This window comes from Solanum dulcamara, chromosome 10 (assembly GCF_947179165.1).
Source record: "Solanum dulcamara chromosome 10, daSolDulc1.2, whole genome shotgun sequence".
Lineage (NCBI taxonomy): Eukaryota > Viridiplantae > Streptophyta > Magnoliopsida > Solanales > Solanaceae > Solanum > Solanum dulcamara.
This window is the reverse complement of record NC_077246.1, coordinates 29,817,476-29,889,564: the sequence shown is the minus strand read 5'-3', so window position 1 is coordinate 29,889,564 and position 72,089 is coordinate 29,817,476. Positions and strand designations below refer to the sequence as shown.

General features: G+C 37.8%; 1 protein-coding gene across 1 annotated transcript; it reads right to left on the bottom strand.

Annotated features, from left to right (window-relative positions):
- Positions 1-31,558: 31,558 nt before the first annotated feature.
- Positions 31,559-40,698, bottom strand: LOC129870555 (uncharacterized). Its single transcript, XM_055945374.1, has 6 exons — positions 40,618-40,698; positions 39,111-39,624; positions 35,220-35,530; positions 35,076-35,132; positions 32,989-33,452; positions 31,559-32,334 (listed from the first exon to the last, which is right to left on the bottom strand). The coding sequence occupies exons 2-6, from the start codon at positions 39,536-39,538 to the stop codon at positions 32,020-32,022; spliced, it is 1,575 nt and encodes a 524-aa protein (XP_055801349.1). The 5' UTR covers positions 39,539-39,624; positions 40,618-40,698; the 3' UTR covers positions 31,559-32,019.
- Between the last annotated feature and the right edge of the window lie 31,391 nt (positions 40,699-72,089).

Below are 72,089 nucleotides of genomic sequence, written 5' to 3'. Positions count from 1 at the left end.
TGCTTGGCGTTAGAAACAAACTAAATTGAAGCCGGTCTAGCCGAGTTAAAGTTATTAAGGTTGTATAGTGTTATTGTGATTGTGGCGTTGTCTGTGGAGATGGTTTTATGGCGTGTTGTAGGGATGGAACATGGTTCAAAATAGGTGTGGGTTCTTCTGATTTCATCCACCTAACCCTCTAGTTCGTATGGCTAAAAGTTTTATGAAATAGAGATTAAAAACCCTATTTTGGTATCATAGTTTTAAGCGAGTTGTTTGGGATTTGTTTTGTGTAATGTTGAAATGGTATAATTGTGTATTGGCTGATGTTTGTGGTTGTTGGTTGGATTTACTAATTAAATTTGTAATTGGATGTTCGGATAGGGCGAGTTATAGAGGAAATGTTGTCCAAATTATGTTAACTTCTAACTAACTAATAGACTAGTCGAGACTAGTCGAGAAAGGCAAATAAGGAATTGGTTCTTGTGGGTAGTTGGTGGTAGAATTACAAATTGGAAAGTCAAAGATCACTAACCTTAGTATCACTTTCATGCTAAATAGGTTAAAGGAGTAACAAAGCGAGCTTTGATGAGAATAATCCATAACAGGTATGTAAAGCCTATCTTTCCTTTCTTTTGGCATGTCTGCAAGTTAAGTAATGAATGATATGAGCTTGAGGGTAAATCTACTCATATATGCCAAGCCTCTTTCATGGTTCTTATTTACTTCTCGATGATGGAACTCTTACAATAATTGAACTAGGGCTTCTCAAGCCTTCCATACGTTAGGAAGGGGTAAGTATGTGAAGCCACCCTCTTTCCCTTGGCATATTTTTGGCATAAGTATGTAAAGCTAACTTTCTCTTCTTTTGGCGTGTCCTAGAAGTAAACAATGGATATGTATGCGAGCTTGGGGTAATTCCATTCATAAATTCCATGCATGAACCATGAGTCTCATTCACTTCGTGATGTTAAAACTCCTATAATAGTTGAGTTATTTTCTTTTAAGGCTTTTATATGATGAAGAGTAGTATATGTAGAGCCTGCCTCTTCCTTCTTTATGTATGTCTTAAATGTAAATTAAATGATATATGATATGAGTGTGGAGGTAGTTCCAGTTGTAAGTTCCAAGTATAATACGTGACTCGTGTTCACTTCTAAATGTTAAGACTCTTAAGGTAGTTGGTCTATCGGCCTTGAGCCTTCTATATGTAAAGACATGATCCATGACTCTTAGTCACATATAAATATGAAGTTCTTAAAGTAGTAGAACTACTACCCTCGAGTCCCTATATGATGAATACTAATTGAATGTATAAGCTTCTGTTCCTAGGGATTCTACGACGACAAATGTATTTAATTACATAAATTGTCTAGCATCACCTTGATATATGCCTCTGATGCCTGAGAGTTCACTTGATATGACTCCTACTGACCGTTGAAGGGTACCTAAGATGAATACTACCCCGATATTCAAGTGGTAGTTCGCTTGATTACTCGGTTGAGCCTCAGATGATAATTTAGTTACATATGATTGCGCGCTTCTTTGCTCGCACACACAGTAATATATCTTTCACCAAATCCCAGGCCAACCATAATAGATGTATATGATTATATGAGATGTGGATCGGGCCGTCGTTCCTTGACATTATTATATGATATGCATGTATACGGATTAGGCCGTCATTCCTCGACACTAATATATTTAATACAGATTGGGCCATCATACCTCGGCATTATCATATGATATACGGATCGGGCCGTACATTCCTTGGCATCATTATGTTTTATGTGGATTGGGCCATACATTCTTTGGCATCACTATGTGATATATGGATTGGTTTGTACGTTCCACAGTACTAGTAGCATATATATGCCTACAAGGATAGAATGATATAGTTGTTACACCTAGTCCCCGAACGGGCTGGATACAGTACGTGATGATAGTATGTATGCCTTTATTTTATAATATACAACTACGGTAGATGGCTAAATATTATACTTGCCCCCTATATCCCTATATCCCTATTTCAGTTGTGGTCTCAGTTATGATGTTTTATGCTTTATATACTCAGTATATATATCGTACTGACCTTCTTTTCCTCGGAGGCTGCATTTCATGCCCGCAGGTACAGATGTTCATTTCAGGGACCCGCCAGCTTAGGATTTCCACTCAGCTATGTCGGAAGTGCTTTACTATTCTAGAGCCTAGATTTTGGTGCTGACCTTGTAATATATATATATTTGATTATTCGAGGGTACGGCGGGGGCCCTGTCCTGTCATATATTTCTGTTAATATTCTTAGAGGTCTATATACATGTGTGTGGGCTATACGTGTAAGTTCTGTTCAGTTATATCTATATGATGCATTGTAAATATTAAGATACTATGACAACTTTGTCGGCTTGGACGCCCTTTCATGACAAGATACAAATGAAAGAGGCTCCAGGTATATGAAAATGCTATAACCCACTGGGGTTCTTATGTATAGTTCTTATATTGATTATTACATCTGATAGTTAAGTATACAGGGGTCCAGGTCGGACCCCAGTCATGGCCTATGGGGTGGGTCATGATAGCTTCAGCCTGAACTTTAGATAATGTTCCCAAAATAATTGCTGGTAAAGTTTCATTATCACCCAAAAAAGCATATCTTAAGTGAGAGCGAATAACTTTCAACTCTAGGTTAGGTGCTTTTCCAATCGAGGTTTGGGTGGAGTCCCCAAGACTCTATTCAATGGCTGAACATAGTTTTTCTAAATTCTCACATTGGCTACATCCAGATACTACAACAACACTTTTGCTTTCTACATTCCTAAAGCTTTCTTGGCCTACCAACACTCTCTCAAGAGGATCATTCGATGTAATGTACTTGGATTCGACTTCCAGATCAATCACTGTAATAACAAATAGCTTCTCATAAATGGCTGGTAGCTTCATCCCTTTATACACATAAAATACTTCCACCATTTCATGGGTCCTCATGGTAAACCTACCATCTTCCACATAAATCAAAGCACATCCATTAGCCAAAAAGGGACTTCCCAAAATAAATGATACTTCTGAGTCAGAATTGAAATCTAGAATGATAAAGTCCATGGGAAAAATGAGAGATCCCACTTGGACTAGTACATCTTCAATAATACCATCCAGCCTAGCCACTGAGCGGTCTGCAAGTTGCAACAAGATAGTAGTCGGCTTTGGATTTCCCAAGCCTAGTCTTCTAAATATAGATGTGGACATCACGTTTATGTTGGCTCCCAAGTCACACAGACCTCTTGCATTAATTCAGTTTCTAGTTGTAATCTTTACTGTGAAGTTCCCACGATCTTTTTGCTTGGTGGGAAATTAATTTTGAATCCTAGAGGTTTACTCTTCAGTGAGTGCAACCGTTTCATAGTCAACTAGCCTGCTCTTGTTAGACAAAATGTCATTCACATATTTTGCATACTTGGGAACTCTATGGAACACATAAATAAGAGGTATGTTAACATATACTTTCTTAAGTGAATCGGTGAACTTACTGAAACACTCATCCTCCTTTTGCTTCTTGAATTTCACTAGAAATTTAGCGTGTAGTTTCACTATGCTTTGCTCATTCATTCTCGATGAACTTGGTTTTGACTTACTAGTTATTTGTCCTTTCATGTTCTTTTTCGGAACCAACTCCTCTAACTAAACACCACCGTGGGTACCTATGGCATTCACCTATTTTGGGTTTAGATTAGTATTACTTGGAAAACCTCATGTGGGCAAGAGTTTTGAGCAGTAGAAAACTGCCCAAATTACTTTTCCAAGTTTTGCATGGTCAATTGATTATTCTGAACATCTAGAGCTAACTTAGCCTAATCAGCCATAATTATCTTCAGCATATCTTCTATATTCATATTACCCTGCTTCCCACTTTGCTGGTTACCTTGACCATGTTGGTTGTGTTGCTGCCCATTCACCTATGGCCTATACTGATTTTTCCCTTGATTCTGGTTTTGGTTACCACCCCATGAGATGTTTGGGTGGTTTCTCTAACTCAAATTATAATTGTTACCATAGTTTTGGTGTCCTCCACCTCTTTGGGCATTACGCACAAAATTAACAAAATAAAGATATGCACCACAAAAATTGGAAGCATGCTCACCACTGTCTCATGCATACCTCACACAACACTTGTTATTTTTGCACCACATTCACCAAGGCCGATTGTTGTCCTAATGTTAGATTGTTGAAGTGAGTGTTTATCATGTTCTGCATAGCTGCTATTTGTGTACTTAGAGTTTTCATTGCATCTACTTCAAGTACTTTAGCTGTTTTCTGCACCACTGGTCTGGTGCTTCCTCTATCCCACTCATGATTCCCTTGCAAAATACGATTCAACACATAAACAATTCTACATATGTCTTCTCCAATGCATGTCCAACTGCAGCAAAATAAAGAGGAATCTTTGTATTTGGTTCCCAACCCTCAATGAAGGTATGGACCAATACTTCATTAGTTTGATGGTGATACGGGCAGTTCATCAATAAGGATCTAAATCTATCCCAAGCTTGGTACAGATTTTCTTGTCCTTTTGGTTTGAACCTTATTAAGAACTTGCGAGCAACATCATCCCATGAGGTAATGGAATTTGTTGGTTTTAACTTTAACCATCGCTTTGGTACTCTTAATAAAGAGAAGAAAAATGAAGTGAGCCTCACATAATTAGGAGATACCCCAGTTGGCGTGTACATATCACTGATTTCCAAAATATTTTGGATATTCACTTGGGGATCCCCATGAGGTAAACTGGTGAACTTCCCATTGGTGTGTAAAAGTTGCACCATATCCTGTTTCAACTCAAATCTACCCCTAGCTGTCGATTTCTTAATGTTGGAAGTAACATTAGTTGTGAGTGGGATTTCCATATCATGCACGGTCCTAGCTGCCATTTCTACAAATACCTCTTGTTCACGCTCAATTTGAGGCTCAAGTTCATGCAGAGTTGCTTGTCTTCTTTGATGGTGCAAAAAACGTTTAGGCTTAGTCAAAGGCTTTAAAATTTCCATCTCTTTCTAGTTTAGTAATGTGATTTTCCTGCAAAGAATAAAAATTAAGATCAAGTGTTCATTACTACGCACAAATAATCTAAAAACTCAAAAATAAATATTTGCTAATTTTAAAAGTCGTTGACATAGTGTCAAAAACTTATTGGGTTGAAATGCACACGCTAGTGTATGCAGTCGTACAAGTAATATAGTGGCTCTTACAAATCAGATTATCGAACCCAAAGGACTTTAATTTAAAAAATAAATTATTTTGTCACCAAAGTTAAATGAACATTTGTGAAAAGATTTTGAATAATTTATTCAACTAACAATTTCAGTAATTTAAATAAACTAAGTTGCAAATGATTTGATTTCAATTGAGAGGTTATCACTGACTTGGAGAAATTCCAGGGTTGTATCCTAGCATGAGTTCAAGTATAATAGCTTTCACTTTGGAATCTTATAGGTCATCAAGCTTGTTACACCCCGTACTTTGATACCTTAGAATGCTTCTTAAACTTCTCAAGTTTCTGGGAAGGCTCTTAAGGTTCTTAAAAGTCGTTATGTGAGTCGGATAGTTAATAATGCCATCAGATAACTCCAAGGAAAGGAGAACGAAATGCTTCATAATAAGGAAGATTGGAAATAGGGTTATAAAAATTTGAAAGGAGATGGAGGCCGAGAAATGAGACGTAGGACTCGATTGACTCGCGTAAGCTACCAACTTGGAGGTCTTACATACTAAAGCTACTCGAGTGCGTGTTGAGACTAAGTAGCAAGGAATACATAGGCTCTTAAAGTGCGATGAAATTACGAACCCACGGAAGAGAAATAAGGAAACGACACACCTACTTGAAGCAAGTAGGTGACTCACCTACTTGACACATGGAAGAACGTGATAGGTACACATGGCAGATCAGGAAAGTGACACATGGCAGTAGGTGAAACACCATGGGGTGGACCCCCACCTGCCACATGGCAACCATGCATTGGTTGCATAATTGAGGTGGCTGCCTAAGGGTGTGACACGTGTCACCCTTAGGGGATGACATGTTTCACTGTCCAAAAAGATATATATCTATGTATGGATGACTATTAAGTCATTTTTAGCCAAAACCTTGAACAAAAATAGAGAGAAAAACGTGGAGAAGAAAGCAAAGGCAGCCATGGTTTGGACAAACACTGCTGTTAGTAAAATGAGTATAACTCCTTGTGTAAGACTTATTTTTAAGTGATTCAAGATTTTTTGGGAAGATATTTCATAGGGATATAACTTTCATTTAGACTCTACAACCCAGTTTTGCTTTTCTCTCCTCTAAAAATGGTGGTGAAGCATGGGGGAGCTGCTGCCCAGATTGTGTTTTGGAAATCCTACACGGACAGCTGTGAGTATTTTGGTCATATATTTTCGTACAAAATTGTTGTAGGGGTAATTCAAAAATTTTTGCGACCTTGATACACATGTATATAACTTTCATTGAGGCCACAAATCCTGTTTCCCTCAATTACCCCTCCGAAACTAAGCGACAATATAAGACAGTGGGCTGTCCAGATTTCACATCTTGGATAGTTTTGGCGAGTTTGACAAGTTTAACGTAAGGTAAGGCCTTTCATTTTAAATTGGAGTTTATGGCATTGTTATATGGTGTATTACACCCCTTGTATTCTACTGGAATTTTAATAATGTCATAGAAATGCTCAACGTTTGAAATAAACTAAATTGGAATCGCTATAGTTAAATTGTCGTCGAAGGATAGTGTTGTTCGTGTGAGGTGCTGCTGCAGGGGTTTGATGTGTTGTTGCAGGGACTAAATATGTTCTAATGTGGTTTAGGGTATGCTGGTTGAATCCACACGACCCCTCGTTGTGTATAATGAAGGGCGTTACAAAATAAAGGCTAGACGCCCTATTGTGCTACCACATTTTTGAATAAGTCGTTTGGAGTTTATGTTGTATATTGTTGGTGTGAATTACTGCAGGTTGTTGTTGTTGGTTGGCTGTAGGTCTTAGGGACCAAATTAGAAATTTGGATAGGGCACATTATAGGGGAGGTGCTGCCCAATTTTTGTCGACGCCTTAGCGAATAACAGAACTAGTCAGGAAAACGACTAAGGAAATAGATTCCATTAATACTAAGATGTAACCTAGGGTGCTGGAAAGTAAAAGGGGTTGATATTCATACTACTTTCATGTTTAATAGGTTCAAAGGACGGCAAGGCAAGTGGGATAAGGAATAATTCAGACAAGGTATGTGAAGCTTTCTCTTGGCATGTTTTGGTATAAGTTCGTACAGCTATCTTTCTTTCCTTTTGGCAATGTTTAGCCTTAAGTGGATTGTATACGAAGTGCGGGGATAATTCCATTCCCAGAATTCCGAGTATGCCTCATAACCCCTATCCACTGTTCAATATTGGAGTTCCTTTGAAGATTAAGTATTGCCTAGTAGGGCTTCTATGTGTCAGAATGTAATGTGTAGGAAGCTATCTCTCATTCCCAATGAGATGTATTTGATAAGAAAAATGAGATTACGATTCCATAGTAGTTCACCGAGCCCCATGAAGGGCCGCGTACGAAATATGTATATGAAGATCACCTGAAGGAAAGTCCAGAGGTATGTAAAGTCATTCCTTCTTTTGGCATGTTTTGGTATAAATATGTAAAGCTTGTCTATTCTTTCTTTTGGGCATGTGTTAGATCTATATGACAAAGTAATATGTGTATGAAGCTTGGGTAACTCTATTCATGAGCTCTGAACATGATTCAGGATTCATAATTCGTGTTCACTGTTGAATGTTAAGACTCTTAAAGTAGTTAAGCTTCCATTCGTCAAGTCTTCTATATGCTGAGAAGTAGTGTATGTAAAGTTATTCTTACTCTCTTTTGGCATGAATTAGATGTAAGTATTATATATATGAAGTTTGAATTTATTCCACTCTTAAAACTCCGAGTGTGAGTTAAGGCTCTTGTTCACTTCCTACTGATTAGAACTCCTGTAATTTCAAAGTTTCCATGTGATAGGAAATGGTACATGTAAAGCTTGTCTTTTCCTACTTCTAGAAAGACTAGACTAAAGGTACTATAGGACATGGATTTGGATATAGCCCCATTTATAGACTCTGGATGTAACTCGTGACTTGTACCCACTTTTGAATGATAAGGGCCTTGAAGTAGTTGAACTACGACCCTTAAGCCTTCTAGAGGTTGAATAGTGTTGGAATGTGTAAGCTCCTATACCTAGGGGCTCTTGAACATGTTGTATGGTGATATCTAAGGGATGTTTGATATGTTATAGAGTTTTGCGTGCATATATATGCATTATGATATATATATGGATCTGGTCGAACGTACCTCAACACATTTTGCTATGTAAGGATCGGGTTGTACGTTCCACGACAGATTATGCATTATACAGATCAGGCCATCGTACCTCGACAATATTATGCATTATACGGATCGGGCCGTCGTACCTCGGCATTATTATGCATATATGGATCGGGCCGTCGTACCTCGGGATTATCATGTGACATATGGATCAGGCCGTCGTTCCTCGGCATTATTATCATTATTATGCATTATATGGATCGGGCCGTCGTACCTCGGCATTGGTATACGATATACGGATTGAGCCGTCATTCCTCGGCATAATTATATGATACGTGGATTGGGCTGTCGTTCCTCGGCATGCGCTTTCTATATACAGGGATCGGATTGTACGTTCCATAATGTTATTGGCATTAATATACCTATCATGATAGATGATGTGTTTGTAACACCGAGTTCCCGAGTGGGCCGGATACGGTACATGATAATGGTATACATGACTTTATTTTATGAGATGCAGGTATAGTACCCTATTAAATGCTATACTTGGTTTCCTGCATCCCTGTTTCAGTTGTTATCTCAAGTTATGTTATGCTTATATACTCAGTACATGTATCGTACTGACCCCCCTTTCTTTGGGGGGCTGCGTTTCATGCCCGCAGGTACAATACAGATTTTGGGAGTCCACCAGCTCAGGATTCCACTCAGTAAGTTTAGAAGAAGCTCCATTGATTTGGAGCTAAGTTTTGGAACCAAACCACCGATGTATATATTTGGTTACACAGGGGTACGGCGAGGGCCCTGTCCTGCCATATGTTGTTGTTCCTATTCTTAGAGGTCTGTAGACATGTATGTGTGGGTTATTTATGAGTTTATTTCGGTTGTGCCTTTACGTCACGTTGTAAATGTTTTTACGTTATGGCAGCCTTGTCGGCTTGCATTCTCTTCCATGATACGATATGAATGAAAGAGGTCACAAGTACATGAAAAAGTTTTAACTCATTGGGGTTTTTGTGAGCAGTATCGCTTCGCTCATAGTTCAATTTGACTACAGTCGACAAATACGTAAACGGAGGTCCAGGCTGGACCCCAGTCGCAGCCTACGGGGTTGGGTCGTGACAAAGCTATTGATTTACAAGGTTAATTTTATGATCAGGATCTCTTGGCCTCTAATCGCCTACCACAATTACCAGTCTAACTACATCTTTGAGAGGGAATAGACTAAATCAATCATGGAGCATAAATTTATCAACTTATTTTGTAATCAAACGTGGTAAACTAGGTATATCTCTATCCTAGATATGAATCAATCTAAGTTCTAGCCTAGAATGAACACGCTCCTTGCATTCCCCCTTCTATCTTCCCATTTCTTTATAGAGTTCAAGAAGTGACAAGAGATGTATTCTAATGTTGATTAGTCTTTAAAATAGTAAAAACAAGAACATAAGAATAATTTTAAATGATAACCCATCTTCTTCCAACGAAATTGATATATCATCACTCGTAACCACAATCCTAGAATAAGGGAATTAGCTACTCATAATTCAATTTACAATGTTAGATTGTTCAATATTCATCCAAGAAATTGAAAGAAGACAAGAATAGAAATACACCCTAAGTTTTACAAAGAATATTCGTCCAAGTCGTCTCTCCACGAATTAGAAAAGGAATAATTAAAAATAATAATCAATTAGTCTACTTATGGTATTGGAAAAATGCGTCTAAAAATTTGGGTTTCAGGTCCGCGATGCAGAGATGCTTCATTCATGCATATGTTACGAAATTGCCTTCTCCGTGAAACAGAGCTCCCATGGACACCAGTAGTTTTAAATTTTATCTCATGCCAAATTCATCCTTCCATCTTTGTGACAGAAAGAATCCACGGTGTGGAGATGCTTTATTCATGAATATGTTACAAAATTACCCTTTCCATGATGCGGAGCTTCCATGGACACCATTTGTTGTGAATTTCTTTTCTTGCCAAATTCATCCTTCCATCTCTACGATAGGAAGCAACTGCGATGTGGAGATGTTTCATTCATGCATATGTTGCAAAATTGCCTTTTCTATTTTTGGAGGTGACACAGACACCAGTTGTTGTAAATTTCTTCTCATGCCAAATTCATCCTTCCATCACTGCGACACAGACTCCACCATTTCTTCGCAATTTCATGGCTTGTCCTTAGATTTTAATCCCTCTTCATCACTAATTCTATTTTCCCTTTTTTGATACTTTTACATGCTTTCCATACTACAAACTTCTAATCACATTGGTTAGTACAAAAACATAAATATTATTGCAATACTATCAACAAAATGGGATTTGCTTTCGAAACTAGCTAAAAACATGGGTTCCTTTAGGATTTTAAGCATATAAATATGTTTAAGATCAATGGGTTCCTACGAACCCTTTTGATGGATCGTACAAATACCTACGACCCATAGGTCCCAGTTGTAGGTCCCTCTAGCAGTTTTAAGTTAGGGGTACTTGGACTTTTCCCTCTTGTTCAATTCCTAAACTACGTCATTTTGGACTATTTTGGACGTCCTATAACCATCCAAACTCTTCAGACTAACCCTATTCCCTCTTATTCTTCTTAAATTCATCTAAAGAATCAAAGTTTCCTCACTCACACTTAGCCAAAGTTCAGAATTCAAGATCCCTCTTCTACGACTCCAATTAACGACTCATCAACCATTCTACGACTCGTCCTGTTGAGTCATTCTAAAAGTACTGAGGCTCATTATTTTAGCAAACTCAGACATTGATTCTACGTCTCACTCCTACGAATCATAACCTTTTCTATGAATTGTACCTTGACTTGTAAACTCCCCTCCATACTTGACTAATTTTCCAATCTCAAAGTTGATTCTTATGAGCTACTCCTATGACCCGTAGGAGTCCCTACGACTCATAGGCCAAGTCATAAACTCTGGGATAATCCATTTCTCTTGAAATTTTCCTTTGTTTCAACTTTTCAACTGTGGGGTCTTATAATAAAAAATTCATCAGATCCTTCAAGTAAAGTCAAAACTGGAGCAGAAGTAAGTAGATTTTTCAACTCTTGGAAACTTTTCTCCCACGATTCAAACAATTGGAATTTCACCTTCTTTTGGGTAAAATTACTCAAAGGCAAAGAAATAAGAGAAAACACTTCCACAAACTGTCTATAATAATCGGCTAGACCCAAGAAACTCCAAATATCTGAAGGAGCATGAGTTCTAGGCCAATTCTTCACCGCCTCAATTTTTTTAGGATCAACTTGAATACCATCGATAGAGACAGTATGGCCAAGGAACGCAACCGACCTCGACCAAAATTCACACTTTCTAAACTTAGCAAATAACTGACAGTCCTTGAGAACCTGCAAAACAATCCTCAAATGATTGGCATGCTCACCCTCACTCCGAGAATAGATCAATATATCATCTATTAACACAATAATGAACATATCCAAGTGTTTCTTGAACACCCTATTCATCAAATCCATAAAAAACTATAGGAGCATTTGTTAGTCCAAAAGACATAATCAAGAATTCAAAGTGACCATGCCGAGTTCAAAAAGTCATCGTTAAAATGTCACACTCCCTCACTCGATATTGATGATAATCCAATCGAAGATCAATCTTAGAGAAATAACTTTCTCCTTGAAGCTAATCGAATGATTCATCAATCCTTAGGATGGGATATTTATTCTTTACTATGTCTTTATTCAATTGTCGATAGTCAATACATATGAAGAGAACCATCATTTTTTCAAACAAAGAGAACCAAAGCACCCTATAGAGAGATACTCGGTCTAATGAAGCCTTTATCCAACAAATCTTTTAACTGATCCTTTAACTGTTTAAGTTTCACTAGATTAATTTTATAAGAAAGGATGGAATTATGATGGGTATCAGGAAAAAGATCAATACCAAAGTTTATTTCCCTTTTGGTAGGAATACCCAGAAGATCATCGAGAATCACTTCTAAAAACTCACTAAGAACCAAAACTAACTTAATATTAGGGGATTCGAAATTTGTATCCCTAACCTGTATAAGATGGTAGATGCGAGGCGCGAGATGAATTGACCCTTAAACACGAAATTACTACCCTTGCATTCTAAAAATGGCTCATTAGGAAACTGAATCTTAAACACTTGGATTATACAATCAATAGAAGCATAACATGCATAAATTCATTCCATACAAATAATAACATCAAAATCGGTCATTTCTAGCTCTATTAGATCAACTGAGGTAATTTTATGAAAAACTATGACCGGAAAATTTCTATAGACTCGTTTAGCCAAAGATGAATCACCCAACATTAGTATAAACTGAAAAGGGATCTAATAAGATCTCAGAACTAACATCAAATTTTATGTCAAGATAAGAAGTAATAAAACATAGAGTCTTTCTCGAATCTAACTGTAAGACCCCGGAAGTCGTAAAGTTGAAACCAAGAAGAAATTCTCAATTTTTGGATTGACCTCATGTTTATGAGTCACTCAACGACTTGTAGAGCTTTGTAGGAATCGTAAGAGTGAGTCGTAGAGTAAGCCTCAGGTCCCTTCAAGAATAAAACTCAAGGGAATTCCTATGACTCAATAGGATGAGTCATCATCCTATTGACGAGTCATAACGATAACTCATTTCAAAAGTTTAGAGGCACAGTATTTGCAGGTTCTTCAGACCTGCAGGGTGAGTTATTTTGAAAACTCATAACCACGATGACGCATAGACCCAACTTTAAAGTCTTCCAGATCCCAAAAAAATAAGTACCTATGTTACGACTTAAGTCTATGAGTGTAGACCTAAAGACAACTTATAGAAGTTGACTCGTAGATTCAAAATCCAAGTTTAATGAAGGGAAATCTTGTTTTTTCCCAAAGTTTAATTCAATGAGCCTAGATAATTTTATGGCCAAGTTTAAAGTCTATATATATATACCTAATCCTTTAAAATTCCCTCTATTCTAAATCATTCTACAAATTTCACTAAGGCAAGAACACAAAAATTCTCTCAAGGTTCATCTTCAATCTTCAAGCTAGGGTTTCAAAAGTAATCAGACTCTTCTTCAATTTGTGAGTAAATTCACCAAGGTATTTGGTGATTAATACATGGGTTCCTTTAACCCATGGATTCCCAAAGTTTTCACTCAAAATCTCATGATTTTAAATTGTCAATTAACTCTAGTTTTGATGAATTACATTGGGTTATTTCAATTTCATTTTTAGATGTTATCTATGATCTTTATAAATATGCTTATTTATGAATTGTATGATTTCAAGTTGAATTATGAATGCCCATGCATAAATCTATTTTTCAATTATGAATATGAAGCTCAAAGATGATTTTCATGAGTTGATTATGAATTCAATGATTTTCAAAGAAAAGTTTTATGAATGAAGTTAAGATTCAGGATTAAATGACGAATGTTATTATGATGATCAATTATGATCCAAAGAAGTTATTATGGTGTGATAAGGACAATTCTCACATAAATCATATTTAAGATGGTGATAAGGATAATTCGCACCAAAGTTATAGATTTCTATGAATCACTAAAGTTAATGAGTTATTCTTATTATCTTTATAAAGATGGATTGGTAGGTAGATACTATCTTTTCCTATAATATTTATGATCATGTTTTAATTAATTCCGTTGGGATATTGACTAAGCATCGAGAGGACTTCTAGGTGCGGTGCGGTTTGGTAACTAGTTAGTTACACAAGGTAATCCTAGTAGCAACCTAAATTCCCAAACTACATTACCCATGTAGGTTACCTTTATGGCCTAGCTAGTGGATCCACATAGAGCTTTTGAGTTGAAGTTGTTTCTCACGGAGTCTAACTTGGCAAGTAGCCTCTCTCTTCTTGATGTGGGAGTTAATTTGAATTCCATGTTATAACTCACATGGTCTTAAGATGTCGGTTAAAGATCTTATCAAACATTCAAGTTCTATTCTAAGATAAAAGTTATTATGAAGTTTATGATGCTTTATGTAACACCCCGCCTGCTTGAATGTTAGAATTAACTTGTACTATTAGAACAAGACTAACACTTCTTAACATATTAGGAAGGATGATTTATGATTTATTTTAATTGTACAAAGTTCATATGTTAAGTGTGGAAATCAAGGAAGTTGCGAAATAAAAATCGGCAACAGGTATTGTAAATGTCGTTAAAGAATTCTCCAAAATTTTGGGTCAAATGTCTCAGCATTTTTCTCCTAATATAAATATTTAGAACTATCATGACCTATAAAATTAAGGATGTATGAGTCTAGTTTCCAATGAACTAAACCATTAATTTGTACGACCTCAGAATAGTGAGATATGCACGTTTTTGTGAGACTACACAAGCAGGCACCTCGAAATGGACCCCCTAGCTCTAAGTCGGTTACTCTTTATATACACCATTCTCCTTCATTTTTCTTCATTAGAAATAGACCAAAATACAGTAAAATTATAACCCACATTCTAAATACTCATTGGATACTTAGATTTTCAACTCGGAAGTTTAACGAAAGTTGCTCTACGTTGTGAGCTCATCATTCTGGTATAGTTAATCATATTTTTACAACCCTCGTTTGTAATTCCACATCTTAGTATCGTTTCTATTGATTTTTGAGCTAGGAGGTGGTGTTTTTGATATTGTGGCTTTGGGCAGCCCCTTTGTCTTAGCTATTTGGGATATTAATATTGTGTATTGATGGTATTAAGGTGATAGATGTAATGGGGCAATTAGTATGATTCTTATTCGGGTCGTATTGGATGGTTGTTAGGTAGAACAACATAAACAATGCCTAGTTAAGTTGCCTCAGGAGCTTGTCCCTTCTTCGAGATATTGTTGGAATGTCTTCAATGGATTTAGCTGTTAATTATTTTTTTATTAGCATTATTTTATGCCTTGGACTTTTCTAGTCACGAGTGTGGCATTAGTGCCTTATTGATTAGTTATGGCTTATTTTGCAGTCGTGTTGATTTTCGCATTGTAGCACTATTTTTGGTTGGCCAATCCTTCATAGCGACATCTTTTGGTATTTGGTTGGAAGGTATGTTAAGGATATTATTTCTCTTCTGGCATAATACTGATGGCTAAGCTTTTCATGGCCTATTTATAGTCGTTATATGACTTATAGCCTTACCATGTTGAGTTGGCTACCACCGTATGATTAATATATATCACTGACACTCTACTCCTTGCCTAGTGGCCTAGAAGAGCATGTTATAATTGTGTTTTGATTAATTATGCCTACTTGACATTGTTGTGAAGTTTTATCATCTAGCTGCCACCTATGAGCTTGTTTTGGCCTTAGCGGACACTGACACTGTAGGTTTCTTGAGGATACAAATTGATTGTTATACCAAGCCTATGGGCGGGGTAGACCAAGCCTATGCGTCGGGTAGATCGAGTCTATAGGACAGGTAGATCAAGCCTACAGGCCGGGTAGATTAGGCCTACGGGCTGAATAGACCGTACCATAAAGCTTCAAATTTGGGATGATCACTTTCCACTTATCGAGTTTTCTTATCATAATAGTTATTATTCCATCATCAGTATGGCACCATATGAGGCTTTATATAAAAGAAAATGTAGATCCCCTTTTGGTTGGTACGATGTTCGAGAATCAAGATTGTTTGAACCAGACATAGTATAGTAGGTCATGGAACATGTTAAGTTAATTAGAGAGCAATTTTTGATAGGTCAGAGCCATGAAAAATCATATGCGGATGTTAGGCAGCGAGACTTGGAGTTTTATACTGATGATTGTGTATTTGTGTAACTTTTGCCTGTAAAGAGTGTTATGATATTTGGCACACAGGGCAAGTTGAGCCCTAGGTATGTTGAGCCATATAGCATCTTGCAATGGATAGGCTGAGTTGTCTATGATTTAAAGTTGCCTCCAGAGTTAGAAGCAGTACACCCTGTTATTCATGTTTCTATGTTACGAAAGTATATTAGAGATCCAACACGTATAGTGCAACCAATAGATGTTCACATTTTAGAGTGGTTATCTTATGAAGAAGTCTCTATTTCCATAGTAGATTGCTATAAGAATATTACTAAATAAGAATATAGCTTTTGTTAATGTATTGTGTTAGATCCGTAATGTTGAAGTGTTGACATGGGAAGCTAAGGAAGACATGAAATTCAAATATCCTCACTTGTTCGTTCCTTTATATGAATAGACCTGCCTTTAAGTATATGAGGTATGTTACTTAGATGTTATATGAGTTTTTTTATTATTTTCTATGATTCGCAAGTATTATCACCATTCGAGGATAAATATATCTAGGGGGAAGGATGTAACACCCCGCATGTTTGGACATTGGAATTAATTTGTATTATTGGAACAAGACTAAGACTTCTTAACATATTAGGAAGGATGTTTTATGAGTTATTTTAATTTCACAAAGTTCGTATGTTAAGTGTTGAAGTCAAGGAAGTTGCAAAATAAAAATCAGCAAAAGATATTGTAAATTTCGTTAAGGAATTCTCTAAAATTTTAAGTGAAATGTCTTAGCACTTTTCTCCTAATATAAAGAGTTAGAATTCCAATGACCTATCAAATCGAAGGTCTACGAGTCCAGTTTCCAAAGAACTAAAATTATTTTCATCTATACAACCTTAGAATAGTGAGATATGCGCATTTTCATGAGATTGCACAAGTAGGCACCTCGAAGTGGGCCCCTAGCTCTAAGTCGGTTACTCTTTATATACATCATTCTCCTTTATTTTTCTTCATTAGAAACAGACCAAAATACAGTAAAATGATAACCCACCTTCAAAATACTCATTGGATACATAGATTTTCAACTCAGAAGTTTAACGAAAGTTACTCTACGTTGAGAGTTCATCATTCTAGTATAGTTTTCTTGCTGATTTAAGATTTGATTGTTGTTGCTACAAGGAGATAGATTTTCAAGCTTCATATTTCCAATATTTTGTTAAGGGGATAATATGGATATTTAGCGATTGTTTGCACTCCTTCGGACTTATAAAGATTGTGTGTTGTTTGTACCTACCGAGCTTGTGGGGGACAAGTCAGGTTATTACTTGTTATGTGTTATATTGTCTTGTTATAGGGAGATAAGGTATTGTACTTGTGTTTCACCCCTGCCTTTTTGTTTAGTACTTATACTTCAGTGTCAGCTTTCTATTTGCCTTACATGCTTGGTACATTATTCAATACTAATGACCTTGCCTAGGGGCACTGCATTCATGCCTGCAGGTTTTGAGTGACTATTAGACATACCTGCCAAGTAGCATAGATGAGCTTCAGCGGTCGCCAGAGTCTTAGAGGTTTGCCTTTTTTCTATTTATAGTTTTTAGGTAGGTTGGGGCCCTGTCCCACAAAGTATTGTATTCATAGAGGCTTGCAGACTAGTCAGTTGGGTTGCATAACTATGATGATGGATATTTTGGTCTTAATTTTTTATTAGCTGCATCTTGTTAGCCAATTTAGCTTTCTTGTTGTGTTGGTAGCAGTTAGGAACTTACTAGCCTAATGACATTATGAATACATGTTTTTCAATTATTATATAGAGATCATGGTGGCCTTGACGGCCCACATAGCATTGATGCTTTTCTAGATATCATGGTGACCTCGACAGCCAAAACAGGACTTATATGCTATCTGCTTATTGCATTATATGAACTATTGGGAGTAGTTGTTTTTTTTCTAGAGTTATTGATAGGGGCCTTGCCGAATAAAGGCTTATTTTAAGCCGAGATATACTTGTTTATTTTCTTCACTATGTGTGGCTGCCATGCGCCTTTAGCAAGTGGCTCAGCAAGGTCGGCTTTGGTCTAAGTTTTTGCAATAGGTGTTAGTTGTGCCCTGTGAGTTTGGAGCGTGACACTTTGACTATAGTTACAAGATATTTCAAATGCTTTAAGTTTATTCATTTTCATTATGTTCGTCATGCATCTTATGTCATTAATGATCATGTTCCTTTACTTGTTCATGCATAAACACATAATTAGTACATTTTATGTACTAATGCATATTTTTCCTACATTGTCTCATAATATAGGAGAAGACGACGATCATCCTATTCGTGGCTAGAGTTTCTTAAGTTCTTAATTGGTGAGTCCTCATTCATCAAGGATATGACTTTTCTTTCTTATTTCTATAATGACTTTATCTTATATAATTCAGGTGAGCTAGGATCTTTTTCTAAGCCCCCACCAAGTCTAGATTAGAGGCATGATTAGACGCTGGAATTGATGTACGTCCATCTTGGACATTGCATTCTGTATTTTTATTCCTTAGACCTGAACTTTTTAGTTGATTCTTTCGCTTATCTTGATATTTTCTTTACTTTATATATGCGATGTATGCTAAGATGGCTTAGTTAGGATCCCTCATAATCTCGATCACCATGTCATATCTATGCCCTAGGCTCAGGTCATGACAAACTTGGTATCAAAGCACAAGGTTTAGGAGTGTGCTAGGGAATCTAACATGCCGCATTAAGTAGATTCTTATTCATTGGTGTGAAGTGCCACATATCCATGAATAGGAGGCTATGAAACATCTTAGGAAAATCTCACTTCTTTCATGATCTATGTCATGCGATAGAGTGGTACTCTAAGTCTTTTCCTCTAATGCTTATTCTTTTGGATTTTTAGAGGATGCCTCCACAAAGATACCCCGCTAGAAGGAATATGGTTGATGAAGGAAACAAGCTCCGAATGAGCCCTTGGATGACCAAGTGACTAGTGTTAATTTTCGAGCGGCCGTTCAAGTACTTTCTCAAGTCATGCCGACATAAGTCAATCGTAAGGTATTTTCTCCCTTGAACCCAAGTGTGGGTAAGGCGTCAACAAGAATTCGTGAATTCATGAGGATGAACCCTCTAGAGTTTTGGGGTTCTAAGGTGGAAGAGGATCCAAAAGCATTTGTTGATAACGTTCACAAGATTGTAGAGATTATGGGGGTTAGCCCGGTTGAGAACGCAGAGTTGGCTATATATTAATTGAAGGGTGTTACTCATATTTGGTTTGATCAATGGAAATGAGAGAGGCTTAGAGAGGCGAATCCCGTGACTTGGGACGAATTCAAAAGAGTGTTTCATGATCATTTTTTCCCATTGGAGTTGAGGGAGGCCAAGATAAAAGAGTTAATCAATCTTAAGCAAAGAGGTATGAGTGTGAGAGAGTATGCCCTCAAGTTTACTCAATTGTCAAAATATGCTCTATTAATGGTTGCCGACCCAAGAGCTCGTATGAGAAAATTCATGTTGGATGTGTTGGAAGTGGTTTCTAAGGAGTGTAAGACGGCCATGTTGATCCGGGAAATGAACATCTCTAGACTTATGACATATGCAGAGAAAATAGAGGGTGAAAACCTTAAGGAAAGAAGTACTAGAGAGTCCAAGAGGGCAAGGACCGATGGTTGTGATTCCTCTCATGCTAGGTCCAGAGGTGGTGGGCATCTTTATTTTCGCCAAAGGTATTCCGAACAAGGATATTCAAATGCCACTACTCCAGGGTTTGAAAAGGATAAGATGCCCAACCCTAGCCTCAAGGGGGTGCTCCTATTGGTCAAGTGACGCTCGCATGCAAGAAGTGTGGAAAGAACCACAAGGGTGAGTGTTTAGAAGGTTTGAATGTGTGTTATTGATGTGGCAAGCCGGGTCATCAGGCTAAGGAGTGCAAGGTCAAGGATGGTCTTCCTCAAGGCTAAGTTTCTCAAGGTGCTCAAGTTCAACCAAAGGGTGGTCAATGCAACAATAAGTTCTATGCTCATCATGGTAGGCAAGAGGTGGAGGAGACTCCCGATATTGTTACGGGTATTTCACTATGATTTTTATTCCTTACTTGATCTGGGTGAAAATTTATCTTTAATTACTCCCTATGTGGCCATGAGATTTTATGTTAGCCCAAAATATTGTTAGAGTCTTTTTTCATTTATACTATTGTAGGTGAGTCGATTATGGCTAAAAGAGTCTATAAAAATTGTCCGATTTCAATTTTTCACAAAGTTACCTTATGTGATCTAGTTGAACTTGATATGGCCAATTTTGATGTTATCCTTGTTATGGATTGGCTATGTGCATGTTATTCTTCTATTGATTGTAGAACCTGAGTGGTTAAGTTTCAATTCCCTAATGAGCCGGTCTTAGAATGGAAGGGTAGTAATTCCGTGTTCAAAGGTCAATTTATTTCGCGCCTGAAAGCTCAGAATATGATTTCCATAGGTTGCATCTATCATTTTGTGAGGGTTAGGAATACAAATTCCAAATCCCCTACTCTATAGTCGGTCCCTAATGTCAATGAGTTTCTGAATGTGTTTCTCGATGATCAATCTGGTATTCCTCTCGAAAGGGAAATTGACTTTGGCATAGACCTTCTTCCCGATACTCTATCCATTTCTATTCCTCCTTACCGAATGGCTTTGGTAGAACTAAAGGAGTTAAAAGATCAATTGAAAGACTTGTTAGACAAAGGTTTCATTAGACCAAGTATATCCCCATGGGGTGCTCCCTTTTTGTTTATTAGAAAGAAGGATGGTTCGCTTCACATGTGTATTGACTATCGGCAATTGAATAAAGTAACCATCAAGAATAAATACCCAATTTTGAGGATAGATAATTTGCTTGACTAATTACAAGGGGCAAGTTACTTCTCTAAGATTGACCTTCGTTCTAGTTATCACCAACTAAGGGTAAGAGAGTGTGATATTCCCAAGACGGTATTTTGAACAAGGTATGGCCATTATGAGTTCTAGGTTATTTCATTTGGCTTGACCAATGACCTTGCGACATTTATTTACTTGATGAATAGGGTGTTCAAACAATATATGGAAATATTCGTAATTATGTTTATTGATTACATTTTTTTTACTCTCGGAATAAGGAGGAGCATGCTAATCACTTGAGGATTGTATTGCAAACTCTAATGGACAAACAATTATTTGTTGAGTTCAATAAATATGAGTTTTGGTTAAGAGAGGTTGCTTTTCTTGGTCACATTGTGTCAGATGAAGGGATTATGGTTGATCCTATTAAAATCGAGGCGGTTAAGAATTGGCCTAGACCATTGTCCCATTCGGATATTAGAAGTTTTTTGGGCCTAATCGGATATTATAAAAGGTTTTTGGAAGGGTTTTCCTTGATTTCGTCACCTTTAAATAAGTTGACTCAAAAGAAAGTGAAGTTTCAATGGTTGGAAGATTGTGAGAAGAGTTTTCAAGAGTTCTTACTACCGTTCCTATTTTGACCCTACCGGAAGGATCCGATGATTTCGTTATCGCTCAGTTGTGTTTTGATGCAACATGGTAAGGTTATATAGCATATGCTTCTAGGCAACTTAAGGTGCATGAAAGGAATTATCTGACTCCTGACTTGGAACTAGCGGCGATGGTGTTTGCTTTGAAGATTTGGAGACACTATCTTTATGGTGTCCATATGGATGTGTTCACCGACCACAAGAGTCTACAATATACGTTTAAGAAAAAAGACATGAACCTTCGTCAAAGGAGGTGGCTTGAATTGTTGAAGGACTATGATATGAGTGTATTGTACCATCCGGGTAAGGCTAATATGGCTGCCGATGCACTTAGAAGATTTTTTATGAATAGTGTTACCCATGTTGAAGAGGGTAAGAAGGAGTTGGTAAAAGAAGTCCATAGATTGGAACGTTTAGGTGTTCGGTTGGTTGATTCCCATGATGGAGGTATCCTTATTAAAAATGGTTTGGAATCATCTCTTGTTGTGGATATCAAGGCTAAGCAAGATAGTGATCCGGTGTTAGTTGAATCGAAGAAGTCGGTTGCCGAAAAAGCCGTTGAGCTTTCTCCCAAGGGGAATGTGGTGTACTTCTCTACCAAGGTCATTTGTGTGTGCCAAATATTGACGGGTTAAGAGAGTTGATATTGAATTAGGCCCATAGTTCACGGTATTCGATTCATCCGGGATCCACCAAGATGTATCATTATTTAAGGTAATTCGAAAGGATGACTCGTTCCCAAAGTTCAGAAGCTCAGTATTTGCAGGTTCTTCAGACCTGCAGGATGAGTCATCAAAGACGACTCATAAACACGACGATGAGTCATAACTATGACTCATAGACCCAACTTCAAAGGCTTCCAAATCCCAAAAAATTCAATACCTATGTTACGACTCAATTCTACGAGTCGTAGACCTAAACACGACTTGTAGAAGTTTACTCGTAGATTTAAAATCCGAGTTTAATGAAGGGCAATCTTGTATTTTCCTAACGTTCGGTTCAATGAACCTAGACACTTTTATGGACAAGTTCAAAGTCTATATATACCTAATCCTTCAAAATTCCCTCTATTCTAAATCATTCTTCAAACTTCACTAAGGCAAGAACACAAAAATTCTCTCAAGGTTCCTTTTTAATCTTTAAGCTAGGGTTTCAAAAGTAATCAGATTCTTCTTCAATGTTTGAGTAAATTCACCATTGTATATGGGTATTGATCCATGGATTCCTTTCACCCATGTAGTCCCAATGTTTTCACTCAAAATCTCATGATTTTCAATTGTCAATTAACTAGTTTTGATGAATTGCATTGGGTTATTTCAATTTCATTTTTAGTTGCTATATATGATCTTTATAAGTATGCATCTTTATGAATTGCATGATTTCAAGTTGAATTATGAATTCTCATGCATAAATCTATTTTCAATTATGATTATGAAGCTCAAAGATGATTTTCATGAGTTGATTATGAATTAAATGATTTTCAAAGGAAAGTTTTTATGAATGAAGTTAAGGTTTATGATTAAATGAAGAAAGTTATGATGATGATCAATTATGATCCAAAGAAATTATTATGGTGTGATAAGGAAAATTCTCACACAAATCATGGTTAAGATGGTGATAAATACAATTCTCACCGAAGTTATGAATTCCTATGAATCACTAAAGTTAATGAGCTATTCCTATTATGTTTATAAATATGGATTGATAGGTAGATACTATATTTTCCTATAATGTTTATGATATGTTTTAATGAATTCAGTTGGGATATTGACTAGGCAATGAGAGGACTTCTAGGTTTGGTTCAATACGGTAACGTAGTTAGTTACCCAAGGAAATCCTAGTAGCAACCTAAATTCCCAAACTACATTGCCCATGTAGGTATCCTTTATGGCCTAGCTAGTGGATCCACATATAGATTTTGAGTTGAAGTTGTTTCTCACAGAGTCTACCTTGGCAAGTAGCCTCTCTCTTCTCAATGTGGGAGTTAGATCGGATTCCATGTTATAGCTCGCATGGTCTTAAGATTTTGGTTAAAGTTCTATCCCACGTTCAAGTTCTATTCAAAGATGAAAGTTATCATGAAGTTTATGATTTTTTGACCATAGTTTACATGATATTTCAAATGCTTTAAGTTAATTCATGTTTATTATGATGGCTATGCATCTTATGTCATATTTCTCACGTTCCTTTACTTGTTCATGCATACTTCACATACTTAGTAACTTCTATGTACTAATGAATATTTTGCCTACATTGTCTCAGAATGTAGGAGCCGACGACGACCATCCTATTCGTTGCTAGAGTTGCTTATGTTCTTATAGTTGATGAGTCCTCATTCATCGAGGACATGACTTTTGTTTCTTGTTGCTATAAAGACTTTATCTTATATGATTCGGGTGATCTAGGAGCTTGCTCTAAGCCCCCACCAAGTATAGATTAGAGGCATGATTAGACGCTTGAATTGATGTAAGTCGATATTGGACATTGGATTGTGTATTTCTATTCCTTAGACTTGCACTTTTTAGTTGATTTTTCCGCTTAACTTGATATGTTATTTACATTATGTATGTGTTGTATGCTAAGATAAATTGTTAGGATCCCTAGTAATCCCGATCGTCGTGTCACGTCTAGGCCCTAGGCTAGAGTTTTGACACTAACACATCATAAAAATCAAACTAAAATACTCGTATCGTACCAGTCACCACATTAGGAGAATCCTCCAACTTTTGACGAGTCTGAAAAGCATAAAATTTGTTTTGGTGCTGACCATCACTAGACCCTAATGTAGTACCATACTAAGCTAGATGACCAAAAGCAGTAGTCTAAGTCTCAGGACAACCACCTCCACCTCTACTAGCAACTGAAGGACAATCTCCCACTCTATGACCCATCATGCCACAACCACAACAAGCATTGGAACCTACAAAACAATCACCTCGGTGGCTCTTCCAACACTTCTTGAATGCGGGGATAATTTGACCACTCCCTTGAGGCTTAAGGTTAAAAACCATATCCTTGTTGAACTTTGGGGTTGGAGTACTAGAAGAATTATATCCGTAGAACTTTGGGCGAAACTGAGAACAACCACCATTACTGAACCTCTCATGTGAATAGTAACCACCATTGGTCCTTACCCTATTTAACTCTCTAGCCCTTTCTTTAAGGTTTTCCTTTTCTATTTGCTCGGCATAAGTCATCAACCTTAAGATGTCCATCTCTTTGATCAACATGGAAGTTCTACATTCTTTGGCCACCAAATACGAAACACCCGATATAAACTTGGTCATACGAGTTCTAGAGTCGGCAATCATGAATGGAATATATTTTTACTGTTGGGTGAATTTCAACTCATACTCTCTCACACTCTTATTACCTTGCTTGAGATTCATGAACTCTTGAAATTTTTCTTCTCTTAACTCAAGGGGAAAGAAATGGTCAAGAAATGCATCTTTGAACTCCTCCCAGTTTAGGGGACCCGAATCCCTAGCTCTTTTACCCTTCCATTAATCAAACCAAATTTGGGCCATACCTTTCAATTGATATGCGGCTAAGTTCGCCTTCTCACTGGACTAACCCCCATGATGTCAACAATCTTGTGGATACCCTATATAAACTCTTGTGGATCCTCATCCACCTTTAACTATAAAACTCCGGAGGGTTTATCCTTTTAAAATCCCAAACCCTAGTAGCTGTCGTACCCACATTTGGGTTCACGAGAGAAACCACCTCGCAGTTGGCTTGTGCCTTCATAACTTGGGAAAGCACTTGAAAATCCACTTCGAACTCGGCATGAGAGACTTGCTTAGCCAAGGGGTCATTAGGAACTTGTTGAGGTTGTTGCTCCTCATCAACATTAGCATTCCTTCAAACATAAGCTCTTTATGGAGGCATGATTATGTAATCGCAAAGAACAAGAGTTAGAAGGTAAACTTAGAGAGTTCAACTCTATTGCACGACACAAGAATGTTGAAAGAAGTGAATTTTCCTAAACGTCTCATAAACTTCTATTCATAGATGCAACGCGCTTCACACCCATAGATAAGACCCTATTTGACATGGCATGTCAGACACCCTAGGACACTTGAAACCTCTTGCACTTATAAACTATGTTTGTCACGACCCAAACTAGACCCTAGATGTGACCACAATGATTAGAATCCCGAGGGACTCCATCCAAATCTTTTAGCAAACATAGCATGACATGAAATAGCATATAAATAAGAGTAAACATAAATTTAGAATTTAGTCTCAAAACATAGAAATCTTGATATAAAAGAAGTCAAAAAATAACATTTGAAATGGATGAAACAAACTCTTCTAGTCTGACAATGCCTCTACTATACTTAGATGGGGGGCATAGGAAAAGCCCCAGCTCATCCAAACCATAGAAATGAAATAGTCTAAACATGAGAAGAGACATAGTGGTTATGCCCTCAAAACATGAGGACACACCAAGAACTAGTAACTCTGAGTAGGAAGCCTGAACTAGACACGTGGATGGGCGGGAACGTCATGACCTATATTATGAAACAATATAGGCAAAAGTATGTGTTAGTAAATGGAACATACTAGTATGTGTTAGTACACGGAATGTACTAAGTATGTGAGAAATATGCAAAACCTGAGAAAAAAGAACATAATAAGCATGAACATAAGATGCATGACCAAAATATCTTGAAAAGCGTGAAGTAAATCATAAAGTTGTGAAATAAGGTCAATGTTTCATAGAACACCATGTAAGAGCTTATAGGAAAATATAGTCATTTTATGGGATTTGGACCGTAACCGACAATAAAACCATGTGAACTATAACATGAAGTCCTGTGTAACTCCTACACCAAAAAAGGAGAGGCTACTTGCCAAGGAAGACTCTGTATCCTTAACATCATGAGCTATATGTGGATCCACTAGCTAAGTCATTTAAGACAACCTAACGGGGGGAACATAGTTTGGGACTAGAGGTTGCTACTAGAATCTCTCTTACCAAGCCTCTACCTCAAGCCCTCTCGGTGCTAAGTCAAATGCTAACGAAATTCATAAAACCATTCACATTATATGAGGCAATAAACATGTACCAATCAAAATTCATACAAAATCATATAACAACGGCTCCTTAAATCATGATTTCATATCGTCGTTCATATAGAAACTTACATTTCTAAGCATCTAAATCATGATTTCATTCATATTTCGAGAAAACCTTTCACAATTCATCGATACATGCTTGAAAATATCCTTGAAACATCATTCATTACTTTCATAAAACATACATAAATCCGTCCTTCAAAATCATGATAATAATTCATAGTTCATATTTGAAAATCATAGACATAATGCATCGATCCATGTAAAATCAATTGAAAATCATGTATCATAGTAAATTCATGCATAGTATAACATTAATTGAAATGAAATAAGAAGGAACCATGAAGAATTGTCATGAAACCCTCATTGAATTAGGTGAAAATAACTTTGGAGAGTTGAGATCTTTTGAGACCCAATGGATGAAAAGAATCCATTGGTGAATTCCCACATACCTGGGTAATCAAGGGCCTAAACGCAAGCTTCTAACAATGGAGATTGATCATGATTTGAAACCCTAGCCTTGACTTAGAGAAGAAACCTTAGGAGCAATCTTTGATGCCTTAGATGAATTTTAGGAGAATGACAAGGAATGGTGTTAGTTGAAGGGTTTAGATAATTATAGGACGTCCAAAATAGTCCAAAACAACGTAGTTTAGGAGTTGAACGAGTGGGGAAAGTCCAAAATTCCCCTAACTTAAATCTGTCAAAGGGACCTACGATTAGGACCTATGGGTCGTAGGTCTTTGTACGAGTCGTCAAAAGGGTTGGTATGAACTTATGCCCAAAATAACTCAAATCCTACGACTCTTGTCTTATGGGTCATAGGATGTTCTACGAGCCGTAGGTCTTACCCCTAGAAACCATGTACCCAAAACAGTAGCTACTGAAATTGCACATTGACTTTAGATCAAGGTCTGCGGGTCATAGAAATCTCTACAGTTCGTCAAAGTTGTTCATAGCATCAGACAAAATCCAAGTCTTTGAAGTTGGACCTACGACCATTTCGTACTGGTGGTAAGTTAGTCTACGGATCGTAGATACCACCCGTCCTATTGAACATAAAAGATAAGGTTCTAAATTTCTTCTATGGGGCCTTTCGATAGCCCCGTAGAACTTCCTACGGTTCGTAGGTGGACCTCGAAGGTCAATCCTAAAATTCCAACTTTTTCACAAGTGTCCAGGCTTTCTGTGACTGTCTTCCAACGGCTCATAGGTTCCTAAGGACCATACAATGGCTTGTGAAAACCTGCACCAGACCACTTTCTGCAGCTTTTCTTTTCAATTTAACTTTTCAATTTCCGGGGTCTTATAGTTAGAGAGCTCAATCAATGTTTTCAACCACTGATTTTTAGATTAAAACTTCAGGATAACAATATATTTATGTCATACAATCAATTTTAGAGCCGATTAATCAATACCCATTCGGGGTTCTACACTCCTATCTAGCACAAACACCCTAACTAAGGATTTAGCTATTCATAAAAGAAGAAATAGAGACAATACCCATGTAGGAAATCTCCATTCCAAGTTAAATGAATCACCAAAATCTGAATCCAAGCTTAGAGTGATACAAATTTGATGTTTCTTTATATACAAGCTAAGGAGTTCTTCACTATGCTTTATGAATATCTTGTTCACCCAAAAAGAGGTCTCTCCTCAGTATTCCTAACTAGGAAGATGATAATTGTATGTAATTACCCAATTCACCATTAAGTCCTTGGAACTTTCTAAAGGAAGCACTAATTTTCGTAATTACTTTTTTGCCCTTTAGCTTCCGTTTTTGGACTTGCATTGGACCAGCGAAATGCCGATCGAAAGTTGTGGAGTGTTAGTCACTTCCTTGATTCAACATTCAGTTCTTTACAGGAGTTGTTGCATTGGAATCGGTAAATTGTTGATCAAACATTGTACCATGTCGTTGCTCCAGTAATGAGGAACCCTTGCTCCATTCAATCTGCGTTTAGCCGTCGAGATGCTTCCTGCGGGGCGTCAGTTCCTTCACCCATGTGCTTCAATGAATTTCAGCTCCAAATCCGTCAAATCTAGGCCTAAAATCTCGTTAATTAGCATTAAAATATGATAATAATTCATGAATTTGAGTCTAATAAGTTGGTAAAATACTCACTCATCACAACTTTGTGCATAGAACTTGTGTTGCATATGTGTCAAATAAAACCTATGAATAACCTCCCATTCTTGGGGTAACTTTATCAAATAATGTCTTATATGCCTATAATAAGCAATCATGATGAAAATTATTTAGCCTCTCAAGTAAAACTCTCTATATAGTAACTAACTTTTTAAAACTTGATATATGCTATTCAAGCTAGATCTTTATTTTATCTTATAACTTCTATGTGATCAAATATACAAGTTCAACTATACTATACCCATTTATTATCATTCATAACACATGACGGATATATCACGTGACTTCTAAGAATTTCAAGTAAAGACACTTACAATCATGCGCAATATATGAATACTTGACTTGAAGTAGTAATGAATACTTATAAACTTTATCAATTAGACATGTTAAGGACACGTTGTTATCAAAGATTCTAGGTTCAAGTATCCTTTAAGTTGTAGTGATCTATACAGGAGAAACATGTGACATAGGGTCATGGCCTAGCTTCACATATCGTACTTTTTGATTAAAGCACTCACGACATATGGTTGACGCCTTTCAAGTGACAACCTCTATCTATATTGAGTAGTTATACAGAAACTAATATAATCATCTAACAAGAAGCACAGCTTAACCAACAATACAATAAGAACTCACGAGTGACAAGCTCAAAATATGATGAATAAGCGGTATATCACCATACCCATCTCCCCCCCCCCCTCCATATGATCTCATAACCTTTTTATAAAGTCAAGACTACTTCCCTTAACCTTACCTCACAATATACAACTCCTTACACAACCCAAACAAACATATAAACTTAAACTCCAGGCTTTCGAACGTCATCTCGTTAGTTATTTATCAAACATCGTAAAATGCACTTATAAACTCATAGATGAAGTGGGAGTTCAAAACTTATACTTTAGTAGAGAAACCCTACTAATTTACTTGCCCAAATATGGCTATAAAAGCTCACCTTGAAGCTAGAAGTGAAGAAAAAGCCTTTAAGTTACCATCATGTTGACAACGGACGAACTCCAACTTTCTTTTACGGACTAACTCATGGCCATAGAAGTTTCATGGGCGTGAAAGAAACCGTGGATGGCCATTCATAGTTGTGAGTCCCACTATGGAAGGTGGTGTATTCTAATTCAGAAACCCAACTCTTCTCAATTCTTATACTCAACCAAATCTATAGTTTTGGAACCACTTTTATGGTCATAAGTCCTATTGTTGATGGTTATATCCTTGGACAAGTTTACTGCCATGTGAGGTACTTCAATGAACATCAAGATGCACAAATCGTACCATCATTTCACGGTCATAAAACACCCAATATGGTTCAACACGTAACCCTAAATCTTGGTCTTAACCTTAAATCTTGGGCCCTGAAGCTCACACTCTACATCAACATATGGATTGTAAAAGATCACGTACAGTCGTGAAACCCATCATGGGTCAGGTCACATACTTGGGCTTCAACATTAGCTCAAATCTTATTCAACTCTATGGAATACATTTATACACTTACAACCTTAACCTTAAAAGCATCAAACATTTCTTTATCACTTACAAATTATGGGCATTTGCCGACCTTACCTTGGTCGCACACGTACTATTGCTACGGGATGTTACAATAAATTACCACTAAGAGAAGCAATTTGAAGCAGGAAGTTGTTCGTCGACATGCCTTCTTCTGATCGAGTGTACTTCTGAAAATTCAGTACTCTCGGTGTTTCAATTTGTATGTCTTACTTTTCTTTTTAGTCTGTTATATATTTTAAAGTTACGTAAATGTACTATAAAGAATAATAACTATGAAAATCATATGAAAATTTGATTGACTCTCAAAATTCTATTAGTGCCATATAAATATTAGGATAGAGGGAGGAATACATATTATTTGAACATTACTTAAAGATTAACAACTTAAAATATTTAAATAACATATAAGAAAATTTAGTACCGAAATTTTATTAGTGCCACATAAATTGAGAGAAAGGGAGTAACATATACCATTTGAAAATTGCGTAAATAGAACTATAAATCACAAAAATTAATAACTTGAAATATTTTTAAAAAACATATAAAAATTTTGGTTCTCTCCAAATTTCACTTGTGTCACATAAATTAGGACAAATAGAATAACATATATTGGGCACGGACTAATGTATATCTAGTTTCTCTACAATCACTCAAACACCCAAGACAAGATCAATAACAAAAAATATTAAGATTCAAAGGTGTTCAAGCAGAAGTTATTTGTTTGAAGCATGAAATCTAAAATTATTATTTGTGGCAGTCATTCAAGTAATCGTGGCGAATAATTCAGATTCAGTTCAAGACGAAGATTCAAAACCAAACTATTCAGTTCTTTGATTCAAATCAAGTTCAAGCTCAAAATAGGCTATGTTCTTGTTGGAAAGAACTTGAGAAATATCATAGAAATTGTAGTATTCATTGTATGTTGAAATAAAATACTATATTTGTTATTCAATTTTCTTGTCTTGATTATTTTCAAGTGCGAAAATTGTTTTTCACACACACTAGCTTTAAATCCTTTTCTTTAAAGGGAAACTGGAAATAACCCAACAAAAATAGAAAAAGAGCGCACACGTCATCTGTCAAGAGCAATCAATGGGCAGAATTTTCTAAACCATGGCTAACATGCTATAAATTATTTATAAGCTTATTAGCAGGTATGATATCCTCCATCAACAGGCAGTTGTTGAAAATCAAATATGCTGAGGTAACCAAGAAAATCTGAAACTCTAGTAGCATCCCACTGGAGCGATGAGTTGATAAAGAGTGGATTTAGATACTACATTAAAAGAAACACTAATTTTCTACATATTTTCTGAAAGGATATGAAGCCTGTCTCTGAGAAACACTAGAAGAAACAAAATTGCAGCACTAATTTTTACTTGCATAAATAAATTCAAAAGGGTAGTCAATTAGGCCTAAACCAGCTACTCAGTGGATTAGCAATACCAAGGCTAAAAGGTACACTACCCGAGCTACAACGTTACACTACCAATGGTGATATTTTCAGCTCTAACTGACTATTATATAGGAGTACGGCATCCTCAAATTAAAAGCCATAAAAACTCCCCTATGGACTTAAAGAAGATCTCAAATGAGCAGCCTACTTTGAGCAGTTCAGTTGCATGGCAAGCGTGTCCTGGTCATCCACCATTATCCTGAGGTTGCGTTTCTTGAAAATGTTTGGTCAAGTCAAAACATCTACTTTATATAAGAGTCACTGGCTATCAGGTTCACCTGGCATCTTACGATTCCAACCACCCAAACTGGCTTTACGCTCTCCTCTCTTTCTTTTGTTTTTGGGAAAATGGATCTCCGAGGCTAAGCACGATTTCAATGTTGATTGTTCCTGAGATGTGGATGCTATACCTGCTGCATTAGTTTCTGATGCAAGGGGGGCTGGATTAAAGCTTTCTTCTTCCACATTATTTCCCACATCTTGATGCTTGTCAAAGGATTTTTCATGATTCATCGTCAAAATGTGTCCTCCTACTTCAGATACTTCATTATGTATGAGAATGTTATCAACGATCTGCAATTAGCAATACATTAAAACAGTCAATGCAGTTGAAAACAACCAGCCTTAAAACGACTTATTAGATGATTGAAGAGAACAGAGGATATAGATGGGACAACTAGCTTATTTGAGAAAACTATGGTCCTTTGGTTCATAGATAGGTGGTGACGAGATGGCGGAATAAAAGAATTGATCTCATTTTGTTTTATTTAAGGAACACCCATACCTTCCAGCCCTTAACCAACTCCCTCCCTCACTCGATTGCAGCCTTATATTAGCTTAATTTAATTTTCTTGGTTTTACCACTTCCTGTTTCCTAATTCAACTACATTAGGGGCTTATCAATAAGCAAAATATTCTACATATAGTTATTAACTGCAAATTTGAAAATACTTGACAAATAAGGGCCACATACTACTTTTTAAGAACATCTAATCATATCTACTAAGCCAGGCCCAAATGTGAATGTAAATCACATCATCTCTTGTAATCATACTATTGAACAAATCCCAAGCACCAAGTATAAAATACAAAAGCAAGTCCCATTTTTTAGTCCAAGGATTAAGTGCCATAGGGCCCTCATCAGAGTGGATAGATTCAGTAACCTAGCTTAGTTAGAAACAGCCATAAATTATTCTCTTTTTCAACTTGGAAAGGACAATATCTTACTCTTTCGCTTGAATCTCCAACTTGCACCTGCTGCTGTGTGACATCCACAGAGGACAAAAGTCCTACTGTACTTTCTATTATGTCAGGAATAGGCATAGCCTCTCCATAGCTTGACATTGCACTATCAGGCATGATGAAATCTCCGAGATCATAATCTAACACATGCTGAGATGTAGCATATAAACCTCCAGCTGATGTTGTATCTCCATTGCATGCCGAGAATGTAGGGCTACGAATAGAGCTAGCCTGTCCATCAAATGACATTAAATTCTCAGAGGAAGAAAACTTTATCGCATTTTTCATCATCACTGTATCAAGTTGGTATTTCAGCTTATGAACCCGACTATGTACTAGTTCAATTTTCCGAAGGATCTGCTCTAGATAATCGTTGCTGCTTACGAGAATTGAGAAATCATCATCAATACCAAACTCATCCTGACCATTGGTTTTCTGTTCTCCCAATGCTTTGCCATTAAAAGAAAATCAAAATAAGAAACACCTAGTGAAGTTATATCACATAAATAATTTGAAAACATATCAATGTCGTTAGTAGATATGCCAAACTTTGTACAGGAATAGAATAAATGTGATAGAATGAACAAGGATATAGGATAATTTTAATTTAAAGAGAAAGGATATTCTGCAAAACTAGGCAAAAGTGTGCATCTCCTGCCCCCTAAACCCCATCTCTTTCCCATTGAAAGGATCTGTGACTCAGAAATTAAAAAAGTGGGACTTTGAATAACCTTTCTCTTAAAACAAGGACAGACACTTTAATCGCAACACCATGACTGACATTTTTTAGCATTAACTGTAGTAAATTTGTTCAAGTCCTTATTCGAAATTTTGAATTTAAACTTGGGCAAATGTGAACTTGACTTCTGATTTTCTAATTTCATAACTACCAATAATAGCTTATGCGATGAGAGAATAGATATAGAAGACAGAACACAGGCTTGTTCTAGCAGACAGACACAGGCGGTGAACAGATGATTTGCACTTCTAAAATTCTAGAACCTTAAATCTGTCAAACAATGTTCACACAAAACATCTGACCTAGAGCTGATTTGGAATATATCGTGTCATTGCTCTAAAGTATGAATTTCACTAAATTTGAGCAGGAGGAAAAGCCATAATAGGTGACATTGAAGGTATATCACAACCAAGAAGCCATGGCTGTGAGAAGGTCCATAAGTACTCTGCACAAATTTTGCAACTAGTCAAAAGTTAACTGTTAAGCACTAAAGGCTCAAGATAATGACCTTCAAGCTTGAAAGCATAAATGGCACAATTTAGGTCTCTGCAAAATCTTGGGTAGGGTGAATTTTACTTGGTAAGAATATGAAAACGCAGGAGAGTTGTAAGTGAGTACCATGCATTCCATGACTAAAAGTGGTCTTCAATTTAATCAGACAAGCACATCAGAAAGTCATTGAAGTTTCGTAATGACAGGTCCAATGCTTTTCTAGGTAACAGTGATAACAAAAAATTAATATAGGTACATATTTGTTGTGCAGTTTCCTATGGACAATGCTTGTGTAGGTGATACTTATTCCAAAGCATGCTACTCTATTTGGAGTGACATGTAGACTTAAGGAACATGCCAGACAAAATTATAAAGCAAATTTGGTGTGGTATGTTGCTTCAAAATGCATGAAGATAAATAACTGAAAGAAATAATATAGGAAGAGATTAAGATATTCTGTCTTATGAGAAATATGAGACATGACTTTCCGGGAAAATGATGGAAACATTATTTAAGAGAAAAGAGTGTTTTAAAAGTATCAGCATTTCATTTTCTCTGCCCTTGAGAAAATTATTATTTCCTTGTCCAACAAACTAAGCAAAATTGGGAAACAAAGAAAAGATCTATTTCGTTCTTTCTAAATGATAAGCGGACACTGTAAGACAGGTAAGAGACCTAGGTAGGTGAAAACACAAACCAATGGCAGAAGAAATCCCAGTGATCTTAACTCTCTTTTATAAAGAGGAAAGCAGTGGAAAAATGGTGTGAACGTGATAATTATAAAGGAGCTGAACTAAGAAGTGGTGAATAATGATGGGAAAACATGAACATTAATACGTACCTGCATTACTAATATCATCTCCAGCTGGTGTCCCATCCAAATCCAGCCTTCTAGTTTCTGCAAGATGTTACATGCCAAACTGGAGTTTATTATGGTAACCAGAAACATCGGTGCCCATTAAAAAAATGAGAAAAAAAGTTGTACCAAAATAAGAGAAAAGGTTATGAGTAGACATGTGTGTTGCAATATCTGTTCCATGCTCAACTCTCTTCCTCTTTCTCCTCTCCATGGCCTTTTTCCTGTGCCTTGGATGAATAAATGGCAACGATTTCGAGCCTGACTCTTCCAAAGAAGCTTGATCTAACTCCCTATGTCTTTTCCTATCATGTGCTGATATGTCCCTATTGTACTTTGCTGCCTGCAACTGAAGCTCTTTCATCTTGAGTTCAGCCCATTTACACCGCCACATTATGGGACGTATAAAGTCTCTCCAGTGAGAAGTCAACTTTTTCTTCCTGAAATATGTAAGCAGTCAGTTGATTTACATTGTTTGACTGTATTTACCTCAGGCATGCTGAAGTTACTTACTGTATGGCCATCAACCCAATCAAGCAGAATTAAGGTTTGAATGTATAACAAAAGCTAATTGGATCCTGTCAGAATGGATTGTATCTTATACAGCTCCAAGCAATTCTTTTTCACAATTTACAACTCTAAATATTAAAAAACTGAGATCTCAAGAGACTCCTGACAAGCCTTTACACAACAAGCTCTGAAACAGATGTTAGCTAAAAGCCAATGCTGAATGTGTTTGCACTTGACAAGTAATTTTAAGAAAGCACTGTCATTGACGTGTTCGAAGAGGTTTAAAGATCATAAGAATATTTAAGAAAAGGAAAAGGGGTAGCCTGGTGCACTAAAGCTCCTGCTATGCGCAGGTTCCGGTGAAGGGCCCGACCACAAGGGTCTATTGTACGCAGCCTTACCTTGCATAAGAATATTTACACGAGAAAATTTAATGCAAGCATTCCCTATTTTATGGAATGTTTCTGTACACTGCAGCACTTCAATTTAATCAGAAAGAATGAGGTTACTCCTTCAGGTTAAGTCCCGTCAATAGTTTACAGGAAAGAAATCCAAGAAATAAAAGAGTGCAACCTGCTTCATTTCTTAACCTGCGCGCATGGGATCAAGATAGACCTGCAAGAAAAATTAGACAAGTAATACAAACGCCACCTTTAAAGTTGTCCCTGCAGGTTTATGAAAGGGACACTAAAGAGCTATGTGAAAAATTATACAACAAAGACATATCCAGTGTAATTCCACAGGTGGGGTCTAGGAGGGTGATGTGTACCCAACCTTACCCAACCTTGTGAACATAGAGAGAATGTTTCTCATAAACCCTCGGCTCAAGTAAAACATACAAATATAAGTACACAAAGAAAATACAGTAGCAAAGAAATCATGTTGAAAACAACAAGGAAGAGAACAATAGCACACCAAAAAAATATTGATAGCTGCAGCAACTGAAACTCAAGTAATACTTAAATCGAAGGATAAGATAGTAAATATAAAAAATGGAACTAGAAAAACGCTCGACCAACTAACATTCTACCTTAATCCTCGACCTCCATATCTTCCTATCTAGGGTCATGTTCTCGATAAGCTGCAGGTGAGCACATCTGTCTAATCACCTCTCCCAGAGACTGATTCGGTCTACTTCTTCCACTCCTTACATCAACTATAGCAAACCTCTCACTCTTTTTCACTGTGGTATATGTGCATCTTCTCTTTAAATGTCTGTACCATCTCAATCTCGTCTCCCTCATCTTGTACACCACAGAGGTCACTCCCTATTATTCCCGGATTCGTTCTTGATCCTATCACTCTTAGTTTACCAACACATCTAGTTTAACGTGCTCATTTCTGCTTATTCATATTTTGGACACACGAGTTTCTGACTGACCAACACTCCACCTCATACAAGATAGTTGGTGTGGCCACCACTTTATACAACTTTTCTTTAAGACTTGGTGGCACATTCTTATCACACAAGATACTGGATGCGAGCTTCTATTCTATCCATACTGCACCAATACAATATTTAACATCATCGTCAATCCCACCATTTGCTTTGATTATTGATTCAAGATACTTGAAACTTCCTTTTTTGGGTATGGATTGTGTTTCAATCCTTACTTCCACATATGTCACATGAGTTATGTGTCGGAACTTGAACTCCAAGTATTTTGTCTTAGTCTTACTCAATCCGAACCCTTTATACTCTAAGGTCCATCTCCAAACCTCCAACCTATAGTTAACTTTGTCTCATCTCATCAATCAAAACTATGTCATCCACAAAGAGCATACACCATATCATCTCTCCTTGGATATGCCGCGTCAATACATCCATCACAAAGGCAAATAGAAATAGGCTATGTGTCGATCCCTGGTGCAACCCCATCATGACTGGAAAGTGACTTGAGTCCCCTATCCTTACTCGAGTCTTGACTCCATCGTACAAATCCTTAATTGCGCCAATGTAGGCTACAAGTATATCTTAGTCTCCAAAGAAACCCCTCCCCCCCTCCCCAAGAGTTTGTCAAGCTTTTTCTTGGTCAATGAACACCATATGTAAATCCTCTTCCTCTCCTTACATTGCTCCATCAATCTCCTTATGAGATGTATGGCATCTATAGTCAAACACCGAGTCATGAATCTAAATTGGTTTTCAGTGACAGACACACCCCTCCTCATACTCGTCTCTACCACCTCTCCCAAACTTTCATAGTGTGACTTAACAACTTGATACCCCTTACATAGACTTCTATTACACCTCCTAAAGAGTAAGTAATCTATCTGAGTCTTAGCCATCGTATTATGAAAGGCCACCAAGTAATCCTCCTCCTTCGAAAAATACGAAAATGTTATCACCAAATCAAAAGCTTTCATGAAGTCCAAAAGCGGAACTCCTCCCTTGTTTCTATTCCCAAAACCGAAACTACCATGAACATCGTCATAACCCCTTGAAGTTTTCCCGATGTGGCCATTGAAATCTCATCCTGTGAAGAGTTTCTCGGTCCGCGGGATACCCCTCACAACCTCGTCCAAATCCTCCCAAAATCGTTTTTTCTCCTCTCGTCCAAGCCCTCTTATGGTGCATATGCACTAATCACGTTCAAGGTAAGTCCTCCAAATATCTTATTCGGATAAGAGAAATGGTTGAATTAGCTGGAAACTTAGTTGGGAACAAAGAGTAAAAGGCCTTTAAAATATCTTATTCTCCAAGAAAAATAAAAGAACAATATTATAATGCTCCTGATACTTGTTGAATGCATTACATTTTGATAAATGTTCACGGGAAACTTAAACATAAAGAGAAAAGAGCCATCAGGAACAAATTATGTAGTTGTTCTCATCTAATAAGATCAGCAATTTTGGAAGACAAATGGCAATTCAATTTTTTATTCTTTAGGTAAGTAAATGGCACTTCAATACATTAGATGATTTCATGATTAGATGTTATACTCCATAAGATAATGACTATTTAAGCAATGACAATATTGGCTACTGCAAAAAGACAGAGAACTTAACCAAAGACACTAGGGCTCTAAGCTAAGGGCTGGACCTATATCATACCAAGGAAAACTAGACCGAAGCATCAGAATTCCTGCCAACTAAAACCTAATGTAGTAACAGGGGTGATAAGACCACTGCGGCTATCATTCTTAATCAGCATCCTGGATGGTATTTTGGGAGAGCAGGCTCTTACTTAGAATACATTTCATGGTTATTAGTATACATATTCTATTTTTAGAGTTGTTTAAAAGGATTAGGCAAGTTACAGGTAACAACATCGGCTAACATTTCAGAAAAGAGAAAAATCCATGATAGTACTTGCACCTCTTATTCCAATGGACATCTAATAATTGAACACTGAAAATCAGAAAAGAAAAGAACACTGAGGCTGTTAACAGGTTCAGTCAAGGAGGAACCAGTAATTAAGACTAAAAACAAACAAAAAAAATATCAAAAATTTCCCTTGCTCAAAGTAAAAGATATGAATAAAACATGCCCCATGCAAAAAAACCACACCTTATCGGAAACAAGCTGCTAAACCCATCGAACGAAGATGCCAAGCCACTATCATCATAGAACCGTGACTCCACTTCAGCATCAGTAGGACCAGAACCATTATCATTTACCGATGTAGTGTCAACAAATGAGCTTGAGTATTCAGTTTCATCAGGATCTGCCTTCGTAGTTAATCTGATGTCGCTGCTTCTTGCAAACCCAGTTACATCGACAGCCACATCCATGGAACTGTTTGAAGCTTTAGTAGTTCGTGCATTCAAGGTATTGTCCATTTGAACAAAGTTATGTCTATAGTTACTTCTACAGTTGAAAGCTTTCCTCTCGGAATTAGATGGTATAGTGTTTGCTTTACCAGTAGCAGCAATCTTAACAGAAGATTCTGGTTTCCTATCTAAAGCTGTCTCTGTAGTATGTTGAGTAGGTGCCATGCCACATATGCAACCAAATTAAGCTCATCTCACTAACCATCAAAAAGGAAAGTCTTGACCCAAATTTTAAACCATCTTTGCAAAATCTGTAACATCGCGCACACAAAAAAAAATGAATTGAAAGCCAACCTGTACATACTTGATAAAAGTAAGCAAAATCCAATTAAATTCTTTAACTGTTCTTTCCCTTCATAATTGAAAATGAATCTAAAGCTAAAATATGGGAAGAAATCATTGAATTTACCAAGCCAAGCAGTTGCAAATTTTTTCTTTTGTATCGCTTGCAGATAAATAATTGCAATCTACAAATTTTGATCTTGCATGAGAAAGAGCATAAACACTCTAACACATCTACATACTCACGGACTATAGGAAGTGAATCAACTGTAGGGCCCTTCCTACTAACATCATATGCTAGGTAATCTAAGCACCCACTAGCCACTAACCTCGAGCCCGTATAAAAGGGATAACCTTAACCAACATGCAACTACAAAAGCCTTACCACACCACGGTGGAATACCAGGCATGGATAAGGTAACGGTCTTTGGCATAGCAATCCAAGACCAATCAGTGAAGGGTCCATGCCCAGAACCATATCAAAGTCCAACATATCAAGTAATATAAGGTCAGCCCGGGGTCCTCCCTTGAATAGTAAAATGAAAATTAACAGAACATTTTGTATCTAACATATAAAACTGTCATTTCTAGTATATCAAAAATAGCAAGAAATGATTGCATTATAGAAATTTTGATCTGGTACATTACACAAAGGAGGAGCTTGAACACACAAATTAAAGAACAACATCTTCTGACTATAAAAAAAAAACAATAGCATCAATTCTTTTCGGTTGGATCAAAAATTCTTCTTTTCAAATTTACCCATATCACTTTAAAGTTGTGGAAAACTAAAAATTTCTCAGCTCATGTAAAAATGACTGTCTTAATTTGCATGAAAAGCAATGCAAATTCAAGAAGAAGAAGAAAAAACAAAACATTCTTGTCTTGTGTCCAACATACAAAGCTAAGCTAACAGGAAAGCAGAGAAAATTAAGCTATAAAGAAGACAATACATAGTTTACCAGTGAATGAAGTGGAGGGAGTGTAAACAGGGGCTGGTTCGGCGGCGACAATATAAGAGAAATGTGCAAATAAATACATAAATTGAAAAGAAAAAAAAAAAGGAAAAAGTGGACGTTATGTTTATAAACCTAACAAGTGAGTACAAGTATTTTTTTCACGCACGGTTCCCGCTTTTGGGGCTCTCATATATCCACCTAATATTTCCACTGGCCCTAATTCATGTAACAATCTGCTCATTTCCTACCCACTCAATATTTGACTTAGAAACATTTCTTAAAAATCGATATGCATAGTAGTTTAATTTTAATTTACTTGTCTGATTTCAACTTGACACGAATTTTATGAAAGTTAAGAAAAGCTTTTTGAATTTTATGGTCTTATATTAAAGATATGTAAACTGTATCAAAATGTCATTTAATTTTGTGGTATTAAATATATCATGTCGAAAGTTAGAATTAAAAAGTTGTCAATAAAAGAAAACAGGTATATATTATAACACAAAAAAATAGGACAAACAAATTGAAATTGAGGAAATAATAATAAATTACTATATCACGCTAATTATTAATAGTCATTTAAATGTTGAGAAATGAATAGTACTTAATAATAAGGGTAAAATCAATATAAATGATAAATTATCTCTTGATTTTCAAATGAGAGAAGTAAAAGTAAACATTTTTTAGAAATAAAATAGACAAGCAGTAGCTATGGTTTGTGCAGGGAACAAAAATGTTATTATATCAAGACCTTGTCCCATGAGCCCTTGCACAAACCGTATAAATGTCTATGACCCATAGGATTAGCTCGTAGACCCAATGTCACATTCCAGTAGCTACTGAAATGTGCAATGAGTTCTACGATAGGTTTCTAAGACCTATAGTAGGGGCTACGACCCGTAAAGAGGGTCCATAGACCCAAGCCCAATTTCCTCAATACGTTTCTACAAACAGTTTGCACGACTCGTCAAAGGGTCTATGAACCGTGGAAAGGGCTCGTAGACCCAACATGACCAATTTCAGTGAGGTCCAATTTTGTGCACAAGTTTTCACGAGTGGACTTCTATGGCCCGTAGGAGTTTCTACGGTCTGTAGAACAACCCATAGGCGACCCAAAGAAGTTTTTAATAAGGGGTAAAATTATCTTTTTCCACCCTTCCCAAACCAAAACCCTGACATTTTGGGACTAATTTAGGTCCTTTATCAGTATCCTACGTGTATTTTCTCCCCACTAACACTTGGAAAATTTGAGAGCAAGGATTGGAGAGGAGAAAAGCTAGGGTTAAAGAGCATTTATTGAGTTTGTTCAGATTCGCCAAGATTATCGTTCTTCCAAGTATGTAAGGCTATTCACAGGGTTGGACTAAGCTCTTTCTCGTGCCCTACATCTCAATTCCATAATTAAAGGGTTCAAGTTGGAGTTTCTATCCCGTTAAATTGAGTTTTTGAGTTAGTTATGTAACCTTTTATTGGGTTCTTAGTATATTTAATTCTATTATGATGATTCTCATGATTTGAGTTCTTGAATTGTCGTTCATTTTTACATTCACATGAACCCTAGTTGAGTATTTGTATTCCATAATTATATGCATTGTTTTGAGTTTGAAGAGTGATTTTACTTTCCTATCTTAATTGAGAAAGGAGTCTTGAGTATAATATACTACTTGAGTTGTGAAGTCTTTCATTCACTGATTTTGAGCATGATCATTATCAAATCTAATGAGTGAGAGTGTCAAGCATATATTTTGAGGCTGAATTGAGAAATAAAAAGTTATATTTTATTGTATTTACTGAATTTGAGAAGTATAATTATTTTAAAGAAAATGTAGTAAGTTGAGAAGAGTTGAGTTAAACTGAGAAAGTTCAATGAGACAAAATGAATTATATTTTGAATACTTACACTCACTTGACTATATGAGCATAGTGCGATATTTTTGGGACTAGTATTGAGCACCGATTTGGGTAAGAGTTTAGAACAACTCAAATTCCATAAACTACATAAGTAGCGTAGGATAGGATCGTGTTGTTGATTCAGAAGACTCCACACTTTAGTCCCTGATGCAGACTTTTATTAGATCCATGAGATAAGTTTACGTCCATTACCCTTGTAAGGTATTGGACAACTGTGGCAACAACATCAATTCATTGTATTATCACGAGGCTCATAGTAATGGTTGTTGGTTAGAAAAACTCCCCAAAAAGTAAATATTAATTTTATATTGAGTTGCATTCACTTATTTATATTTTTTAAAGTATTTTCTTATTCTTGTATTTCATGCTTTATTGAATTAAGTTATTTCATTATTCAGTCCAGTGAGTATTCTTTGATTATGTTTCCTTTCTGCTATTTTACATAACGTACATTCTATGTACTGACGTCTTTCGATGCTGCATCATTTCATGATGTAGATATAGTTATGAGAGATCCTCAACAGGTGCATCATTGAAGATCATCTTCCACTAGTATTTGGTGAGACGTTCTTACCTTCGAATAAACTTCTTCAGTTTCATTATTTCATTCAATATTTATTTATTAGTCTTTTGAGGTAGCCGTAGGCCTCCTTCAGTACCTATCTTGAGTCATAAGAGGCTTCATAGAACCAAACAGAGTTTAGAGTTCATTCAGTCTTACTTTTCAAAGTTAGTTTTTTAAATAATCTTTATCTATTTAGAGATTTATTTTGAGATGCATGAGTTTGGTTTTAAATTATTTAATTTTATCACCCTTATAATGTTATTTTTATTGAGTTGAGCATTTCAATGAGTAGTTAGCCAAGCCAAGAGTTTTGTCCAGAATCAACAATGATTTTTAAGTGTCGGCTATGCCTAAGGTGTAGATTTGGGGTGTGACAAACTTGATATCAGAGTAAGGTTCAAGAGTTTTAGGATGTCTATGAAGCTGAGTCATTAGAATCCTCCTTATCGGTGTGAAGCATGCTACATCTATAACGGGAAGGCTACAAGACTTTAGGAATCGTCTCACTTCTTTCATACTCCAAGTCCATGCTAATGAGTTTAGCTCTATAAAATCTCCTTCTAACTCGTGCATTTATATATTTTCAGATCATGCCTTTAAAAGGAACTCTCGATTAGAGGAATGTTGCTGATAACAAGATCTCACTGACTGCTATGCCTCCTCTATCTGGAATGCAGACCAGGAATAGAGCCCAAGCAGTTGAGCTTGAGAATGACAATAGAACTTTGGAGATTGCACAAACAGTTCATCTTGTCATTAATTCAAGATGGATTTTAGGGGAGCTATCACCATGCTCACCTAATTGATGGCTACCCAGTCAGGCTGCCAAAGCACCTTATTCCCTAGCTCTAGTTCTTAAAGAGCCTAGCTGCTACAAGAATTAGTGATTTCTTGAGGATATCCCTACTAGTTTTAATCAGGTCTAAGGTCGAGGAAGATCTTCAGAACTCTATAGATGAGATATAGAAGATCCCCAAAGCTATACATGCGACTGAGATCGAGGGAGTTGAGCTTGTTTCCTTTCAGCTCAAGGATGTTGCAAATGTTTGGTACAATCAGTGGGTGGAGAGTTGTGGTGAAGATGATGAACCTACTATTTAGGATGAATTCGAGAGTGCATTCTTTAATCATTTCTTTCCTCGAGAGCTAAGAGAAGCAAAATTTAAGGAGTTTGTGAATCTGAAACAAGAGGAGTTAACTGTGAAAGAGTGCAACCTTAAGTTCATGCAGCTGTCCAGGTATGCCCAAGAGATGATTCCTAATGTGAAAGCAAAGATGAGGAAGTTTGTCTCTAGCCTAGGCATGCATGTGAAGAAAGATTGTCAAGCTGCATTATTGATTTCAGACATGGACATTTTTAGACTCATGGTAAATACTCAACAGGTAGAAGAGAACAAGAAGAAGGACAAAGAGGAACACCAACATAAGAAAGTGAGGTCCACAGGTAATGAGACTAACCACCAGAAGAGTGGTAATGAAAATTGGTCTTTCTTTCATAGGAGGCCTTCTGGTTATGCATCATTGTCAACTAGTGCACTAACATCAAAAAATAATAATGACCAGAGATCTTAGAGTAACCAGAACTTCAGATCTCAAGGAAGTATGGCCCAAAGTTCGTCACACAAGCTGTTTTGTGGTAAGTGTGGTAGACTACATTTAGGAGAGTATTATTATGGAATTAGTATGGTCAGATGGGTTACTTTATGAGAGACTACCCATCATATAGACAAGGTAATGAGGGAAATAAGGCCCCATCTTGTTTAGTAGCACTATCCAATAGAGTTTGTTAGAACAGTAATACTTCGGCAACAAGCGGAGGTTCAAACCATCGATATGCTATGTCTAGTCGTCAAGACCCAAAGAACTTTCCAGATGTCATCACTGGTATGCTTAAAGTACTTTATTATGATGTTTATGCGTTGCTTGATCTAGATGCAACCTTGTCTTTTATGACTGCATATGTAGTTGTTAAGTTTGGGACCCATCCTAAACATCTGTTAAAACCTTTTAGTGTTTCTACTCCTATTGGTGAGTCTACTTTAGCGAAGAGAGTCTATAGGGATTGTACTGTTTCCATCTATCATTAAGATACTTCAACTGACTTAGTTGAGTTAGACATGGTAGATTTTAATGTCATCCTTAGCATGGACTGACTTCATGCTTGTTATGCCTTAGTCAATTGTAGAACTCGAGTTGTCAGATTTCAGTTTCCAAATAAGCCAGTTATTGAGTAGAAGGGTAGTCTAACAGGGCCCAATGATAGATTTATTTCATACCTTAAGTCCATAAGGTTAGTCTCTAAGGTATGTATCTACCACATTATTTAAGTTAGAGATAATAGTGTGGAGACACCATCCCTTCAGTCAATTCTAATCATAAATGAGTTCCTTGAAGTCTTTCCTAATGATTTACCAAAAGTCCCTCCTAATAAAGAGATAGACTCCGAGATAGATGTTCTCCACAATACTCAGCCTATCTCGATTCTACCATATAGAATGGCTCCAATTGAGTTAAAAGACCAGTTGAAAGATCTTCTTGATAAGGGATTCATTAGGCCGAGTGTCTCACCTTGGAAAGCTTTTGTCTTATTCGTGTGAAATAAAGATAGTTCCCTTAGAATGTTCATTGACTACCATCAGTTGAACAAGGTCACCATAAAGAGTAAGTATCGTCTTCCTAGAACCAATTACCTTCTCTACCAACTTCAGGGTGCCATTTGTTTCTCTAAGATAAACCTTAGATCAGGATATCATCAGTTCAAAGTGAGAGAAAGTGATATTCCAAACACAACCTTCAGAATCCAATATGGTCATTATGAGTTTCTTGTTATGTCTTTTGGTTTGACTATGCTCCTGCAATATTTATCCACCTCATGAATAGAGTGTTCAAGCAGTATCTTGATATATTTATTATCATTTTCATCAATGACATCCTGATCTATTCTAGAAATGAGGAGGAGCATGCCAATAATCTCAGAATTGTTCTCCAAACTCTCAAGGATAGGGAGTTATATGCTAAATTTTCTAAGTGTGAGTTTTGGTTTGCATCTATGGCATTCTTAGGAAACATTATTTTTGGTGATGGTATTCGAGTAGATTCGTAAAAGATCGAGGCAGTAAAGAATTGGCCTAGACCCATATCCCCAACTTACATAAAAAGCTTTTTGGATTTGGCTAGTTACTACAAACAATTTTTAGAGGGATTATTATCCATATCATCTCCGTTGACTAAGTTGACTCAAAAGAAGACTAATTTTCAATAGTTCGATGCTTGTGAGAAAATCTTTCAAGAATTCAAAACTAGATTAACTATTGCTCTAGTGTTGTCCCTACTAAAGGGAACAAATGGTTTTGTTATCTATTGGGATACGTCTTGAGTTAGACTAGGTTGTGTATTGACGCATATAGGTAAATTCATAGCTTATGCTTCTAGACATATTAAGATCCATGAGAAAATTATCCATCTCAGGATCTAGAGGTGGAAGCCATAGTATTTTCTATGACAATATGGTGTCACTATCTCTATGGCGTGCACGTGGATGTGTTCACTAATCACAAGAGCCTATAATATGTACTTAGCCATAAAGAGCTAAACCTGAGGCAGAGAAGATGGCTTGAATTGCTCAAAGACTATGACATGAGTATCTCTACCAACTAGGTAAAGCTAATGTTGTTGTTGATGCTCTTAACAAGTTATCTATAAGAAGTACTCTTTATCTGGATGAGAAAAAAAAGAGTTGGCTAAGGAGGTGCATAGACTTGCACATTTGGGAGTTCGCCTTGTGGACTCAGATGAGGGTAGTGTCATAGTTCAAAATGGGCTCAGTCTTCACTAGTTGTGGAATTGGAGGAAAAACAAGACCAAGACTCTATTCTACTTTAGGTAGAGAAGGATGTTCACAAGCAGAAAGTGATGGCTTTTTCCAAAGAGGGAGATGGGGTGTTGAGGTATCAAGATAGATTGTGTATTTCGAACGTTGATGGTATTTGAGATAGAATCATGGTAGAAGCCCATAATTCCAGATATTTAATTCATCAAGGTTCCACCAAGAGGTACCATGACATAAGAGAAGTCTATTGGTGAAATGGTATGAAGAGAGATATAGCAAACTTTGTTTCTAAGTGCCCAAAATGTTAGCAAGTCAAAGTTGAGCATCAAAGGCCTTGTGGTGTAGCTCAGAATATAGTGTTTCTAGAGTGGAAATAGGAGATAATCAATATGGACTTTATTACAGGTTTACCATGATCTTGCAGGTAACATGATTTAATTTGGGTGATTGTGGATAGGATGACCAAATCATCCCACTTCTTGCCAGTTAAGACTAAAGATTCAACAGATGATTATGCTAGATTGACATTCGAGAAATTATCTAAATTCATGGAGTGTCCTTGTCTATCACCTCAGACGGAGGTTCTCAATTCACTACTCAATTTAAGAAGTTGTTTCAGAAAGGTTTGGGTTCGACGGTGAATATTAGTACCTTTTTCCATCCTCCAACAGATGGTCAGTTAGAGTGTATGATTCAGACTTTTGAGGACATGTTGATGTAGAGAAGGTGAAGATCATTCAAGAGAGGTTGAAAACTGCACAAAGTTGTGAAAGGTCCTACACTGATATTAAGAGAAGAAACTTAGAGTTTGTGGTGAATGATTGAGTGTATTTGAAAGTTTCACCCATGAAGGGTGTTATAAGATTTTGGAAGAAAGGGAAGCTTAGTCCCCATTACATTAGTCCTTAACAGATTGTGAAGTGAGTTGGCAATTTGGCTTATGAGTTAGAGATACCATTAGAGTTAGTAGTTGTTCATCCAGTCTTTTACATTTTATGGTTAAAAAGTATTTGGAAGATCCTTTGCTCATTGTTCCTACATATAACATTGGAGTAAAAGATATCTTGTCTTATGAGGAAATTCTGTTTCAAATTCTTGATTGTCAAGTTCACAAGTTGAGAACCAAATAAGCTGCTTCAGTCAAAGTTCTATGGAAAAATTAGTTTGTTGCGAAGGCTAATGGAAAGCCGAAGAGGTTATGAAAGTCAAGTACCCTTATCTATTCATTCCTCCTAGTGTTGATTTTGAAGGTAATATTCCTTTCCCTATCTCAGATTTAGTGCCTTCTCGAGTATTTGAGTATTTATTCATGAGTTTGAGAATTTAAATTCTTACATTTCATTCTTGCCTTGTGTAAATTCTTAGCTTGTTCATCATTTGAGGATGAATGATCCCAAGGGGGAGATATTGTAATACCATGAAATAATATAACTTAGATCCATCCTGAAGGACCCAAAGAAAGTGAGGAAAAGAGTCTTTATTTAGTGGCCATTTGTGGCTCTTATGATCCGTAGAAGGATTTATGAGTCATTAGTGGACACTCGTACGTCACCACTAGACTTCGTGAAGTTTTTAGTCATTGAGAATTTTGAGTCACTTAGACCCTTCTACGATTTGATTCTATAGCCCATAGAAGTTTCTACGGATCGTAGGAAGTGTCCGTGGAAGAGGTTTCATGACCCAAGCTAGACCCTACTTGCGATATGATGATTGAAATCCTGAGAAACACCAACCAAGCCTCTTAGCATTCATTTGTGAGTATGCATAAGGTAAGTAAAGCATTAAATTAAGACAGAGATGCAGAAATAAAGTTCAACAAAGGATAATAAGTCTCAAACTTGAAAGAAAGACAACATAGACTCCATAATCATCCAACTTGCCTCTACAAACAAGATAGGGGAATACGCCAAGCTCCTATCTCACTCATGACAACATAAGAAAGTCATAAGAATGATAATAAAAATCAGGATTTATGGGACTCACTCCATAAATCACAGAATTGACTCTGAAAATGGGCTCCAATTACTACCCCCAGCTCATGTTCCAAAATAGGACACAATTCACACACAACACCAGCTATAATCCAAGCATGCATGAACATTGGTATTTATCTTTAAGAACACTAGACACGCAGGGAGAAAATGAAAATTTACCCTAAGGAAAGCCTAAAATCTTAATTTTGAACAAACCACTAAGTTCCCCATGAAAATCCATGCAACTTAGGCTTTTGAATCGTCCAAATTGCCCAAGAATTGATGTAGAATTCATAGTTCAAAATTTGAAATTTGGACTTAAATGGGCCTCAGGTGTTGCAAAAGCGAACACCCACTGGTCGCTCCACCTCAAAGAGATAGGTATCGCTTTAGCAACACCAGGTCTCTTTAGAGACCAGTCGCTTTAGTGACAAATCATCCAAGAATTGAAAGAGAATTTGTAGTTCAAAGTTAGAGATCAAAACTAGAAATTTGGACTCAAACGGGCCTCAGGTGTCATAGAAGCAAACACCCACTGGTCAATGTAGAGATCACCTTAAAAAGGCGGGCATCGCTTTAGCGACACTAAGTTGATTAAGTGACTATTCACTTTAGCGATAGGTCTTTCTCTTAAGTGATACCCGCCCAAGAAGGCTGGTCACTTTAGCAACCTCCTAGCAGGTTTAACGTCACTTCTTTTAGCGACTAGAAGTCACTTTAGAGATGGCCCTAGACCTATCTGGTGTAGAAATAAACTTAGCATGCTAATTTCTCTGATGGGGTGCTCGAGATTCATTCGATACCTCATACATGCAAAGAAGATATGCTACCCTACTAATTTAAACATTCCAGACTCAATGGCGTATTCGAAATTCCCATACGAGTTCATTTTAATAAAAAGTTGGTCTCAAACCCAAGTGCCATTTTGAGTCTAATTCTAAAATAGGCCTCGAGATTAGATCAAAAGCCTTGAGAAGCGAAAGAATGGTCGTTCCTAACCAAATTCAACATTTTAGAACTAACTGCAGTGTCAAAATTTTCATCCGAACGTGTTTTCCAAGAATGTTGACCAAAGTCAACCATAAGCCTAGTTTCGAAGGCAAAAGATCTAAATAGCCCCAAACTCGTACTGATTGCTTCGGGACTCATGCCAATAATGCTGCTAGTCTAATTTAGCCATTCTAAAGCTGATGGAACCGTCAGAGTATCATTTTGAGGTCATTTTCCTTTAGTTATGACCAAAGTTAACTTTTTAAATTATAAAAGCTCTAAAAGAGGGAAACAGGCCTAAAACCCAAACCACGACCAGGCAATTTAACAATCAATGCCTGTAATGACTTGGGGTCACTACAAGAGTGCTCTAAAAGATAAAATGAATGTTTTATTTCTAAAATGACCTAGAGGGTCATTACAACATCCTCTACTAAAAGAACTTTCGATCGCGAAAGTAAAAGTCAAGAAGTACCTGAAGGCTTAAATAAGCTGGGGAAATATGCCTGTATCTCCTCCTTTGTCTCCCAAGTAGCCTTCTTGACTGAACGATGCCTTCAACAAACCTTAACCACAAGAATAGCTCTGGATTACAACTGCTTGACATCTTTGGCTAAAATAGCAACTGGTTCCTCAATATAGCTCAAATGATCATCCTATTCAAGTGTGTCATACTAAAGCACATGGGACTCATCTGGAATATGCTAGCACATCATCAAAACATGAAAGAATAGATGAATAGTAGAAAAGACTGAAGGCAAAGCTAACTCATATGCAACCTCGCTAACTGTCCTCAATATCTCAAAATGGCTAATATACCTAAGGATAAGCTTATCCCGCCAATCAAATCTCATCACACCCTTCATGGGCGATACAAGAAGGAACACCCTGTCAGCGACAACAAATCTAAATGGCTGACACTATAAGACCCTATAAGTCAGAAATTTGGAACAAAAAATTCTCATATCTTGAATTGGACCCAAGTTAATGACTGTCTCTACGAGTCGTAGAAATTTACACGACCAGTAGAAAAGAGTCATAGAGGGAGTCATTATGGTTAGTCACGACCAACCTTAAAGGGAGGTCCTACGACTCAATATTATGGTCCATTCTCCAATAGACAACCCCTAGAAAGCTTCTGTAGGATGACTTTAGAGACCTCATTCAAGGTATTACACAAGGTCAAGTCTATGAATTATAAGGTGGTTCATAGGAACTACGACGGATCATAAAAACCACCCGTCACAATACTTAAGAGATCTATATTTTTGCAGGTTTTAGGACCTACAGAATGAGCCTCAGGAACGACTCATTTTTAAGTTGACGGGTCGAAAGCTTGACCTGTTCCCAAAATTTGGAGACTCGAATTTCTGATCCTTTCTCAAACCTGTAGGAAGACTCATTTAGACGACTCATCATCCCCTCAACGACCTATAAGAATGCTTTCATAGACTCAAAATTCAAAGTTTAATAAACGGAAATTATGTCTTTTCCAAAGTTTGGTTCAATGAACCTAGACATATTTATGGCCAAGTTCAAAGTCTATAAATATTCAAATTCTTCAAATTCCCCTCCTATTCAATTCATTCTCCCAAAATTTAACTAAGGCAAGAACAAAGTCTCTCAAGGCTTTTCTCCAAATTCAAGCTAGGATTTTTTAATTTCTTCAAGGTTATTCTTCAATTCTTAGTGAATTCAAGTAAGGTATATCAAGATTGATTCATGGGCTCTTTTCACCCATGAAATTGCAAAAATTTCTTATGTTTTCATTTAATTTCAATTGATTATGAACCCTATTTTTGGGAATTAATCATGCATATGGTAAATTGATTACGTTCCAGTACTTGTTCATGTATGCCTTACTTAGTTAGTACATTCAAACGTGCTAGCGCATATTTTGCCTACATTAACTCATAATGTAGAGACGGATGACACTCGTGATCATCCTATTCATGGCTAGTGATTGCCCTAGATTTCTTAAGAAGTTGGTGAGTCCTAATTCTATTGAGGACATGAATTATATTCATGTTACTAATGTTTTGACTTTATTCTATTGTTAGGGTGAGCTAGGATCTTTTCCTAAGCCCCCATCAAAGATTAGATTAGAGACATATTTAGACGATGTTATGATGTAGTTCGATTGGACATCTATTAAGCTTGTTATCCCTTAGTCCCATCCCCTTTGAGGGGATTACTTCCTCTTATCTTTTCATGTTCCTTACCGTATACATATGATGTATGCTAAAATGGATTATGGTTGGGGTCCCTCGCATCTCGATTGTTGTGTTGTGTCTTTGCGCTAGTTTGGGTCATGACAAAGGCGGTATTATAACACAAGGTTTAGAAGAGTCCTAGGGAGTCTAACATGCCGTATTAAGTAGAGTCTTATCCATTGGTATGAAGTGCACCACATCCATGAATAGGTGGCTATGAAAACTCTTAGAAAAAGTCTTACTTCTTTCATGATCTATGTCGTGCAGTTGAGTTGTTAAGTCTTTTTCCCTCTAACACTTGTTCTTTCAAAATTTTCAAAATATGCCTTCATGAACATACCCCATTAGAAGGAACGTGGTTGAAGAGGAGTAACAAGCTCTGAATGACCCTATGAATGATCAAGTTTCCAATATCAAGTTTTGAATGGCCTTTAAAGTACTTACTCAAGCCGTTACATCTCAAGTTAACCATTAGGTGGTTGCTCCCATGAACCCAAATGTTGGTATGGCAACAATAAGAGTTGGTGACTTTATGAGGATGAATCCTTCAGAGGTTTGGGGTTCTAAAGTTGATGAGGATCCACAAGATTTTGTTGATAGCATCTATAAGGTTGTTGAGATCATGAGGATTAGCCCAATTGTCAGGAAGGAGTTGTCTATGTACCAATTAAGAGGTGTTGCTTAGATTTGCTTTGATCAGTGGAAAAGTGAGAGGCCTAGAGATACAGAGCCCATGACTTAGGATAAGTTTAAGAAGGTGTTTCTTGATCGCTTCTTCTCATTAGAGTTGAGGGAGGACAAAGTGCAAGAGTTTAACAACCTTAAGCAAGGTGGTTTCAGTGTGAGGGAGTATGTCCAAGTTTACTCAATTGTCAAAATATGCTATATTCATAGTTGCCGACTCAAGAGCTCGTATGAGAAAGTTCATATCAGGTGTGTCGGATATGGTTACAATGGAGTTCAATATGACTATGTCAATTCGGGAGATAGATATATCTAGACTTATGACCAATGTAGAGCAAGTAGAAAGTGAGAAGCTAAAGGTGAAAAATAGGGAGTCTGAAAGGCCAAGGACCAATGATAATGAATTCTCTCATGCTAAGTTTGGAAGTGGTAGACGTCCTCATATTCATCAAAAGTACTCTGGCCAAGGGTCTTTAATTGCCACTACTCCAAGATTTGACAAGGACAATTGCCCTATACTAAACCTCAATGAGGTGCTCTTATAGGCCAAGTTACTCCCGCATGCAAGAAGTGTGGTACGAATTATAAGGTTGAATACCTAGCCCGGCTAAATATGTGCTACTGGTGAGGTAAGATAGGTCATCATGCCAAGGAATGAAAGGTTAAGGATGCTTGTCCTCAAGGCCAAGTTTCTCAAGGTGGTCAAGTACAACTAAAGGGTGGTCAATGAAATAATAGGTTCTATGCTCTCCATGTTAGGCAAAAGGTGGAGGAGACACCCAATGTTGTTACCAATATGTTATAGGTCTTTCACTATGACATTTATGCTTTGCTTGATCGGGGTACAAATTTGTGTTTTGTTTCCCCTTATGTGGCCATAAGATTTGATGTTAGACATTGTTAGACCTTTTCTATTTATAATCCCGTAGGTGAGTCAGTTGTGGCTAAAAGAGTCTATAGATGTTGTTCGATTATGGTCTATAGACATTGATCAGAGGAATACCAGGCATAGACAAGTCTTGGAGAAGTAATCCAAAACCACATGATGAGTTGACAACTAATCTATGCCTAGAATCAAGTCAAAGTCCACCATATCTAGCACAATTAAGTCCGCTCTAGTATCATACCCCACGATAGTCACCACACAGGATCGATACACTCAATCCACTACTAAAGAATTACCTATGGGGGTAGCTACACACATAGGTACAGACAATGGATCACATATCCCATCGAGTAGCATAACAAGCATAGATATATGAGTAAGTGGACCCTCGATCAAATAAAACATATGCAAGCTGATGAGAAATGGAGATCGTACCTATGATGATGGCATTTGATGTCTCCCCCTCCGGCCTACCCATAAAAAAATACATGTGACTGTGTCTACCTCTACCACTTGTTCGGCTTGCTTTAGGACCACTCCTAGTACCCTGAGATTTACCTCTACCACCCTACACACTCTCTTTGGGCGGCTGAACGGAGGCCTTAGAGACTTGAGCCTGCTGACCCTGTGTATCTCACTGACTCTAGCGTCTGCAATGGCTAATAGTAGGACACTTCCTAGAAAAGTGGCCTATCACACCACACTCAAAGCACTTCCCTTTGAATGAACCAACTTGAGATGTCCTAGCTAAACCTAAATTACCACCATGGACTGAATACTCGGAAGTCTGAACATAGTTAATCGAAATGTATAAATCATCTACTAAATTCCAAGAAAAAGCATCTTGGATGGAATATCCTTTGATAATATTTGTCACTGATTTGTCGATGAGATACAAAAACTCTTGTGCCATGTTTTCCTATGTACAAAGATTAGCATTGGTATGACTGGAATAATACCTTACGTGTTCCATATTTATGTAGGTTTTGAAGATACAATTTATTATTGTATATCTGTAATAATTACCAAATTAATGCTTTGCTTTCTTCCGAATATAGTAAAATATGACATCGACGTCTTGAACAATGTATCAAATAGTGTAATAGGTATATTATTTTAAAAAATGATACATAATCAGTAAACACATGGAACATTTAAATGTATCTATGCCATTTATATTTTAGATACATTATAGTTGTGTATATGATATATGACTATTAATGTATCTGATTTATTGTATTGTTAATTTTTCTATGTATCAGATACATAAAGATTATGTATAAAACACTAACCTCATCATTCCAGTACCTGTTTGGCTGAGACATAAAATAAAACCAATTCTTATCCTGTGGAAAGGCAACAATAAAGTCCATTTTATCAAAATCAAGCGAAGAGCATTTAGCTTGGTAATTTTCCTCCTTTGGTTTACGGTAAGAATATTGCTATTAAAATTTTTGTAAGTGAAGAATAAAGAATTAGTGGTAGAAAAATATTAATAGAAAACTTACTTGTTAGCATGTGATCTTAAAAAGCCTTTATCTATCCATATGCAGTATTCCATGATTATATCCATAGGACATTTATAACAGATGTCAAAACCTTAAAATGGGTATTTCTGATAGAAAACACATGACATTTTCTCTTTGCCTTTTTCACTTAAACCATATTTGGTCAAGTATGGTGACAAGAGAATCTTTGAAGGCATCTTACTATGTGGAGGATGAGTCTTTGGATCATTATGCATCATAATTTGTTTGCATGGAAGAGTGGTAGGTAACTGATTATTGTAGAGAAGACACAATCAACTACTTCTTGATGACTAAAAACCTTCAATGGTTGAGCAACTATAGGAGTACAAACGGCTGATATATAATGAACCTCCAGATCATTTTAGATAAAGAATTCATTTCCTTATTTAGAGTGTTCTTTTAGCAACCCCAAGTCATTTATGAATTGCTGAAACTGACTGTTTGGTTGTGGTCGTTCGTTTGGGTTTTAGGCTTGTTTTCCTATTTTGGAGCTTTTATATTTTTAAAAGTTAACTTCAGTCATAACATCAACAAAATGACCTTAGAATGGAATTCTAATAGTTCCATCATCTTTGAAATAGCCAGATTAGGCTAATATCATGGTCGGCATGAGTACCGAGGTAATTAGTATGATTTTGGGGCCATTTGGCACTTTTTCCTTTAAAACTTGGCCTATGGTTGACTTGAGTCAACAATCTTGGAAAATGCACCTGAATGAAAATTATGTCAGCGCTGTTAGTTCTAGAATGCTGAGTTTAGTCTAAAACGACCCTTCGTTTAATTTTTGAGGCTTCCAGTCTAATCTCGAGATCCATTATGGAAGGGTGTGAGATCCACTTTTCACTAAAATGACCTTGTTTGGGAATTTTGAATGCGTCATTGAGTCCAAAATATTGAATTTGGTGGTGTAGCATATCTCATTTGCTTGCACGGGGTTCTGAATGAATCACGAGCACCCCATCGGAGAGATTGGCATGCCAAGTTCATTTCTACACTAGCTGGTTCTGTTTTTGTCGCTAAAGTGACTTTTGATTTCTAAAGTAAGTGCTGGTAAAGTTGCTAGGAGGTCGCTAAAGAGACAAACCCTCTTGGGCGGGTGTCTCTTAAGCAACAGACCTTTCGCTAAAGTGAATGATCTGTTAAGCGACCTGGTGTCTCTAAGGCGATGCCCGCCTCTTTGAGGTGGTTGCTTAAGAGACAAGAGGGTGTTCAGTTTTATGACACTTGAGGGTTTAAGTCCTAATTTTCAATTTTGATCTCTAACTTTGAACTAAGAATTCTCCTTCAATTCTTAAGCGATTTGGACTATTCACAAGGCTAAGTTGCGTTGACTTTCGAGGGGAACTCAGTGGTGTATTTAAAATTAAGATTTGAGGCTTCTCTTGAGGTAATTTTCCCTTTTCTCCTTGCGAGTTTAGTGTTCTTGAATTTAAATACCAATGTTGATGCATGTTTGTATTATAGCTGGTGTTATGTGTGAATTATGTCCTGTTTTGAACCATGAGCTCGGGGTAGTAATTGGAGCCCATTTTCAGACTTAATTCCATGATTTACGTTATGGGTCTCAGAATTCCCAATTTTTTAATCCAAAATTGGCTCATCTGCAAAATCAATAATTTTAGTGTCATAACGATCGTATTAACATTGTGATTCTATTATTGATAGCATTGCAATGTTATAAGGTCATTCAGAAAGGAAAAGCTCTAGTTCAGTAAGTTAGAGCGTGCGTGGTCGGCTATAGGGAGGCTATGTTTTTCCCTTCTTTAGACTGAGCATGTTTAGGAAATTGTATATTGAATTGTGTGAGATTGGAGGGTTTGGGCACCGAATATGCTATATTCCTATAAATCATGTCCTAGGCATTATTTTGGCAAAATTATTGGACTGTTAAAGCATGACTCCTTTTTATTTCCGAATATCCCTATTTTATGGTATGTGCAATACCTTGGTATATGTTTGGAAGAATGTTTGGGCTTAGTCTAGGCTTAGACTAGTGTTGCCTTACACTTGCGCGATGTTTGTGTCGTTGGGCCGTAGAACTTCTCCGACGTCATTTCAGATAGCTTAGCTCACTGTAGACTGATATAGCAGACTTGCGTCTGATCTTCTGAGCTTTTTCTAGGAAGTAACACAGCTTAGGAGCCTTACCTCCATAATGTCCTATTCTTCTATTAGTCTCATATTGCTTAGTTCTTAGTTCTGGAAGTCTTTTTGACGGTTTTAGTTGGATGTGGTTTGGCTGGGGTGATTCATTGATGGTGGTCAGTTTGGGGGTATTCCCCGTTATGCTCGGTTGGCTGCTGATCCTAATTCTGACCGACTCACCTCTATTCGTGGTTTAAATCCTCAATTCATTCCATCGGGTAGGGTTCAACCCCCTGCCTTAGTAGTATTTCCTCGATTCAAGCCATTACTCCTTACTTATTTGTAGTTTGAGCGCACTGCCTTTATACAACCTCAGTTCAAGTCTGCCTCTCCTTACTTTTTTTGGCTGGACTGCTTAGCTAATGTTACCTAGTTCAACTCCGTGGTCTCTTATACACTTGGTTCAAAACCATGATTATCGATTACCCGATTCAATTCCATGGTCTCTCTTAGACGTGGTTCAAATCCACGATTATCTATCACTAGGGTTTAAGTCCTTGGTTGCCTTTAAATTTTAGTTCAGGTCCTTGATCCTCTAATGAATTTTTGGTTCAATTCCTTATCTACTCTAAGCCTTGGGTTAAAGTTTCAGGCTTTTGGGACTATTCGGTTCAAGTTTGGGAAATTAGTGACATTGTTGGAACTTTATTAGATCTGTTCACTTTACCTCAACTATCCTTTCCCCTATCGTGATTATGGGAATTCATTCAGGTTGTTACTTTAGACTTTTGTATGAGCATACCCATTGATGTTTTGGGAGCCCAGTGGATTTAGCTAGTTGTTTTCTCTTTGTGTGTTGAGTACGCTCGTGTACATAACTATATTTAATTCTAACCCTGACTTTGGTTGTGATCACTTTATCGCATTTTAATTTGACTTTGCTTATCTCGCTCAGTCAGCCTATGATAACTACTTTGTACCTATTATTTTGGTAGTGATGCTACACTCTACAACTACTTTTGTGATGTAGGTCCAAGTTATAACTATCGACATTGATTTGAGCCAGCTATTTTTGTGATCGGAGGCGAGGTTGAGCATATAGCATTCTAAATTTACCTGTCTCCTTCTGTATATATATTTTTTCTGTCTTTTACTTTTAAGATATCCTTGTTTCTGTGGTCCATATTTGGGACTTGTACTCTTTTTGTAGTAGCTCTGTACATGTGACTTCTAGGTTCTGGGAGGGATATTTTGGTTTATATATATTTAGCTTTTCTTCTTCCCCCTCATGTATGTTCCTATTATTTCATTAGTGTTTTTAGGTTTAATGGTTCGTCTTCTACCCTGATATCCCATTACTCGCAGTTTTAGGTTTAATAGTAGGCACCATCATTACATGAGAAATCAGGTTGTGACAAGTTGGTATCAGAGATCTAGGTTCACTGCTCTCACTTGTACAGAGCTAACATCTAATAGATTCTTGCGGATCGATGCGAAGATATCTATGACTTATCTTTGAGAGGCTATAGGATGTCTTTAGGAATATGTCTCTTTTGTATCACTGTCTTGCAGTATGTGTCTTATCAGTTTCTAGAAATCTCACTTGTTCTACTATTTTATAGGATGGCTCAAATACGCGCTAGAGGTAGAGGTAGAGGGAAACCTCGAGGTTGTGCCAGGGCTTCAACTCTAGCCTGATATAGAGAGAAGGCTTCGAAGCCAGAGGTGGAGCCACCAGTAGCTCTAATACATCAATAGTCGGTAGGCTTGGGACAAGCCCAGCCACCTCCTGAGCTAGTCAATGTACAGAACATATAGGTGATGCTCCCAAAAATTTTGATTACTATTAGGAGTATACAGCAGGCCCCAATTCCTGCCACTCTAATACCGCAGGACTAGCCTGCGCCAAAGGCACTAGTTGTTCAGTAGCCACCGGCACTTGTCGCTCAAACTGATGATTTAGTGGCGTCATGCCACTTTAGATATAGAAAATGCTCAGCGTGTTCCCTAGACTATAACCCCTGAGGTATTTTGGGGCTGTGGGTGAAGATGCCAGGATTTTCTACTTACATGCCGAGCAGACTTTGGGTCTAGTATAGTAAAAAAGAGTCAACTTCACTGGTTATCAGTTTGATGGTCCTACTTGACAGTAATGGCATTCATACTTAGAGACTGGGCCAGCTGGGTCTCCACCAAATTCGTGGGATGAGTTTTTAGAGGCTTTCTTAGCCCAATTTATTCCCAGGAGCGTTAGAGATCAACTCTAAGATCTGTTTTCACTATTGGAGCATGACTCTATAACCATATTAGAGTACGAGTCCCTATTCCATGAGCTCTCTAGGCATGCCACCATGATCTTACCTACTAAGGAGGAGAGAGTTCTATGCTTTGTTAAAGGATTGACGCTCTAGTTATGGACTAAGACTCATTCTTTAGTCTCAGCGGGTAGCATATTTTTGGATGTGGTAGACCATGGACGTATGCTTAATTAGCTTTATCGAGAGGACCAAGAGGTCAGAGACAAGAGAAAGAGGATGGAGAATGGCAATGATGGGTGCCACTTTTAACCCAGGGAGTCCTATGACAGATCTCGTCAGAGATTTCATCTAGGCTAGTCCAGCCACCCCTTCTAGGCTTTCCTTCATACTTCAGAGGGTGACCATCACCATCAGGGTGGCTCTAAAGCCGGTCCATGTCAAGGCCTAGGTGGTTCACAGGTTGTATCTACCAGTCGACCTCCAACTTAGAGCGGACAATCACAGGGGTTCTATGAGTGTGGGGAGATAGATCATTATTCCTATAAGTGGCCTCTCATCGTAGGCCAGCCTTGCTAGCTCCACAACTATCTATACCTTCACTAGTAGTAGTACCTCTAATTAGAGGTGAAGGTTAGGGACTGGACCATAGGGATGGTAATCAGGGTGCACTAGGAGGTCCCTGAGAAAGCAGCATCGGAGGAAGGATTGATGCATAGTATAAGGGAGCCCAAGCCCACTTTTAGGCAGTTCTATATAGAGGAGAGGCTGAGGCCTCGGACAATGTGATCAGAGGTATGGTTTTATTATCTCATCAGTCCAGATCTACTTTATTTAATCAAGGCTCCACTTATTCTTATATATCTTTTTATTCTGCCTCTCGACTGAGTATGAGTCCGGAGCCCTTAGTTGAGACATTGTGTGTTTTGACCCTAGTAGGTGATTCTTTAGTAGTTGATCAGGTCTTTAGATCCTGCGTGGTGACTATTTAAAGGCAAGACACTAGGGTTGATATCATCTTGCTTGATATGGTGTATTTTGATTTTATTCTGGGCATAAACTAGTTAATCCCTCACCGTGTGGTCTTTATTGCTATGCCAAGACCGTTACCTTAGCCATGACTAGTATTCCACCGCTGGAGTGGCAGAGCTCTTATAGTCGTACGTCGGTTGAAGTGATATCTTTTGATAGAGCTCAGAGGTTAGTGTCTAACTAGTGTTTAGCATACTTGGCTAATGTTAGAGATATGAGTATGGAAGGCCTATGGTTGAGGTAGTACCTATAGTATAAACGTTTGTAGATATATTTTATGCCGACCTACTTGGCCTTCCTCCTAATCGCGATATTGACTTCACCATTGATGTAGAGCTGGGAACCCTTCTTATTTCTATCCCACCGTACTGTATGGCCCCTGTAGAGCTTAAGGATTTTAGCATTAAGCTTCAGAATCTCTTGTATAAGGGATTCATTCAGCCTAGTGTATCTCCTTGGGGTTCCCCCATCTTATTCTTTTAAAAAAAGATGGTACTATATGGATGTGTATTGATTACAAGTAATTGAACAAGGTGACGGTGAAGAAATGTTACTACATGCCTAGGATTGATGACTTATTCGAGTAGCTTTAGAGTGCCATGGTATTTTCTAAGATTGATTTGAGATCCGGCTACAACCAGTTGAGGATTAGGGTAGTAGACATCCTTAAGACTGCATTTAGGATTCATTACGACCACTATGAGTCCTAGTAATGTCTTTTGGGTTTACTAATTCCCCTGCCACATTCATGGACTTGATGACTCGGGTATTTAGATCATACTTGGACTTATTTTTCATAGTCTTCATCGATTACATTCTTATTTACTCGTGGTGTCGGGATAAGAATGAACAGTATTTGAGAGTAGTGCTCTAGACTTTGAGAGATCAGAGGCTTTATGCCAAGTTCTCAAAGTGTGAGGTTTTGCTTGACTCCATGGCATTCATCAGGCACGTGGTGTCTAAGGATTGAATTATGGTAGATCCGACACTTTATTGAGAGGTTCTTTACTATAGCAGCACATCTAACTCATTTTACTCGCTATGATGCTTCATTTGTGTAGTTGGAGGAGTGTGAGAGGAGCTTTCTGAGGCTCCAAGAGTTATTTACCACCGCTCATATATTGACATTTCCAATTGAGAGAGAGGGATTCACCATTTATTATTATGCATCTGACATCAGTTTGGGATATGTACTAATGTAGTAGGGCCAGGTAATTGCTTATGCATTAATGTAGCTTAATTTATATAAGTTCAACTATCCCACTAATGACTTAGAGTTGGCGTTGGTAGTTTTTGCACTTAAGATTTGTAGGCAATACCTTTATGGAGTTCTATGCGAGATTTACACTGATCACAGGATCCTTCAGCATATTATGAGCCAGAGGGATCTTAATTTGAGGCAGCGCCATTGGATTGACCTCCTGAAGGACTAAGACCTCTCTATTCTCTACCATCCAAGCAAGGAAAATATAGTAGCAGGCGCCTGAGTCAGAAGGCGGTGAGTATGGGTAGTTTAGCCTTCCTTTATACTATGGAGCGACCATTAGCTTTACACATCTAGTCATTTTCTAATCGGATGATTCCACTTGAGATATTTGATTCCAGTGTGTGCTAGCTTATGTATGAGTTTAGTAATCTCTATTGGATCGGATTCACAACCATCTGTTTAAAGATGAGGATTTAGTTGCACTTTGATATTAGGTTTTGGGAGATGCCACCAGCCTAGATACTTTAGATTCAGATGGGGTATTAAGGTTTGGTGGTCTTCTTTGTGTTCCGAGACTTAGGGTTTGATTTTATTATTCACAGAGTTAGGGGTTTGATTTAATTATTCCTTTGTGAGGCTATGATTAGAGATATTCTATCCATCCGAGCATCGCTAAGATGTATCATGACTTAAGGCAACATTACTGGTGGAGCAGCATGATAAGAGATATTATGGATTCTATGTCACATTATTTGAGTTGTTAATAGGTTAATGCCGAGTATTTGAGGCTTGGTGGCTAGCTTCAAAGATTACCCATTTCCGAGTGGAAGTCATAGAGGATCACCATGGATTTCATTATGGGGTTGCCATGCACTTTTCGTGGTGTTGATAGTATTTGGGTAATCATGGATATATTAACCAAGTCATCACACTTTCTCCCCATTCATACTTCCTACAATGCTGAGAGGTTCGCCCGTATCTACATTCGGGGAGGTGGTTCACCTTCATGGTGTGCCATTTTCTATTATCTCAGACCAGGGCTCACAGCTCATTTCTAGCTTTTAGAGGACTTTCCAGGAGGAGTTGGGTACTAGTGTTGACCTTACAAGAGCTTTGTACCCACAGAGTGATGGCCAATTAGAGCATACTATTCAGGTTCTTGAGGATATGTTGCGGGCTTATGTTATGGATTTTGGGGGTCAGTGGGTTCAGTTTTTTCCCTTGATGGAGTTTGCATTCAATAATATCTACCACTCCAGTATTCTGATGGCCCCGTTTGAGTCCTTATATGGTAGGCATTGTTGCTCTCTGATTTGTTAGTTTGAGTCTATAGAGCCCAAGCCATGTAGTACAGATTTGATGCATGAGGCTTTAGATCATGTGAAGGTGATTCAGGATATGCTCAAGATAGCTCAGAGTACACACTAGAATTATGCGAATCGTAGGCGTCGGCCATTGAGATTTGTTGTCAGTTACTGGGTGTTCCTCCGTGTATCACCTATAAAGGGCGTGATGAGATTTGGGAGGTGGGACAAGCTTGGATCCAGGTATATTAGCCTTTTTAAGATATTGAGGATAGTTGGTGAGGTTACTTATGAGTTAGCTTTTTTTGTGGCCTTTTCAGCTATTCATCCGATCTTTCATATTTTGATGCTGCGCCAGTATATGACAGACGAGTCCCATGTGCTTCAGTATAATGCGGTTGACTTGGATGATCATTTGAGATATATTGAGGAGCCAGTTGCCATTTTGGCCAGAGATGTCAGGTTGTTGTGATCCACAACCATTCCTATGGTTAAGTTCCTTTGGAGGCATCGTCTAGTCAAGGAGGCTACCTGGGAAACCAAACAGGAGATGTGGGCATAGCTCCCCAACTTATTTGAGCCTTCAGGTACTTCTTGACTATTACTTTTGCGGACGAAAGTTCTTTCAGTAGTTGATGTTGTAATGAACCTCTAGGTCATTTTAGAAATAAAGTATTCATTTCATCATTTAGAGCATTCCTGTAGTGACCCCAAGTCATTATGGACTTCCTAGGACTGATTGTTTGGCCATCTAGTCGTTCATTTAGGTTTTTTGGCCCATTTTCCTATTTTGGAGTTTTAATAATTTAAAATGTTGACTTCAGTCATAACTTAAGGAAAATGACCTCAGAATGGTGGCACGAGCACCGAGGATATCGATACGAGTTTGGGGCTATTTAGTGCTTATGCCTTTGAAACTTAGGCTATGGTTGACTTTGGTCAAATTCCTTGGGAAACACTCCCAGATGAAAATTCTGATAGCTCGGTTAGTTCCAGAATGTTGAGTTTGATGTAGAATGACCCTTTGTTCCTTTCTTGAGGCTTTTGATATAATCTCAAGGCCCATTTAGAATTAGGCTCAAAATGGTAATTTGGACGATTCAAAAGTCTAAGTTGTATGGAATTTGGAGGGGAACTCAGTGGTGTGTTCAAAGTTAAGATTTAAGGCTTTCCTTGAGGTAAATTTCCCTTTTCTCCCTACGAGTTTAGTGTTCTTGAAGCTAAATACCAATGTTTATGCATGCTTGGATTATAGCTGGTGTTGTGGGTAAATTGTTTGCCTTTATGGAACATGGCTAAGGGTAGTAATTGGAGCCTATTTTCGAAGTTAATTTCGTGATTTATGAAGATGGTCCTATAAACATGCTCGAATATATATTTTGACAGCACAGTTAGTTCTAAAATATCAATTTTGGTCTAGAATGACCCTTTTTTAGCTTCTCGAAGCTTTTGATCTAATCTCGAGGACCATTTTGGAATTAGACTCAAATTGTCACTTGGGTTTGGGACCCACTTTTCATTTAAATGACCTTATATGGGAATTTTGAATGCACTATTGATTCTAGAATATTTAAATTGGTGGGTTAGTACATCTTTTTTGCTTGCACGGAGCTCCGAATGAATCTCGAGTACCCCGTTGGAGAATTAAGGATGCTAAGTTTATTTCTAATTCAGATGGGTCTAGTTTTATCGTTAAAGTCACTCCGGGTCACTGAAGCAACTCATGGTCGCTAAAGGAAGTGACGCTAAAGAGACCAACCCTTTTGGGTGGGGTTCGCCTGAGTGACAGACCTGTCACTTGAGTGGCTTGTTGCTTGAGTAACCTAGTGTCGCTAAAGTGATGCCCGCCTTTTTGAGGCGGTCTCTATAATGACTAGTGGGTGTTTGGTTTTTCGAATCCTCAGGCCTGTTTGAGTCCAAATTTCCAATTTTGATCTCTAACTTTGAACTATGAATGCTCCTTTAATTCTTGGGTGATTTTTCGCTAAACCGATTGGTTGCTTAAGCAACCTGGTGTTGCTAAAGCGACGCCCATCTCTTTGAGGTAGAACGACCAACGGATATTCACTTTTGCGACACCTGAGGCCCATTGAAGTTGCGTGGATTTTTTAGGGGAACTCGATGGTTTGTTTAGAATTAAGATTTGAGGCTTTCCTTGAGGCAAATTTTCATTTTCTCCTTACGTGTCTAGTATTCTTGGAGCTAAATACCAATGTTCATGCATGCCTGGATTATAGTTTGCGTTGTGTGTGAATTGTTTCCCTTTTTGAATGATGAGTTGGGAGTAGTAATTTGAGCTATTTTCGGAGTTAATTCTATGATTTACATAGTGGGTCCCATAATTCCTGATTTTTTACTTCAAAATTGGCTTGTCTGTGAAATTGATAATTTTAGCGTCATAGCGACTGTATTAACGTTGTAATTCTATTATTGTTAGTGTGGAAGTGTTCGGAAGGGAAAAACTCTATCCCATGAGTTGGAGCACGCGTGGTCGGCCTATAAGTATGCTATGATTTTCCCCTCTTTAGACTAAGCATGTTTAGATAATTATATGTTGAATTGTGTGAGCTTAGAGGGTTTAGGTCCCGAGCATGCTAAATTCTTATAACTCATATCCTAGGCAGTATTTTTGAGATTTTTTTAAACTATTAAAGCATGACTCGTGCTATTGTTAGATAACCCTATCTTGTGGTGTGCACAATTTTGGTGCCGTTGGACCTTAGAACTTCTTCGATGTCATTTCAAATAGCTTAGCTCCTTGTAGACTGATATAGCAAACTTGAGTCTAAATTCTGAGCATTATCTAGGTAGTAACACAGCTTGGAAACCTTATCTCCATAATATCCTATTCTTCTATCGGTCTCAAATCACTTGGTTCTTGGTTCTAGAAGTCTTTTTGATGATTGTGGTGGGATTTGGTTTGGCTGGAGTGATTCATATATGGAGCTTGGTTTGGGGGTACTCCCTATAATGCTTGCTTAGCCGCTGATCCTTATTCTTATCGACTAGCCCTTTATTCGTGGTTCAAGTCCCCAATTCACTCCACGGGGCAGGATTCAAGCCCCTGACTTGGTATCATTGCCTCAGTTCAAGTCCATCACTCCTCACTTAGTCGTGGTTCGAGACCACCTCCTTTATGCAACCTCGGTTAAAGTCCGTCACTCCTTACTTTCTTTGGATCGACTTTTTATCTACTATTACACAGTTCAAGTCCATAGTCTCTCATACAGTTGGTTGAAAACTACGATTATCTAGTATCCAGTTCAAGTCCCTTATCTCTCTTACACATGCTTATAGGAGTCTGTTCAGGTTATTACCTTAGATTTGTGTATGAGTGTAGCTGTCAGGTTTATGGGAGCCCGATGGATTTAACTAGTTTGTTTCGCTTATGTGTTGATTACGCTCGTGTACATACCTACACTTACTTCTTATCTTGACTTTGGTTATGATTACTTTCTTGCATTTCAGTTCTCTTTTGCTTAACTTGCTTAGTCAGCCTATGATGCCTACTAGGTATCTGTTGTTTTGGAACTCATACTATAATCTACATTTGTTTTCATGTTGTAGGTTTGAGAACTAACTAGCGGCGTTGATTCAAGCCAGTTTTTGTTGTGATCAGAGGTTAGGTTGAACACATAGCATTCTGGATTTACCCATCTCTCTCTGTACATATACTTTGCCTGCCTTTTATTTTTTTAGACAACCCTATTTCTATGGTCCGCTTTTGTAACTTGCACTCTTTTTGTAGTAGCTCTGTACATGTGACTTCCAGGTTCTGGAAGGGAACTTTTGGTTTGTATATATTTAGCTTTTCTTCTACCTATTCCTCTATGAAACTATTATTTCATAACTATTTTTAGGTTTAATGGTTAGTCTTTTACCTGATATCCTATTACATGCAGTTTCAGGATATGGGTCACTTGCCTACTGGTGGATCATAGTAGGCACCATCATGACTTGGGAAATCAAGTTGTGAAAAGTTGGTATCAGAGCCCAACTTCACCGATCTCACTTATACAGTTCTAATATCTAGTAGAGTCCTACAGATCGACGCAGAGATGTTCGTGACTTATCTTTGAGAGGTTACATGATATCTTTAGAAACGTGTCTCTTTTGTATCTCTATTGTGCAGTGTGTGTCTAATTGATTTCTAGAAATCTCACTATTCAACTCTTTTACAGGATTGCTCGCATATGCACTAGAGGTAGAGGCCGAACTCGAGGTCATGCTAGGGCTACAGCTCCATCTCGACAAAGAGAGAAGACTCTGCAGCTGGAGGTAGAGACACTAATAGTTCCAGCACATCAGCAGTCGGTAGACTTAGGACCTGTCCACATACTGACCTAGCCAGTCGAAGCACCGAACTTACAAGGAATGCTTGCCCAGATTTTAGCTGCTATTAGAAGCATGCAGCAGGCCCCAGCTCCCCCCGCTCTAGTGATGCAGGACCAGCCTGTGCTAGAGGCAGCAATTGTTCAACAACAATTGGTACCTGCCATACAGCCTGATGATTTGAAAGGCGTCAACCCACTTCAGGATTAGAAGATGCTTGGGGTATATCTTAGACTACCACCGCTGAGGTTTCATAGGGTTGTAGGTGAGAATGCCCACGAGTTTCTACATATATGCAAAGAGAGACTGCATACTTTGGGTCTAGTAGATTTGAGGGGATCCGACTTCACTGCTTATCAGCTAGACTATCCTGCCTGATAGTGGTGGTGTTCATAGTTAGAGACCAGGCCAACTGGGTCTCCACCGGTGTTATGGGTTGTGTTTTTAGAGGCTTTCTTGGCCCAGTTTATTCCCAACAGTGTCAAAGATCATCTTTGAGATAAGTTTTCACGGTTCCATGACCATATCAGAGTACAAGGCCTAATTACATAAACTCTCAAAGCATGCCTCCATGATTTTTCCTGCTGAGAAGGAGAGAGTTTGGTGCTTTATCAGAGGATTGAGGTTCTAGTTATGGATTGAGATTCAGTCTTAAGTCTCAGCGGAACACTCATTTATGGATGTGGTAGATCATGCCCACATGCTTAAGAAGCTTCGTCGTGAAGCACAAATGGGTAGATGTAAGAGAGTGAGGCAGGAGAATAGCTAAGATGTGCACTAGTTTATACCCAGGGAGTCTTATGAAAAATCATGCAAGGGATTTCACTCGGGCTTTTCCAACCGCCCCATGTAGGCCTCCCTTTATACTTCAGAGGGTGGCCAGTACCATTAGGATGGCTCTAGTGTCCGCCCAAGTTATGACCGAGGTGGTTTATAGGAAGGTTCTTCCAAACTAGGCGATCGACCTTCAGCTTGGAACCAATAGTCATAAGGGTGCTATGAGTTCAAGGAGCTTAATCTTTAGACTTTCTAGTGCCCTCACCTTAGGCCAGCCTTACCAACTCCACAGCCAGCTAGACATGTGTTACCAGCATCACCTCCAGTTAGAGGCGGAGGCCAGTGCCAGGACCACAGAGGTAGTCATCAGGATGCACAGGGAGGTCCCTGAGGATTCAAGGTTGATGCTTAGGGTAGAGAATCCCAGGTCCACTTTTATGTAGCTCCAGCTAGAGTAGAGGCTGAGGCCTCAAACGATGTGATCATAGGTACAGTTCTATTTTATCATCAGCCCGCATCTACTTTATTTGATCTAGGCTCCACCTATTCTTATGTATTTGTTTATTCTGCCCCTTGACTGAGTATGAGTCTGGATCCCTTAGTTGCGCCATTGCATATTTTGACCCTGATAGGTGATTCTTTATTAGTGAATCAAATATTTAGATCCTGTGTAGTGACTATTTAGGGGTGAAACACTACGGTTGATCTCATCTTGCTTGATATGGTGGATTTTAATTTGATTTGGTATATGGACTGGTTATCCCCTCACCGCACAGTCTTGGATTGCTATGCCAAGACCGTTACCTTAGCTATGCCTGGTATTCCACCGGTGGTGTTGTAGGGCTCTTGTTGTTGCACGCCGATTAGGGTAATCTCTTTTATTCAAGATTGGTCATTAGTGACTAGTGTGTGTTTGGCATACTTGGCTTGTGTTATAGATGTGAGTAGGGAAAGCCATATGGTTGACTTAGTACCTATAGTGCGAGAGTTCGTAAATATGTTTCCTGCTGATTTGCCTGGCCTTCCTTCGGATTGTGATATTGACTTTGCCATTGATGTTGGGCTGGGTAACCATCATATTTCCATCCTGTCATACCGTATGGTTCCCGCAAAGCTCAAAAAGCTCAATATTCAGCTTTAGGATCTCTTTGTTAAGGGATTTATTCAGCCTAGTATATCGCCTTGGGGTACCCCAATCCTATTTGTTAAGAAGAAGGATGGTACTATGTGGATGTGTATTGATTACAGGCAATTGAACAAGGTGAAGGTGTAGAACCCTTACCCCATGCCTTGGATTTATGACCTATTCAATTAGCTTCAGAATGCCGTGGTATTTTCAAAGATCTATTTGAGATCCATCTACCACAAATTGAAGATTAGGGTAGCGGATGTCGCTCAGACCACATATAGGACTCGTTACGGCCATTATGAGTTCCAGACTTTGAGAGATCAATGGCTTTATGCCAAGTTCTCAAAGTGAAATTTTTAGCTTGAATCCATAGTATTCCTGGGGTATGTGGTTTCCAAGGATGGAAAAATGGTAGATCCAGCGAAGATTGAGGCTATTTATGATTAGGCCAGGCCAACCACTGTGACTGAGATTCGCAGCTTCATCGGTTTAGCAGGATACTAAAGGCGCTTTGTTGAGGGGTTCTCTAGTATAACGACACCTCTGAATCAGTTGACTCGCCAGGATGTTTCATTTGTGTGGTCAGAGGAATGTGAGAGGAGCTTTTTGAGTCTCAAGGAGTTTCTTACCATCGCTCCTATATTGACTCTTTTAGTTGAGGGCAAGGGATTCACCATTTATTGTGATGCATTTGGCGTTGGTTTGGGTTGTGTACTGATGTAGCAAGGCTAGGTTATTACTTATGGGTCAAAGAAACTTAAGGTTCATAAGCTCACCTACCGCACTTATGACTTAGAGTTGGCGGCGATAGTTTTTGCTCTTAAGATTTGGAGGCACTACCTGTATGGAGTTTGATGCGAGATTTACAATGATCACAGGATCCTTTAGTATATTATGAACCATAGGGATCTTAATTCCAGACAGCATCACTAGATTGAGCTTCCAAAGGAATACGACATCTCTATTCTCTACCATCCGGGCAAGGTAAATGTAGTAGTAGTCGCCTAGAGTCAGAAGGCAAGTATGGGAAGTCTAGCCTTCCTTTGTACTATGAAGCGACCATTAGCTTTGGACATCTAGTACTTAGCTAATCGGATGATTCGACTTGACATCTATAATTCCCAGTGTGTGCTAGTATATGTAGGAGCTCAATCATCCCTATTGCATCAGATTTGTAGCCGTTAGTTTGAGGATGAGAATTTTGTTGCATGTTGAGATCGAGTTTTGGGAGATGACGCCAGCCTGGATATTTTAGATTCAGATGAGGTATTGAGGTTTGGTTGTCGTCTTTGTGTTTTGAGAGTTGGGAGTTTGATTCGGTTGATACTTAGTGAAGTTATGATTCAAGATATTCTATCTATCCATGCACCACTAAGATGTATCATGACTTGAGGAAGCATTACAGGTTGAGTGTCATGAGAGATATTGCAGATTATGTGTTACATTGTTTGAGTTGTCAGTAGGTTAAATCCGAGCATTTGAGGCCTAGTAGTGAGCTTCATATATTACCCATTCTTGAGTGGAAGTGGGAGCGGATCACCATGGATTTCATTATGGGGTTGCCTTGCACTTCCCGTGGTCTTAATATATTTGGGTCATCGTAGATCAATTGACAAAGTCAGCACACTTTCTCCCTGTTCATACTTCCTACAACGCTAAGAGCTTGGACCTTAACTACTGTTGGGAAGTGGTTTGCCTTCACAGTGTGCTAGTTTTTACCATCTCAAACCAGGGCTCACAGTTCATATCTATCTTTTGTAGGACTTTTCAAGAGGAGTTGGGTACATGTGTCAACCTTAACACAACTTTCCAGCTGTAGACTAATGGAAATTAGAGCGCACAATTTAGGTTCTCGAGGATATGTTGCGGGCTTATGTTATGGATTTTGGTGATTAGTGGGATCAATTTTTTCCCTTGGCGGAGTTTACGTACAATAACAACTACCACTCCATTATTCAGATGTCCCTGTTAGAGGCCTTATATGGTAGGCATTATCGCTCTTCGGTTGGTTTGTTTGAGTCTACAGATCCCAGGACGCGTGGTAAAGACTTGATGCAGGAGGCCTTAGATCATGTGAGGGCTATTTAGGATAGGCTTAAGATAACTTAGAGTAGACACCAGAGTTATGTGGATCATATGCGTCGGCTATTGAGATTTACTACTGGTGATAAGATGTTCCTTAGTGTATCGCACATGAAGTGTGTGATGAGATTTTGGAGGTGGTTCAAGCTTATTGACATGTATATTAGACCTTTTGAGATATTGAGGACAATTAGCAAGGTTGCATATGAGTTAGCTTTGCCTCCGGCCTTTTCACCTATTAATCTTATTTTTCAAGTTTTGATACTACGCTTGCATGTGCTAGATGAGTCACATGTGCTTTAGTATGACATGGTTGATGTGGATGATCATTTAAGATATTTTGAGGAGCCAGATGCTATTATTGATAGAGATGTTAGGCAATTGCGATCCAGAGCCATTTCTGTTTTGAAGGTCCATTGGAAGCATCATCCGATCAAGGAGGTTACTAGGGAGACCAAGCAGGATATGCGAGCATTGTTCCCTGGCTTATTTAAGCCTTCAAGTACTTCTTGAGTCTTAGTTTTCTCAGACGAAAGTTCTTTTAGTAGTGGATGTTTTAATAACCCTCTAGGTTATTTTAGAAATAAAACATTCATTTCATCGTTTAGAGTGTTCCTGTAGCGACCCCAAGTCATTTATGACTTGCAAGCACTGACTGTTCAGTCGCCTGGTTGTTCGTTTGGGTTTTAGGC

Coding starts and splice junctions, on each gene's coding strand:
- LOC129870555 (XM_055945374.1), bottom strand. CDS start 39,538: ATGGCACCTACTCAACATACTACAGAGACAGCTTTAGATAGGAAACCA. Junction 35,531..39,110: donor AGCAGCTTGTTTCCGATAAG/GTGTGGTTTTTT, acceptor TACATATTTCAG/GAAGAAAAAGTTGACTTCTC. Junction 33,453..35,075: donor AGATGATATTAGTAATGCAG/GTACGTATTAAT, acceptor TTAATGGCAAAG/CATTGGGAGAACAGAAAACC.